General features: G+C 41.3%; 1 long non-coding RNA gene and 3 pseudogenes across 1 annotated transcript; 2 read left to right on the forward strand and 2 right to left on the reverse strand.

Annotated features, from left to right (window-relative positions):
• Positions 1-26,610: 26,610 nt before the first annotated feature.
• LOC148006829 (uncharacterized) lies at positions 26,611-37,617 on the forward strand. Its single transcript, XR_015644585.1, has 3 exons — positions 26,611-26,720; positions 35,155-35,271; positions 36,270-37,617. It is a non-coding gene; the product is annotated as an uncharacterized LOC148006829 (long non-coding RNA).
• On the reverse strand, positions 30,372-31,398 carry Ldha-ps21 (lactate dehydrogenase A, pseudogene 21; annotated as a pseudogene).
• Positions 37,618-64,479: 26,862 nt separating the features above from the next.
• On the reverse strand, positions 64,480-64,955 carry LOC147996656 (homeobox protein Crxos pseudogene; annotated as a pseudogene).
• A 4,138-nt stretch (positions 64,956-69,093) lies between these two features.
• Positions 69,094-71,990, forward strand: Plxnb2-ps1 (plexin B2, pseudogene 1; annotated as a pseudogene).
• The last annotated feature ends 99 nt before the right edge of the window (positions 71,991-72,089 follow it).

Below are 72,089 nucleotides of genomic sequence, written 5' to 3' on the forward strand. Positions count from 1 at the left end.
CTTAAACCGTGTCTCAGTTTGAGAGTAATATCTCAGCCAAGTGTGAAAAAGAGTGTTTTCCAAACATGTCTGATAATGGTCGGTTTTCCTTGGTATGGTCAGTGTTGGAGAAAGAAGTGGACCAATGCTGCTTATGTTCACCCTCCTTGCAAACCATGGGGTAGTGGGGATAGTACACAAACAACCTAGACCTGACCAAAGAAAGACACGTTTGCATGGTCGTTGACTCAGCTCATGGGGCAGGCTTGCCCGCCTTCCTCTGTGTACCTAACTGCTGGGTGGATACATGCCATTGAACAAGGGGGAGGTTGGGGAAGTGAGAAACTGGGTTGAGGCTGGATGGTATCAGGGGGACTGCACCAGAGTATAGCTGGCAGTACTCTCGGGGAGTGACTGCAACTCAGAAAGTATCATTTCAGACAAGTCTTACTCTAACTCCATCAAATTAGTTTAGTTAGCATGGTTTTCATAGTCTTCATTCATTGTTTTTGTGTGCCTGCTATGTACCGTTTCCTAAGCTAAGTCCCCAAAATGTCAGATTGGCAAGACAAACGCTGCTGAAAAGCGGTAAGGAGGAAACTGGAGAAACAGTTGGACAACATTGGAGTCGTAAACCGAAAGAAGAAAGAGAAGATGGTACAGGCCTTTGCCGGGCATTAGAGGAAAGCAAAGAGGGATGCAGGATAGAAGGTTCAATTTTGACTTTTGACTTTTGACCTTTGACTTTTGAGATTCAGTTTTGACTTCTGATGTAAGAGTAAATGGGTGGTACCGTGAGAGGGCAGCCATGTTTGTTAGCAAGATGTGGTAAAAGGCTGATTGATAGACAGGTGAAAATATGTTTTTTCTTGTGATCTCTGAGGATTCTCTGCTCCTCCCCTATACTCCAAACATGATTTTTGTCTCTAGAGACAATTCTAAAACCTTAAACGAAAATATCCAGAAGTTAATAATTTGCAAATTTTAAGCTTTGTGATGTCCTTCATAGCATAATGAACTACTGCAATGCCCTGTTTCATCCTGCCCACAGGTCTAGCCTTGGATTCCCTGGGTCTAGATATCTATGCTGTATGTGCTACCTACTTGTTAGCTGCTCAGAAACTGTGCCAGGAAACTCAACTGTGGAAGTTTGCAGTAATTGTATTCAGTGAATGTCGATTTGACTTAACAATGGCTTCAAAGCAGGAGGGATACAAGGAAGGACACAAGGAAGAGCAAATGACCTCTGAGACTATGTAGCAATTCTAAAAGCATACAGGAAAATGCATGCAGAATGCTGGTATTACCTTCTGCTCTGGGCATATACTGGAGGTCTCGGCACACGCCTACAGATGAGCAACACCACAGGTTCTGATGCAGAAGCTGCCTTCTGGCCTGCCCACCAGGGTTGCAAATCACAACCTGTTTCAGATGAGAAGAGAGAAGTCCTAACAGGGAGAAGAGAAGACTGCCCATCTAGAAGGAAAATGGAGGTAGAGACAAATCAAGGGTTTCATGGGTCTGTAGCTTCGACTCTCAGAGGTGTCTCTGAAAAAAAATACATTGGCATTAATACAAATTAGATGGGGAAGTTATTCAGAAGGAAAAATTAAATTACTAATTTTTGAAGGCACTTTAAATCAACCCAAGGCATATACATAGAGTTTATCTCTCAGCCCTAAGGGCTGTGTAGGATACTTTTAGCTGTGTCTTCTTCACATGACTCTTGGCAGAAGACTTGTGTTTTCTATAGATGTAGACACACAAGAATTTATTCTGTCATGGTAATATAAAATAGAGCTTTGGTATAACATTGTCATTGAAGAGTTTGGAAAGGACTCATTAGCTTTGCAACTCCATCTGGTAAAATCATATAAACTTTCATAATTCTCAAATTCAGAAAAACCTCTCTCAGGTTTCAAGATTTCAAGTCATTTCAAGTTTTCCTTTGGCAAAACCAATGTTTCAAAATTTGTGTGTGTGTGTGTGTGTGTGTGTGTGTGTGTGTGTGTGTGTGTGTGTGACCAAAGGAGGGCGCCAGATCCCCTAGAAGGGTGACTGGGAGCCAACTGATATACATGGGTGCTGGGAACCAAGCCCAAGTCCTCTGAAAGAGCAAGAAGCTCTCTTAACCCCTGAACTACCTCTCCAGGCCCAAATTCAATCCAGGGCTGATGTGACAAATTTTCTCCTCCATTGTAATTGTGACATCTGTTAGTCAGTCTGTCATTGATGCCTTCTCTGACTCCGTAATCTGCAGTTCTTAGTTGATCATCAAAGTCACTATTCAAGTTCATGATAGAAAAACAACCAAATATTTTCTTATTATATTCATGAGTCCCACGGCTTCATTAATCGGATTATTAAGCATTCCAAGACTGCTATTTATTACTTTCATACAGAGAGAATTTTTAGCTTAAAAGTAATGAAAAGTCATTCAGTGGGGTTTCAACTAATTACGTCTGATGTCAGTACAACACATGGTACAATCACCCTGCTCCTAGATTACGTACTTTGTTTAACACCACAGTTTTATGTCTTTTCCCCCTATTTTATCCACATCAACAGTTTGGAATACTGAGTTGCATTTACCTTTTCATTTTCCCATTTTCCCCAAGTAGTCGTTGAAAAAAATTAATCAAACTCAGTGAATTTAATCATTAATTTTCTTGATTTCAAGCATTACCATTATTTAAAGGCTATCACTTCCCACTGTGCCCTATGAAGGGCAAGTCTCTTTCATTTAAAAATCTTCAGGCATGGCTTCTTTTTGAATGCTTAAAAATATTAATATTAATGAAAATTTGAGCAGCCTTTCTGCCTTTCTTTGTTCTTCAAAGCATTTTGTATAGGGAATTTTTGTTTTGTGTGTATGGTGTGTGTGTGTGTGTGTGTGTGTGTGTGTGTGTGTGTGTGTGTGTGTGTGTGTGTGTGTCTGTGGCACTGTGAGGCCATGCTAAGTCACTGCATGAGTGAGTTAGCACATGTGTGGGGATCAGACAGCTGTCTTCTTCAGTTGCTCTCAACCGCCCCAGGTCTCTACTCTGCCTGTCTCCACTTAAGGATTACAAGGTGTGTGTGTGTGTGTGTGTGTGTGTGTGTGTGTGTGTGTGTGTGTGTGTGTGTTTCATTTTCTGTAACTCAATTACACAGTTTTTTAAAGATTTATTTATTATATATAAGATTGAATTTATATATCAGACACATGAGAAGAGGGCATCAGATCTCATTTACAGATGGTTGGGAGCTACCATGTGGTTGCTGGGGTTTGAACTCAGGACCTCTAGGAAGAATAGCCAATACTCTTAACCACTGAGCCATCTCTCCAGCCCAATTACAAGCAATGAACTCTTAGGTCATGAGATAGGAACTGAGGCCCTGAAGTTTGCCAAGCAAACACCTTAGCAACTGGACTACTTCCCTGGGTCTCACACCTCCTTTTCCACAAGTCCTCTCACTTTCAGAAAAACAGGATCTCACAGCAGTGTAAACATTGTCCCTTTTCACTGCTATTATAACAAGTTGACAGTCATTTCTATCGCCTATGATGTGTTCAGTTAAATAGTTTGCAAGCATTATTTGCATGACCTTGGGGAAAACAATTTTCTTGGGTTAAACAATGATGAAGGAAATTTATCAGCACAAATGTGATGCTTATCAAAGTCAACTAATGTTGGCCCAAACGATGTTGAAATGCCTACAAATATGGGTGACAGGAAGATCATACCTTGTTTCCTGATTTCTTTCTTCTTGTTTTTGGTTCTAGTTTGGAATCTTATCCATCTCTTTACCTTTCCTGCTGGTATTGTCTGCTCACATTATTTTGCTTTGTTTATCTACAGTTGTTGTTTCTGCTTTTCTAATTTGAATCCTCACAGCATATAGCTTCAAACAGTCACTTTCTTGCCAAATTTGGTCTAATTCAACGCCAAGAATTCACTTTATATTAGATGCTGGTTTTTATTAGAAAATTCTCTCCCATTATATCTGGATCTCCATATAATTAACAATCACAGATAATAATGTGTAGAATTAAAATGGCATTAATGCACATGCAAAACCAGTTTGCACTTATGGTTCATCTTAGGCCATACTGCCGTAAGTTCCAGTTGTATAATAACTTTCTAATTATTGACGTATCAATGACATATTGATGAATACTTGGAGCATTTCTGTCACAACTTTGATGTATTAAAGTTTATTCTGCATAACAATTCATCTGGAGCCACCAGACTTTTCCAAGACAGTATGCCTTAGATGCTCTAAGATGAGAAGTTATATGTATAAAGAAGATAGAATCTATGGTTTCATTCACACAAGCACTAAACTGCACTGTTTCATGTAGCTTTGTGCTATCCCACCTTATCGCCAGGATTGGGCTACACTGCTAGCTTCCCTTGAATCCACAGATAACACACCACACCACAAACACACACACACACACACACACACACACATTCTATTTCAACTTGCCTTCTTGGCACAATTGCTGGGTGCTACTATCTTCTGCCTGGAAAACCATGCCTTGGTCATTACTCTTAGCTCCACCCCTCCCACCTGCCCTGAACTTCAGTGGCTCCTCCCACCTAGGCCCTACTAATAACCCCTAGCCACCTGCCTGTAGGAGTAGCCTATGTGGCCACTCTGCTTTGAGATCTCACATGGCTCTTCAATCTTTCTTCATCAGAAGCATGGCAAAACTGTCTCTCCTTCTTTGTGTCTCCCTTTTCCTCCACCTGTACCTTCCACCCAGCAATAAGCCCATAGCTTTCTGTCTGTTCAAGAACCAATTGGGTAACGGTACCTTCACATTAGAACCACCCATACACTGTATCGAACTGCTGTACAGTGTTCTACAAACACAGAAATCTTTAAATAATACTTGAAGATTTTTATTTTGAAAAAGGTAGATGTTATTTAAGTAACTCTATGTGCTCACAAGGGCATTCCTTATAGATGATGTCTTAACTGGGTGTCAGTGAAGATTGCTTCTATATTAAATATGTAATTACCAGGAGAATGCCCCTCAGACAGGCTTCTGACTTGACCTTTCATGTCTCGTCCAGGACCATGAGGTCTCTAAGGCTATGCACACATCACACTCCACCTCTGGTCCTCTGCTACTGCTTTACAGCACTCACGGTATCCTGAGAGGACCTGTGGAAACTGCCCTTTCTCTCAGGCGGCTAGCAACACCTTCAGGTACAAAAGACATCAAGCGTGATCTCAAGAAACTAATAATATCTCAGTGCAACCACTACCTAGCATGAAGTCCAAGATGCCACAAACATTGAACCCACTTAACATGGGAAGAATTTCAAGTAGTCTAAATTGATTGTGAATAAAGTGTTTTGTATTTGGACACAACATGTGGCAATGTGGATTACTAGAACCTTCTCAATTGTTATATAGAAAAGAAAGATGGATATTTCAGTAGAAGAGCTGCTGAGAGCAAGAACTGGCCAGGAAGCAGGCCTGACTTTTAGGAGGGAGGGAGCCTTGTGACCTAACACCTCTAATGCCGGTGGGGCTTTCTGCAAATGAGATTTTGCAAATTTTATTTACATGATAGTAAATCCACTTCAAGACAGAGGAATGAAAAAAATGCTAGGATTAGAAGACAAGAGATTCATGACCTGGCTAGCATGAATCCCAGAGGACAAAGACTAATTAATGGATGGGCATGAGGAGGCTGAAATCCCAGCATGGAAACTCACTCTCACCTCATAAGACACTGAAGCTATATGGTCACTGACTTTTGGGGACATCAATAACTTGCACAACCATATAACACAACTTCCAACATCTGGTAAGTCCACACTTAAATCACACTTTACTAGACTAGAAACACCCAACTGCCCAGAAATAGACAGTTTATCACTAACTAGTCAAGAGGTGTGTTCAGGTAAATCACTACACGATCAAGAAATGTAACATATTTCACATGCCCAGATTGGAATATGGGGTTGTAAATGCACAAACATAATCTAAACATTCTGTAAGATATTGCCTATTTGCTTAGAAACAAAGAGGTTAAAATAACAAGCATATTATTATCAGTAAAGATATTGGGCTGGCAGTAGTGGCACATGCCATGAACCCCAGCACTTGGGAAGCAAAAGCAAGAGGATCATTGTGAGTTCAAGCCTGAACTCACAGCCTGAGCTGCAGAGTGAATTTCAGGAGAGCCTGGACTATACAAAGAAACTCTGTCTTGAAAAACAAAACCAACAAACAAACAAAAGAAGAAAGAAAGATCGAGCAGAAAGTGCAAGGGGAAAAAGAGGATATGGCACTGGCTCAGAAAAGAATTAGGAACATCACTGAGAATAATTGCAATGGAAAGCACCTGGTACCCCTACAGTATTTATTCCTAGGTATCTTTTATCATCAGTACCACAACTGGTGCTGTAGTCACATCTTTTCCTCATTGTTGGTACCACCAAATAAGAACAGAATATCTGTCTGACAACACTCAGAACAGCAAGTATGCCATTCACAGCCCCTGCAAGGAACACTATAAAAATGCGGTTATGGAAACTGCTGTCTGAGTATGCATCAGTCCTTTGATGGAGACCTCGCCGTGCTGTACTCCTATGGTTGAATAAAACACTCGTTCTGCAGCTGTTGGCCGATCTGAAATGTGGCATACGCTGAGTGGTTCCAGCATGCACGTCGTCTTTTCAGCCTGGAATTGGTGTGCTGCTCTGAGCAACCATGACATCAGGAAAGGCAAAATGGGGAGATGGAAAAATGCTGTAGTATGTTCTCTGCCAGACCAACCTCCAGGAGGAAAAACAAATGCTAAGTGTCCAAGTTAAGATGAAAGGTACATAAAACATGATGTCAGTAATAGCTATTGTGAGACGTAAGCTGCGGTTCTATTCTGCCAGACGGTAAAAATGTGTCCATTTTTCATTCAGATGAGAAGAAAAGTTGAGTGTTCTGCTCTATTTTAAAGGCCAGTGACACAGTAATCTGTCCGTCTCCCTGGAAGACCTTTCTCTAGCACTTCTGAGAAGTCTGCCTTCTTACAAATATTGCTCTGCATCCTCAGTAGTAAACTGCATAGCTAGGGGGTGGAACGAACCCTGTGCTCACTCTCACCTGGTGTTATAAGCACTGAACAACTGGAATGATTTTTCCCAGAAACCAGTGGTACTCATTTCTGCTTGCTCCTCTCTGGTTTGTGGGCGAGCTCCTTGATCAAGAATGCAAGAGGACCTGTAAGTTGGAGACTGTTCATGTTGAATCAATGATGTTATTGCACTGTTCAAAATGGTCGTTTCTTAAGAACTAGGTAACAAGGTAAGAATTTAGTCTGCAAACAGATTAAGTTCTGCCATTTCACGGTTTTCTTGCAAATGACGTCCCTCTGAGTTTCAACTTCTTTCTCTACCCAATTACTGTGGCTCTGCTGAGCAAACCCAAAACTTTGTATATACCAATCAAATGCAATGCCTCTGAACCCCCATGCATAAACATGGTTCTTTGTTTTTTGTTTGTTTGGTTGGTTGATTTGGTTTTTTGGTTTCTGTTATTCTTGTTGTTGTTGCTGCTGCTGCTCTTCTTCTTCTCCTTCTCCTTCTCCTTCTCCTTCTCCTCCTCCTCCTTCTCCTTCTTTTTTTTCTTCTTTTTCTTCTTCTTCTTCTTCTTCTTCTTCTTCTTCTTCTTCTTCTTCTTCTTCTTCTTCTTCTTCTTCCTCCTCTTCTTCTTCTTCTTCTTCTCCTTCTCCTTCTCCTTCTTCTTTTTTCTTCTATTTGATTATTTATTTGTCTCACTTTGTGGCCTATGTTCATCTCAAACCCTTAAACTCAAAGACTCTTCTGCCTTAGTCTTTTGAGTAGCTAGGACTAGCAGCATTCCCACCCCACCTGCATACTTCTACTTTTTATAGAGCCATACCACATGCTTGTGTTAGTCAAGATGGCACCCATATAGAGTACCACCTCACAATGCTCTCTCAAAAATACTGAAGCTAATATGATATTTTAGCTCCAGAGAGGCATTGATACATTTTTTAGCTTTGAGTCACTCTAAATGGGAGCTACAAATTATTCAGCACATACACATTGTGAACTTGGCCTGGTGCTAAAACAAACATTAGAGACATAGCAGCAGGAAGGCAAAATCCATGCTTACTCTTCTGTCCCAGAGGCCAGCACAAGGCAGCTCTGCAGAGCCTCAAATACAGTGTTTTCCTTTCAGCCATAGAGAGTGCCTCAGGGGAACCTGAGGGACAGTCACCAGGGAGAACATAGCATCACTGTAAATTATCTAGTATTAAACCGGGTAAACAGCTTGGCAGATATTTCAAAATTCCTATGACCATCATTCAAATGAAAAAAAAAAACACACCTTTTGAAGCCTTGAGGCTTCAAGAGTCTGCTTTGAGAGGTAAGATCCCAGTCTCCAGTCAGTGCCCTCTGATTGCTTAGTGTCCCCACTCACCAGCCTCACACCAAGATGGCATTTAGCACCTGGTTCTATTTGGCTCAATGCTGTCCACTGTCTTCTCATGAGACCTAACAACAAATGGAGAGTTCACTCCATGCAGAACTTAAACGCTGTAGGCATTGTGGTACAGATGGATTTCTTAACAAAAATTAATGAAACACCAGTATGTGTCGCCCTTTGCTTCAATTGGCTCATTGTATTCAGTGTATTAGATAAGCCAGATTATGTACTAAATATCAGTGAAGGGGCACCAAAACTAGTTAAGTGTGGTGGCACTTATACATAATTCTAGTAGTAGGAGGCTGAAGCAGGAGGACTATGCGACTGAGGCCAGTAGAGATATGCATTGAACTTCATGAATTACATTACAAGCCATGTCCCCAAAAACTTAATAAATAAGAACAATTTAAACAGCAGGTAAAGTCTTCTAAAAGCTTACTTTTACGTGCTTTCTGATGATCAATGTTCATAGTTTGTTCTGTATTCTTCAAGGGTCTTGCTATGAGACAATGGAATAACATAGTAGCACTGAAATAGTGAATTATCTGACTTCACCAGTTCTTAGGATGCACACTTTTTCATACTTTAATCTTTCTAAAGTCAAGACATACCGTGCAGTTGATACATTCTTCCAGAAACTGTCATTTGTGTCATAAATGTATGGGGGGTAAGGGGATTTTTTTAGTTAGTCTGACTTAAAAAAGAAAAGAAAACACAAGCACATGACTTGCTCTGCCAAGGAGATCTCAAGGTCAGAGACTTGGAACAGCGAAGGACAATGTATTTGACCCTTGTTGTTGGTTCCCTTCGGTTCTGCATGCACACTATTCTGAGACTAGGATAGACTCACAATAGGCTCCTCCAGTCTACGATACTCCAGTTCCCCTGCAGGGCATGCAATCCTGGCCAGGCAAAAAGGGTTCACATAGAAAATATATGTGGGATATTTTCATGGGACCAAACAGGAGGATGTCACATCACACTTTCAAACATCCATTGGTCAAGGCCCAATCATATAATTATATCTACCTGCAAGAAAAGCTGGGAACTATAGTTTTACCCTGAAATGGTCTTTACCCACTTCTGTTTTGAGCGCTGAGTTCTCTACTTATGGTGCCATTTTGAAGGCTGTTAAGTCTTTAAGAACTGGGGCTGGGCTGGTGGGAATAGGTCACTAGGAAAGTGTCTTTCAAGACTAGACTAGAACAGCCTGACTCCTGGTTCTGGTCACTGCCATTGTGTGAGAAGTGTTGGGGTCTGAAAAACCAAACATTCATCTTACATATTTAAACAAATGACATATTTTTATCTTACTCAGTCTGCTACTGATCGACCAGGACTGCAGAACAGACTCAAGAGCTGAACTGCAACCCTAAAGTGAAACTAGGCAGAATATTTAAAGGATGATACCACAAAGCGAGGGGAACAGGGTAGGTGTAGGGTTGGAGGCCCGCATCTGCCCTGCCACTAGGCGTGGCCAATTGGGAAGGCAGAATACGAGGAGTTTGACTGCGCTTACCCCACGTGGGTGCTGAGCCATGAGGAAGCTGGGAGACACTGCTCCAGGCGTGGGAAAGCACACTCTGAGACATGGGAAACCTGGAGCTAGTTCAGTTCCCTGGGCCTGCAATGAGGCCAGGGCCATGGGATTCTTAGACTCTTGGACACCCAGGCTCTGCTGTGAGTAGAAGAGCTGAGGATGAAGTAGCGGGGAGTGGGAGGAGCTCTGACTTGTCTCACAGGGATGATTGTCTTTGCCTTGACAGAGGCAGGCTTGGTGGCAGTGATAATTGGGAGCACAGAGAGGCCTTCCACGAGAGATTAGACTAAAGTTCCCCGTGGCAGACCTCAATGAAAAGAGACAGTCTGTGGTAGCAAACTGTTCATTGTCATGGTGGAAAGTGGACGCATAAAACCATGCCCTACTTCTCAAGGTGGGCCTGAGATTAAATACCTTTTACAGGAAGGAATGTCTGGGAAGATAAAGCTTATTGGCAACACCCTCTGGGTCTCTAGACACCGCATGAGCATGGAGATCTGTCTTAAGCTTACATGACCACAGGTCACTTCTCTATTCCTATTGTCTGAGAAGTTAGGGATGGCCTCATCTACATATGTAAGGGCTTGGGCATTGCCCTTACATGACTGATGGCTACAAATCTATGGGGAGAGGCTGCAACTATGTGACAGGGCCTTGGTGCCAGGAGCAGGCAAAGTTCTCTTCAGGGTCTCTGGGACTTTCAGCCTTTAGCTCAACAAGGACAAGGCTTCCTCTGCAGTCCACTGTCCCACAGGTAGGCTTTCCAATCATACTGACAGAAGGGTTTGAGCAATCAAGTAAACATTCATGACTAGGCCTTATCTGATCACCTAGTTTCAAGATCCTTGACTCTTTTGGTCAGGCCTCTTCCTGGGCTTCTGGATCAGAACTCAGACTGATAAGGACTAGGGAAGCTACACACAGTCAATTAAATCAAGACCAGTCAATTAAGACATTTAGGACTTGTGGACATGAATGTAGATAACAACTTCCCTCTTTACACTTTTACTGGTTAACAGACAAACATGGGTCACCTGAAGAAGAAGATTAGAAATTGGTACCGAGGCTTGGGAACAGGAACTCAGTTTTGACCCTGCCAGCAAGATGGAGGTCATTCCTGAGAGGATTGGACTTGGACAACTGTCTCCTACCAAGAAGTACTTGCCCTTGCTATCACGAATGCCACTGGCAGGATGGATGGAAATCTTCCTGAAAGCAGTATTCAAAATGAATTGCCTTTCTTCCCGTGTTAGTTACTGTTCGGTTGCAGTTTCTAATTGCCCCCCCAAAAAGCAATTAAAGAGAGGAAATATTCATTTTTATTTGTGGTTTGAGGGGGCACCGTCCATCATGACAGAGAAGGTGAGTAGCAGAAGCAGAAAGAGTTGGTCACATCAGGCCCACAGTAAGGTAGCAGAGGGCAGGCAGGAAGTGGAGGCAGGATATAAACATCCCAGGCTGCCTCTAGGGACTCATTTCCTCCATTAAGGCTCTAACTCCTAAAAGTTCTGCAACTGCCTAAAACTGCACAATCAGCCAGGGACCTATCATTCAAACACACTATCATTCAAACACACAATCCTCAGCTGGAGAGATGGCTCAGTGGTTAAGAGTGTCTGTCATTTTGCAGAGGACCCAAGGTTGGGTGCCAGCATCTGCATCAGATGTCTCAACCATCTGCATAGCTCTAGTTCAGGGGGGCTCTGTCACCTCCAACCTGATGAGGATACACACACAGGTACACAAAATTAAAAATAAAATCTCTTTTTTAACACATATGAGTCTATGGGGGATATTTCATATTTAAACCACAAGAGCTTTCTGCTCCAGACACTATAAGCTAGTAGTCAAATCATAATGCAAAATGAATCCATTCCAAAATTCTCCATTTTGGAGAATTCTCAGTCCATTTCTCAAAAGTCTCCATACTCCTTGACAATTCAATCCGGTTTTGTTTTGTTTTGTTTTGTTTTGTTTTGTTTTGTTTTGTTTTAACAAATAGTCTCTTCTGTTCTTCTGAGACTCGATGCAATTTCTCTTATTCCTATTTATTTATTTATTTATTTACTTATTCACTTTACATCCTGCTCGCAGCCCCCTCTTCCTAGTCCTACCTCACTCTGGTCCTCCCCCATCCTCCTTCTCTTCTTCTCTGAGAAGGACCCCCCCTCCCCAGTACCAACTCACCCTGACATATCAAGTCACTACAGAACTAGGCACATCCTCCCTCATTGAGGACAGAAAAGACAGCTCAGTTAGGGAAACAGATCCACAGGCAGGCAATAGAGTCAGGGACAGCCCCTACCCTAGTACTGGGGGGGACCACATGAAAATCAAGCTGCACATCTGCTGCATATGTGAGGGTACTAGGCCCAGCCCATGCTTGCTCTCTTAACCTCTGGAAGCCCCCAAGAGTCCCAGAAAGAGTCTGTTTTCTATGGAGTTTCAATCCTCTCCAGGTTCCTCAATCCTTCCCTCAACTTTTCTACAAGACTCCCCAAGCACTGTCCAATGTTTGGCTGTGGGTCTCTGCATCTGTGGGCTCTTGATTATGACCATTATAAAATCTTTTTAAATTAAGTTACATATTTGCAGAAGAAGGTTAAATACATAAAGTGACATAGAATAAATATTTTCACTTTCAGGTTCATGAATGGGGGGAGGGGTGGCTAGCAAAGAAGGATCAGACCAAACCAACACTGAAAACCAGTAGAGCAAAGGCCAAATCCCGAAGCTCCATGTCTAACCCCTAGGATGCCTAACCTTTAGGCTCCAACATGGTTGAGTAGCCCAGCCTTTCCAGCTTTGTCACCTCCAGCACATATAAACTCTCTCTTAGACTGGCTGTGCCCTGTGCACAAAAGTTCCTTAGATAATACATAGTCCCAGATCTCAAAACCCCGGTGTCTCTGCTGCGGCTTAAGCTTCATTATCAAGCTTCATACAATGGTCTCATGAATCTTTTTGAAAACTTTTGACACTACACACATGACTTGGCCTCTGTAGCTTCCTGGAATTTTAATATAAGCCTCAATGACCCTCACTCTTGTATGTTTCATAAATACAAAATCAGTATCATGTAGAATATGCTGCCAAGTTCTTCTTCCAACTTGAGACATAGCCTGCCCTGCTTGAAGCATATTTCCATCAAAGTCTATATGGTAACTTTGGGGAAAAACTTCCATTGGAAACCCCCTTCAGAAGTAGTCTCACTTTAGAATCTATTTTCTAATGAACTTTTATTTTCACAAGACTGAGCATTTAGTGGGTGAGGGCTCATCGGGGCACCTTTCTTAGGGCAAGTCAAGAAGTTTGCTTTCTTGGTGTGAATATCTTAACAATTACAAGTGCTCATGCTTGCCTTTTGTGTAACTTTAAACTCACTCCCTTTCCCATCAAATAGCACAGTTCTATCTTTCTGTTACCCTTTTGGATAACTCTCTCTCAATGAGAGCTGGATAAGAGTACTAAACAGTAACCATAGCAAAACCTGAATGTTATCCTGTATTGGAATTTCCCCTCACTAAACAAATTAGACCACTATTTTTAAATTTAACCATCATTGAAGTCTTCAGAAACAAGGAGAATATAGTCAGATTCTGAGATTCGGTCCTAGAATATAACACAAAAGGCCTCTAGCCTAGTTCTTCACAGAGCTTTTGTTCCAGACAGGAAGCAAGTTAGAACATACAAGTAAGATGTGAACTAAGTATGTAAAAAGGGAAAGGAAAAGGGCAGGAAACATAGGGTCACAGGGAAGATGGATATAATCAAAGGATATTATGTCTATACATGGAAATGTAACAGTAAATCTTTGTTCAGTTAATATGCACTATTTAAAAAAAAAAAAAGCCTAGTGGCTCATCCCGCCCAGCCTCACTGGCTTCTTGCCTCACGTATTGTCATCTGCCATGAGGTGATTCAATCAAAGGAACCACCAGCAAGGCAAGGGCATGTGTAGGTTCCAGAACCTTGAACCTCTAGAACTGAGAGCTAAAGAAACCTTTTTCTACTCATTAGCTTCTGCCTCCATTTTAGTATAGGAGCAGACAGGAACTAGTATGATATTCTAGAGCACAGTATTTAACATCAGCTTTTAATAATTTAGGAGAAAGTCTGCAGAATCTAAATCAATAGAAGGAAATTATCAATAACAGCCTTAGGACATTGTGTACCCACAGCACAGATATCTAATCCACATAAATGAAATGAACTGAGCTATAATTGCAAGTCATTCCATTTCATTGTGAAAAACCAAAGTCAATACAGATTTAATTGATTCTGGTTCTGGCTCTCTCCTCATGGAGGAAACTGGACAGAAGACTCCATGTTGCGACCAGGGATTGGTATGAACAAGGAGCAGGGAACAGGGGAAGGGGGGTGGTGGTGGAGACTGTGAGGGGGGTGATCAAGGGCTCCTCCTCTGGACTTTTGAATGTAGTAATCATATCATTCATCATCTAAACCAGAACATGTTTGAGTGAATAGTGGTTCTCCTGCTCAGGATATCACAAGAGCAAGTATAAATCTATTGTCTAGGTTAAACCCTCGTGAGGGAAGGGGAAGAATTTTCTTCTTTCTTCCGCCATAATGGTCTCTAAATAGGAGGAAAGCAATGACTCAGAACCTCCATATCTGGTTCACGAATCTTTCTTTCTAGAAAAATATTGCAGTTAATGAGTGTTTTCCAAAGGATGTATCATTTGCTTCTAATTACATTAACATACTTGTCTGTATTTCTGTAATTATGCTAAGAACACTGCATGCGAAAGCAATACTTCTTGGAAATGTTTTGGAGCATAGATGTTCTAAATGTTTAATTTATACATTTTTAACGGATGCTTACATGTATAATTAATAATATGTCTGCTCTAGATTGTAACAGTGTTACATAAATGCAGCTACTTTATCCAATGAGTAATTTCTTAGAATGAGGTAACCAAATAAGGAGGAAAATCATCAGTTGTCGGATTGACAAACTCACTTTGGACCAGTGGGTAAGAAAGTGTTTAGTGCATAAGCAAGATCCCATCTGCATGCATTTTCTCATTTTTTTCAATTCTTTTTAAAAAGGTGAAATTAATGTCAACATGGAATTAATACAGATCAAAACAATCCATTTTGATTTTGATAACACAAAAGACACTGAGCGTGCTGTGCTACTATTCCTCAATCCACACTCCTATTGTTCATAGAGTTTTGGAAGTCTGAAAATAGAATACCCCTACCCCCAGACCAATTTCCAAGCACAGCTGCTCTGACACACTTGCCTGGATTTGATCACCTTACAGAAAAGAACAAGGTTCCTTTGGGTTTCAACAAGCTCATTCCCAGCTGCCTCTGGAGAGCAACTAGAGGTAAGCTGTGTGGCTCTGCATTTGATTAGGGCTCAGATGTTAAGACTGCCCATGTTTCATCCTGCCACAGGGTACACAAATGTAGCGCCCTGAATGTTTGCTCACATAACACACCCCAAACACACAAAGACCTGGGTGCAAACAAAATAGAAATGGGACCCTAGAACATTCTGTTCCCAAAGAACTCAGATTCAACAGTTCATGGAGTAATAAAATGCAGAAGTATCCCCAAGGTGAGTGCTAAAAACTAAAATTCAAAATGTTTAGAAGTGGGTGTGTAACTCAAAGCCCAAGAAAACCTTACCTGTAAATGCACAGAGCAACAATGTCTGGTTTCTGCATATGCCAGATTATATATTTTATTATATAATATAATTATATAACATATTAGATAGATAGATAGATAGATAGATAGATAGATAGATAGATAGATAGATAGATAGATAGTGTGGAAACAAACCATTAAAATTGACTAACATAAAACTATGGGCATTTCATTATGTTTGCAGATTTTGTAGATTGCAACTTGGGACAGCAAACAGCAAGGACAGCTTTTGAATGTTCTACAGTGTCTGGGTTCTTGGCCACAAAGATGGACTCAGCTGAGAAGTGGAAGGGCCAGGACAAGGAGAATTACTTCCAAGATGTCATCTCCAGTCACTTGCTTAGCTGGGTGAATTGAAGACAAGCTAACTAAACTATTAGACCTCAGCTACATGTGGCTTGTGTCTGAGTTCTGAATGGGGTGGCTTATGAAGACAATTCCTGGAAGACAAGCAGGAGATACACACCTGCCCTGTGAGCCACCAGCCAAGTGTTGATAACTCAAGACACAAGGAGGTGTGGGCCCCACTTCCTAGAAGAAGAAAACACTGGGATCGTGAAGCTGTGTTTTAATGACACAATGCATGATATTAGTAAGAGTGCCCTATTTGCTTTGTTCTTTCTGCTAGAATTGTATTCAGGACTAAACATTAAGAAGAAGGTGGTTTCTGATTCTAGGGCCGGAGGTGGAGTAGGAACTGTGGAGTTTCATCCCTGCACAGGGAGTAGGGCTCTGCAGACCATGCCACCACTCTGGAAAGCTCCCCTAGTAGTGAGAATAGATAATGGCAGGAGACAAACTATCCATCCAGCCACACTTGTACTGAAAAGGTTAGCATCATGTTGTCCACAATTGGTGATTTGGATTCAATATTTTCTGTATCTTTTGTTGGTATTGTCAACCCTATCAACTAAAGATAGAAGCTACTATAACAATAATTTTTATTACCCCAGTTATAATTAGCTTCCTCTATTTCTCCCAGTGAGTTTATGGATAAAATATGTCCTACAAAGATAAATAAATAAATGGATCTAGGAGGTTGAATTGAGAGAATTAGTGGTCTTCAGTCTTGATGTCTGAGTTCCTGGACTCTGATAATTCTTTTGCTCTTCGCTCTGCTCTATTCTGTTGTTGCTGCCAGTGATTCTCTGCGCATGCCCCTATAATAAAGTGCCGTGTGCTGGATGACTTAAAAACCAGATTTTCTTCTCATGGTTCTGTAGGTGGGAGAGTCCAAGATTAAAGCAGCAGAGTTATCCAGTAAGACACTGTTCTCAAGGAGTTGTCTTCCTCCACACTCACTTAGTGTAGAGCAGAGATCGTGGGTCACCTTTCTAAGGGTAATAATTCTATCATGAAGTCCAATCTTCAGAAGCGAATCTAATGTTACTTAGCTACCTCCAACGCTGGGGTGGGAATTAGGGAGATGGGGGAGAGTGGCACTAGGATGTCAAATGTCAGAAAGGACACAAGCATCCACTCCACAGCAGTGATGCTGCTGCCTGGACTTTTGGAATTTGTGTTGCTGATGTTTTGAAACAAGGCATCATTATGTAGCCCAGGCTACCCTTAAGCTTACTACATAACCTAAGCTAGCCTCATGCACATGGCAGTCCTTTAGCGCAGCCTTCTGATTGCTAAAATTACAGGCCTGACCCACCACGCCTGGCTTGACCCAGTTTTGAAATGGTAGTAAAATCAATTGGGTGTATGTGTGTGTGACTCATTCTCCAAGTGTTCTTGGTTTTTTATTCTTATCTAACCAGTAACATACAACTTTGTTCATGGTCCGAAGAAATGGGAAGCCAATGCAAGCTATCATACGCTTGTGATTATTCAGAATCTAAAGGCTCATGATGTCTACAAAATCAGCTCTGATCCCTTTAAAGCTATGTGTGGCTCCATGTCTTGTGTCTCTTACCTTATGCGCTTCCCTATCTGAAAAGTGACAGAAAAAGGATCTATTTCATAAAGTGGTTGTGGAGCTTCAGTGAAATTATGCAAGTCAAATGCTTAGCATGTGATAAATATGCAGTAAATAGGTAACTGTTAACTGTTCTTACTGATTATAATTCCAGTCCCAGATGGAGTTGATTTCAACTTTTTGCTCTCTCTCTCTCTCTCTCTGCATAAGCACAACTCTGAAGCTTCATTTCTGGCCTAAAATGGTGTCTCTTCCATGCTCACCTTCAGCCAATTGGCTTCTAAATACACAGAAAAGAAGGAAAACAGCTTTCTCTGAAGGGTAGCCCACACATCCCCAAAGCTCTATAATTGCTTTAGGGTCTTAGAGCCTTTACATATTTGAGGCAACGTCCTAAAGTCATTGCCATTTTCTTTCTAGTTTCCTTCTGCTCCCCTTCCACAAACAGATACTGCAAGTATGGCATGTGGTAACAGAAGATGACCTGGTATTTAAGGGTCCACACTTCTGCCACTCACTGCCAAATTCGCCCCATTGTGGGCCCACATGTGCTAGAAGCAGCTTCAGCAATTCATATCCCAGGAGCCTAGGACACAGACCAGGACCCACTCTACAATACGGTCTTCTCCTCAAACTATAACACACCTGATCCCTTACACTGCAGGCCCCGGGTTGGACAGGCTGATTCCTGTGGGTCGTTTCAGCTCTAATTTCTCCTCATTACAATATGTCACTTAGTGTTTTCAAGAGTGGCCATTGGCGAGCTGGAATCCACTTGTGCTGGATCCCAAATCCTGGCTGATTTTTGCCTTTTCAGAAACTTTATGAAATAAAAACACTCCACAAAATTAAGTCATGCAAACTTATCATGCGAAGAATTACTAAATACAGTGATGAGAATGACTCAAAATTCTTCACAGCCTCAGTATCTTACTACATTTGTTTCCTGTTATATGCACCTTTGGGGTTTCTTATGGCTGTTTTAACAGTGCAATGACAACAAGACATGAGAGTGTGCTATTTTACACTCTTTTGCTGTTTGGCAATTGGTGGCATGTCAATAGCTTTAAATTGACTCTGGGAGCTGTCAAGAGCTTGATTTATTCTTTTCTTTGGGTAATCTAGATGCAAGAAAGGGATGCATGGTATGCTAATAATGTAGACTCAATTTAAATGTGTCTGTTGAGAATAAAATATGAAGAGCACAAAAAATCCAGGGCTATTCTCTTAATATTTGCTGGTAGGGACTGCTCAGATCATTAGAGCATAGTGAGAGTCAGGTACACACACCCATTGCTTCCTTTCATTTCATTCTTATTCACTAATATTAATACAAATATTAATAATTTATCACATAGGGCCTACACTTTTTCACCGATTGTACATACAGGCTGATTAAACAAGTACAAAGACCTCAAAAAAATCAGTCAGAGAAGTCTATGAAAATCAATTTGTAATATAGAATTACTTTTTAAAATAGAAAATGAATAAAATAAATATTTTTATTGGATTTTTTTTTACATTTCAAATGTTATTTCCTTTCCCGGTTTCACGGCCATAAGCCTCCTATCCGGTCCCCCTCCCCTTCCTCTCTAAAGTTGTTTCCCCTCCAGAAAGCACCCCGTTTCCGCCCCCCCATCATTCACCTACACTGGGGGGTTCCAGCCTTGGCAGGACCAAGGGCTTCTCCTGCCAGTGGTGCCCAAGGCCATCGTCTGCTACACATGCAGCTGGAGCCATGGGTCTATCCAAGTGTAGTCTTTGGGTAGTGGTTTAATCCCTGGGCTCTATGATTGGTTGGTATTGTTCTTCTTATGGGGTTGCAAATTCCTTCAGCTCCTTCAATCCTTTCTCTAAATCCTCCAATGGAGACCCCCATTCTCAGGTCAGTGGTTTTCTGCTAGCAGTCGCCTCTGTATTTGACATGCTCTGGCTGTGCCTCTCAGGAGAGAGGTATATCAGGCTCCTGTCAGCATGTATTTCTTAGCTTCATCAATCTTATCTAGTTTTGGTGGAGAGTTAGATAGATAGATAGATAGATAGATAGATAGATAGATAGATAGATAGATAGATAGATAGATAGATAGAGAGAGATAGAGAGATAGAGAGATAGAGAGATAGATAGATATAGCCTGGATCCCCAAGTGTTGCAGACTCTGAATGGCCATTCCTTCAGACTCTGCTCCAATCTTTTTATCCATACCCCCTCCTATGAATATTTTTGTTCCCCCTTTGAAGAAGGACTAAAGAATCTGCACTTTGGTCATCCTTCTTGAGCTTCATATGGTCTGTGGATTGTATCTTGGGTAATTCAAGCCTTTAGGCTAATAGCCACTTATCAGTGAGAAAAAAGCCTGGTGTGTGTGTGTGTGTGTGTGTGTGTGTGTGTGTGTGTGTGTGTGTGTGTGTGTGTGTGTATTTGAACACACATGCTCACATGGGCTTTAAATCTGTTCAACTTCCATGTGTATGTGGGCTTTCTGTCCTTACTATTGTTCTTGAAGACCAGCCTTAGTCCGTGGTGATCTGACAGGATGCATGGGATTATTTCAATCTTCTTGTATCTGTTGAGGCCTGTTTTGTGACTGATTTTGTGGTAAATTTTGGAGAAGGTACCACGAGGTGCTGCGAGAAGGTATATCCTTTGTTTTAGGATGAAATGTTCTATAAGCAACTGTTAAACCCATTTGGTTCATAACTTCTGTTAGTTTCTCTATGTCTCTGTTTAGTTTCTGTTTCCATGATCTGTCCATTGATAAGAGTGGGGTGTTGAAATCTCCTGTTATTATTGTGTGAGGTACAGTGTGTGTTTTGAGCTTTAGTAAGGTTTCTTTTATGAATGTAGGTGCCCTTGCATTTGAAGCACAGATATTTAGGATTGAGAGTTCATCTTGATGGATTTTTCCTTTGATGAATATGAAGTGTCCTTCCTTATCTTTTTTGATAACTTTTGATTGAAAGTCAATTTCATTCCATATTAGAATGGCTACTCCAGTTCCTTTCTTCAGATAATTTGCTTGGAAAATTGTTTTCCAGTCTTTTACACTGAGGTGGTGTCTGTCTTTGTCTCTGAGGTGTGTTTCCTGTATGCAGAAAAATGCTGGGTCCTCTTTATATATCCAGTCTGTTAGTCTATATTGTTTTTATTTGGGAGTTGAGTCCATTGAGGTTAAGAGATATTAAGGAATAGTGATTGTTGTTTCCTGTTATTTTTGTTGTTCGAGGTGGAATTATGTCTGTGTGGCTCTCTTCCTTTGGGTTCATTGCAAGCTTACTTTCTTGCTTTTCTAGGGTGTAATTTCCTTCCTTGTGTTGGAGTTTTTCATCTATTATCCTTTGTAGGACTAGGTTTGTAGAAAGATATTGTGTGAATTTGGTTTTGTCATAGAATATCTTGGTTTCTCCATCTATGGTAATTGAGAATTTTGCTGGATATAGTAGCCTTGGCTGACATTTGTGCTCTCTTAGGTTAATATTCTTTCTTTGCTTTGTGAGTTTGGTGTTTTGACCATTATGTGAAGAGAGGAATTTCTTCTCTGATCCAGTCTATTTGGAGTTCTGTAGGTTTCTTGTATGTTCATGGGCATCTCTTTTTTAGATTAGGGAAGTTTTCTTCTATAATTTTGTTGAAGATATTTACTGGCCCTTTAAGTTGGGAGTCTTCACTCTCTTCTCATTGTGTCCTGGATTTCCTGGATGCTTTGGGTTAGGAACTTTTGCATTTTACATTATCTTTGATGGTTGTGTTGATGTTTTTCATGGTATCTTCTGCCCCTACAATTCTCTCTTCTATCTCTTGTATTCTGTTGGTAATGCTTGCATCTATGACTCCTGATCTCTTCCCTAGGTTTTCTATCACCAGGGTTGTCTCGCTTTGTGCCTTCCTTATTGTTTTTATTTCAATTTTTAAATTCTGTATGGTTTTGTTCAATTCCTTCACCTGTTTGGTTGTGTTTTCCTGTAATTCTTTAGGAGATTTTTGTGTTCCTCTTTAAGGGCTTCTACTTGTTTACCTGTGTTGTCCTGTATTTCTTTAAAGGAGTTATTTATGTCCTTCTTAAAGTCCTGCATCATCATCATCATCATAAAATGTGATTTTCAATCGAAATCTTGCTTTTCCGGTGTGTTTAGATATCCAGTGTTTGCTTTGGTTTGAGAACTGGGCTCTGATGATGCCAAGTAGTGTTAGTTTCTGTTGCTTAGGTTCCTTTGCTTGTCTCTCGCCATCAGGTTGTCTCTGGTGTTAGCTTGTCTTACTGTTTCTGACAGTGGCTTCACCCTCCTGTGTGTCAGCACTCCTGTTTTCTTTCAGCCAGATCTGGGAACAGAGAGCTCTGCTCTCAGGTGTGTAGGCATTCCTGGTGACTGACTTTCAGCTCTTGTCTAGCTTTCTTCTCCTCTTTCCCCCTCTCTAAAACCCTACCTTTTCCTTCCAATGCCCAATCACAGGCTTTAGCCTTATCTGACCAATTAAGATTTTACCTGACCTCACCTGAGTATAGGCACCCCTCTTGAGGGAAGAGAAAATAAAAACAGCAATCCACAACAGTACTGCACTGAACAATACATCTCTATCTGTCAGAGAGACCAAAAGATATCAGAATCCTTTCTTTCTTTCTTTCTTTCTTTCTTTCTTTCTTTCTTTGTTTGTTTCTTCCTTTCTTTCTTTCTTTTGTAAGACATTAATCCTGTGGTGAGTTCTAATCTTGTGATCAAATCAAACCTAGACAAAATGCAGACAAAACTTATAGAGTATGAATCTATTTTCAAATGCCAAGCAAAAAGAGTTCCAGAAAAATCCCACAGACTGGATCATTTATTAAGAATACAAACCTAAAGACTAGAAATATGGTTCCGTGGTTAAAAGAAGACCCAGCTTCAATTCCCAGCCCCTACATGGTGGTTTCAACTATCTATAACTCCAATTCCAAGTGATCCAGTATCCTCTTCTGACTCTGTAAGCACCCAGACAGACAGACAGACACACACACACACACACACACACACACACACACACAGTACATTCACATACATCTATGCAAAACACTCATATACATAAAATAAAATAAATCTAAACAAAAAAGGAAGTATGTGAAGTTTATGGGTTAGAGCTTGGGAAGTCCAGTGTCCTTGTTGGAAGGCATCACAATGCAGGGATATCACCTCAGATCTCATCTTCTTGTGAAGTTACAAATATTGCCATGGGAGCCCAAGCCTGTGACCTACACAATGATTTGCTCACATAATTGTGGCATTAATGAGGGTCTGCCACACATGGCCACTGTGTCCTTTCTTGCCAATGTTCATCTTGTTACCATGATCTTGTTCATCATGGTAAATCAACCACAAATATCCAATACCAACTATTTCCAAAGCTAGATGTCTGTACACAATTAACATATAAATTTGAGGATCAAGTTTTCAGTTCATGAACTTCCATTCAGATATACACAAAGTACAGCACCCTGGGATGATGCATTTGCCTAATGTCGTAATAACAATGGAATTCAGTTAATCTGATAACAGAGATGGGCCTGAGGTTCAGCTTTAGAATGCCACAGAAATTTAGTAGGTACTCTGTGGTCACCAAATTGCACCTGATTGCCAGCAAAGCATCAAGAGAAGGCAGCAGAGATAACCAACAAGGTCTGCCAGGTGAATCAGGTCTGCTTCACCCTTGCTACCTTCTCCCACTTCTGTTTAGACAAGTCCCAGTGATACATGCTGTTGTCTTGCCTCCATATAAAGAGACACTGAGCCCTGTGGCTTTTGTCTGATCTGAGAGACTATTAAACTTAAACCTTCATCATAAGAGGACACATGACTGTGAAGGATTGAACAAAGGTCTTGACCATATCACAGCTTCATAACTACCCCTTAAAATGTGGAAGGATGACTCAAAATGACTTAACAGTCAGATGGGATGAAGTAGAAAGAACAGAGGGCTCATAGTATAAATTACATAATAGAAAACAGGGGGCTCAGAGTGGAGTGGTCAATAAATAGTCAGTAATAGCTAATAAATACTTTCAAGGTAACAAAAAATATAGGAAGAGAGTTGTTAGTAACTTGAGTTTGTAGGAGAAATTACAAACAGTATTTGACCCAAAAGAAGGAAAAATTCTGCCTTTGATTGCAGAAAATCTTTTAGAGAAAGGTGTAATTTTCCCTTTTCTGTTAAAGAAGACACTTTTTACTAGGTATTAAATAACAAATTTGCTATGACATGGCATGAGGGAAATTGTTATGACCTCTCAACATAATGAAACCTTTACAGAACAGTATCTATTGTGGTTCTATGGCAAAGATCATATAAATATGGAGGCTAACATTCAAACTCTAATTTCATCAATTCTTTGGTTCCATGATCACATTTTTTGCTCAGGACATTTGCATATATGAAAATAATAGAAACCCTTGTTTTTCCAATTTGTGTTTTTCATTTTCCTAAGAAATTTGCATAATCTCATTATGTCATCTAGCTGGGAGCCCAGATTGAAGCACGTGCTCAACAAAATTACATTTAGACTTTGAGCTGTTTACTGAGCTCCTAATACACGGAAGGCACAGAATCAGTGGAGGAGACAATTAAACAAATCGTAAATGTTATGAACATCAACTCCAGGGAGTCTGCAGTAACCTAGGAATTACTGTACCATGGAGATTTCAACCTTTGTGGCTTTTAGAAATGTCCAACTTTCAGTGTAGGGGATGACACTTCCTGAGTGCTCTAAATCAAAACCTTTTAAGTAAATTTTAAACTACTGTATTCTTTTAATTTAACAAAGAGGAGCTGGAAAGTACATACGTAAGTGAGATAGATTTAATCATTTACCATCATGAGATCAACAAACATAGATCCATCATTTACCAGCTGTTTTCTCAGAGCTGCCAGTAAGTCCCTTGCAAAGTACACAATTACTATTCATGAGTAGGGTGTATAGGTTCTGCGAAGTCAGAACACAGTCCATGGATGAAGCTGTGGGGAGAGAGTTCTGAGAACTTGTGTGAAAATTCCAAGTAAACAGGACAAGAGTCTTGTAACTTCTGTTCTTCCATATCAAGAACTTGTTCTTGGAATTTGCTTTCATGCTCCTCCCAGGTATAATAATGGGAGTAAGCTTCACTTTAGACTACACATCTTCTTACCCATCTTCATCCATAATGAGCTCCTCCTCACTATAGAAGCTTAATCTCATGTGACCTCGCCCTTGTGTACAACTTGAACTCCAGTGAAATTTGTTTAAACTCTAACAATGGCCTCAGAATATTCATTGCCTGATACCCAAATAAAGTTGGCTATCAGTCTGCCTCAATTTTAGGCTCCATTGTACCAGGTTCGTGATGCAAAGCAGGGCAGCAATACTGTATCAGCCAATGCTTGGCAATTTGTCTAACTTCTCTACAGTTCTCTTTTCTTAGTACAACAGTAGCCTAAATTGCCCCATTTTCTTGATGGCAGTGACATGGTTTGCTGTGGGAAAAAGAAAAGATTTAAAATTTTTAAAAGCTTCATTTGAATTGAGTCACCCTTCCTAGGTAACAAAGAGAAATTTACTTGTACCCAGTAGATATTTTATCCAAGCCCAGAAAAGTTTCTCAGTTCCTGACAACAACGTCTATGCTTTATGTTCTCAAAGAGGACAGGCAGTTATTTATCCATGTGAGATGTGTCTATTCTCAGGGAGGAAGGTGTTCTGTCTGTGGCAATGTGACTAGATAAATTAGATATAGATGCAATCTTGTCTGAAGCCTGAACCCTTTGCAAACCTATCTTCAGGTCAGCATGATGGCTCAGCAGATAAACCACTCACAGGCAAGCCTGGCAGTCGGAGTTCTATGCCAAAACCCATTTGGTAAATCAAAACAAACCAAACAAACAAAAAATCAGTTCCTGCAATTTGTCCTCTGAAGTACAAACACACACTCCATGGCATATATGCATGCACATAAACATATATACCATAAATGAATGGGTAAAACAAGACAATATCTTCCATTTCTAAGAGCACATAATTGTTTAAGTGATGTGTTGGGGAAGACTGAACAGGGTTTGATTCCAACGAGAGTAGAGAGAGTCTCCAGCCACTCTATTCCATCTCATTAACCAGAGTCGTTGGTGACTCCAGATTGCAACTGAAAGAAGATATCACTTGCCAACATGTCAGTTTACCATGACTCAAAAAAGAAGCAGTCAGTGAGACCAAGAACAAAAAATTGTTGAACATGTTAGGGTACCTAATAAAGATTCTTTGCAATCTGTGAAGTGTTGTACAAATGAAGATATTTTACATCATGGTCTAATAATGTAGCTACATGCAAATTGATTTGGTTTCAAGTTCTTTCTCTAAAACCGCAGTAACTTTGTATTGCCATTCTTAATTGAAAGTTACTTTAAATTGGGTATGGGCTTTTGAATGGCCACTTGACTCCTTCCCAGAATGTGAAGAGAAACTTGGAGCCCACAGTCTGGGTAAGAAGGTACCCCTGTTATTCATTGAACTATTTTTAGATGTCTCCCTTTATCCAGACAATGCAAAACGTATCAGAGACAAAGATTTAGAACACTTCATATTCTTAGGGCATCTTGCTGGAAGGAAGGAGGCAGCTGACAATTCAGTTGAATGTAGGACAGAATGTGCTATAATGAAAGCTTCATTCTTCTTTGAGACAAGTCAAGCAGAAAAACATTCTATTCCAAGAGGGTGGGATGCTAACGCCACCTCAGTCAATATGCCTACAGGTTTGAGTTCTGTGTTCTATTCCTTATTATCATCTGATCTAAGGTAGCTATTTAACTTTTATTGTTTCCATTTTCTAGTCCTGGGATTAATAACAGTGTCCACTTTAAACAATTATGAGGTATAAAGAAAATAGACCTAAGAAATTCTCAAAAGGGCCATGATGAAAAGTGTGAGCCCAATAAATGTTACTCATTGTTAGTGTTACGGTTCCAACCAAGTTCTAGGAAAAGTGAAATGGTCAGAATTCTGGGAAAGAAAATCAATTTCAGTTAGGCAGAACTCATGAAGTTTGAAATGTCGTGAATGAGAAGACACTGAGAATCTGAGTGTTGCTGATGAGTGAGTTATTTTCCCTATCTTCTAAAAACCCTATATTTGTTCAACTACAGATATGGTAAGTATTACCTTCACCACTACAGTGACTCAGCATCTCCCTCACTTTGTCTGTATTTCTAGACTTTATTACATCCTCCTTCCATAGCTTCTACTCGCTTGCAAGATCTTTTCTTCTGTATGGGGTACCTAACTTCAGTCTCAATACCTGTCATCAATTGTTTCTGTGATTAATGTTGAGATTTTTTTCTAAGAGAGACTCTAATCTCTGCCAGGCAAATAACCTCCTATCGGTCACATGATATATACCTGATGATCTACCTGGGTCCTTTGAGTTGGGCAGCTGCCTCTGGTGCAGTTTTTAGAAGCTACTTAGATAGCATTGGGTGGAATAGTCAAGGCCCACCCAGGTATCATTTGTACTTCTTTGTATATCCACATGTACAATTTGGATTTTTTTTCTACCTGTACATCTGTTTACAAATGTATTGTATTCTCATATGGACTAACATAATTATATATTTGAATATATACTGTGTAATGGTCCCTGCTTTGTTCTATGTAAGAAGAATATAAAATGGCTCTTGCTGAAGCCAATGTGGCTAGCTTTGTGAACCTGGCTGGGAGTGATTTGGGATTAAGAAAGACAGACAAACACAAGTACACAAGTAACAGAAGCAAAGCTAGAATTAGATAGATCATGTATTCTCTGACAGAGATGGGCTAGCAACCCAGAAACTTAGTGTATCTGGTACGTGCTGCAGGAATGAGTGGGCAGTTTATTCAATCTTGGTTGGGGGTCTATGTAGGGAAACAGTCTTAGGCTGCTGTCATCCAGGATAAGGAAGCTGAAGTTGGTTGTTACTTTTTGCACACACCTTCAGTATCTATACTCAAACTAGGGGAGTCTGTTAGATTGCTAAACCTGACCAGGGAGGACTTTATTATTGTCATGGGTCTGAGATATCAGTATCTGTGACAGATGTGTTCATGTCAACAATAGATATTTCTACAGGTTGCTACTCCAGTGACAGAGAGGTCGACCAGATGTATAAATAACCAAGTCTAAATGAGCTAACTTAAGTGGCATGAATATGCATAGGTGAAGATCCAAAAGATCTGCTATACAATGTAGGGCATGGGACAAAATGTTCTAAGAGAGGATATAGTTACCTGGCAATGTGAAGCTTCATGCTGGCTGCCCAATTCTAAATGACAGAAGTTAATCAAACACTTCCTAAATTATCTAAAACATATACAATACCAATTACTTCGGATGCTTCAAATATAATCATTCAAATGAGAAAAGTTGCACTTAACCATCACATCTCGTGCATTAATATCATTAATATCACCAGTGTCATATTCCATTGAAGAATCTATGTAGCTATACATTTTGCTGATGCCTAAAGCATCCAGTTTTCCTTCTCTATAAAAGAGCAGACTGTGCCATACTGACTTTGGTCTCCAAAGGTCTCCAGCTCAGATATGAGCAACCTGTGTCTGATGCTGCAGACTGCCTCTAACACATATGGAGTCCAGAGCAGGGCGACAGTCCAGCCTAGAATAACAGCTTGGTTACTACATAATCAAGGAAACATCCATCTATACGAGGCCAATATTTGAGAGTACCCTTTTCAAAGACCTTATATGTAGTGGCACAAGCACTTTGGTTGTTAAGTGTTCTTTAAAGATTTATGGGTTGCTTGATTGTCATTTGTTCTTTATTCTTTTTGAAGAAAACCTTCCTATAAGTAAGAAAACTTGGAAGAAAATGGAGGCAGGGACAGCGCAAGGAAACCATGAGATGACAAAGAACAATAAGAGTTAACATTGCCATGAATTTCTAAGTATTGATCTTGATTATGTGCATTGGCCTCATGTAAGAATAAGGAAATGATTTTATATGAATTAAAAAATTCCTGAATTGTGAATCTCAGAATTAAGGATAAATGGGAGAAGATGAATGAGGTTTGGGATTTGACCACAGTAGCTTAGAATCCAAAGTCAAATCCACAAATACCCTCAGTTCCCAAAAAATGAAACCTGTTAGCCCTTCCTAGACACTTCACCTTACTGGAAAAAGGCATCTGAAAATACTTCAACTCTTTCTGTGTAAAGTAATAGGTTTCATGCACAGTTAAACTCCTGCCATGCGTGGAAGAAAAAAAAATGAGAGGAAATACGTCTTTTAATTCAAATCGGTGAAGCCTGCCCAGCACAACAAATGCATTTATTATAGACGACATGTAAATTAGGAGTGCCAAGAAAGCCAAGTAAGCCTGTTCTTCCCTTTAAAATATCTCAGTACAAGATTAAATTTTAGCTGAATTCAAATATACACATATGTACACACACAAACACGCAAGCATGCACATGCACACCCACGGTTTTCCTCTCCCTTTGCATGCAGGCTATTCTTGACTTTCTGATTCCCAAGCTAGATAATGGTGTTTTAACAGAAGAAAAACGAACCACATGTTTTACTTTTACTGTTATCTCAAACTGTTATATGTTACTTTTACTACATATCTTCTATGCAAATAATTGGTTTCGTGAAGCCATTTTCATACATAGACATGATGTATTTTGGTCATATTTACTGCTTTCCATCCCTAACACCTTTTCCATTCATACTAATCCCCTCTAATTTTTACATAAATGTGTGTGTGTGTGTGTGTGTGTGTGTGTGTGTGTGTGTGTGTGTGTGTCCCAGTGATTTTTATTAGGTTTGATCACAGAATCACCGCACATTTGCGGTGACTACACTACTGAAAAAAAATTCTCCATTTACTCCATCAACTACTGGCCCTTACAGCTAACTACAGACTACTGAGCAAGAGCTGTCAGCAACAATGTTACCCAGCAGAGCACTTGTGTGCAGCAATGCCAGCCAGACAAAATAACCTCAATCATACAATAGTGGTACGTCTGTTCTGGATGTTACACCTGCGACACATGAGAGAATTCATATGTGATATTGTACACCCAGTTTTAAAAAAATGTTGCATGGGAGGTCATAGACCCTAGAGGGGAAATTGCTACTGTGTTTTTCTTTTTTATTTTCTTTCTTTTGTTTGTTTCTTTTTGGTTTGGGTATGTTTTAGTAAATGGACATGATGTGTCATTGTCTTCTGCTCTTGGCTTTTCTCAGAGAAGCTTCTTTTTACAATGATCAACAGTGAATACAGAGATTTGGGGTTTTTTCCACTGTTCAAGGTTTATTCAGTGTTTTCATTGGCATGACACTTGAGTGATTGGTCCCATCATCCATTGCAGCTCTTACATTTCACATAATATTGCAGTGTACACTACAGACACATATAATACAGAAAATACCCTGTAAAAATACAACATTTATGCACAAGATATGCATAATGGACTTACACACTGGAGCCAGGTTAAAACTAACTGGGAACTCATTGGCATAGGCATGTTTGGTGAGGGTGCACAGCACTGCCATGCAACAGGATACCAGGGTAATCAAAGCCTGCATGCAGTTGGCAGCATCTTGGAGAGAATGGGACTGTCACACTAACCAGGTTACCACTACACAAGTACCACTTAGCAGCAGGGTAGAGCTGTGGGAACTGAGATTTTCTCCAGACCACCTCAACACAACTGTACTAACCACAGCTCAGATGACATGCGTGTGGTCTCCATAGAAACCCTGCTGCAGCTGGACAGTGCAGTGCTAGGACACTGGAAGATTTTAGAACTGCAGCTCCTTCAGGATTCCCCAGAGGGTATCTGCACACTTCTTCAGGCGGGCCTCCTCCTCAGGAATCAGTATCACCTTCATAAGATCTCAGGTTCCATTTTGTCCCAGGATACACAGGACACTGAGGAAGACGTCATCATTGATTCCACAGAGACCCTTGATCATGGTGGAAATGGGATGCACCTGCCTAAGGTTCTTCATTATGCTCTTGGCCAAGTCTGCCATAGAGGAGCCAATGGCCCAGGATATGTTACCTTTCAGCTTGATCACCCCATATGCACTGTCAACCCCCTGCTTGTGAGCCTCCTTCCACTGCTCCTTGTCTGCATCAGTGCCCAGTTCTGGGTTCAGAGACTTCAGGGAGATGTTGGCAATGCTCACACCACTCCACACAGGCACACTGGAGTCACCATGCTCTCCTAGGACCCACCCGTGACAGCTCAGCGGGTGAACTCCCAGCCTTTCTCCCATCAGGTAACGGAACCGAGCTGAATCCAGATTGCAACCACTTCCAATAACTCGGCTTTTGGGAAAGCCACTGATTCTCAAAGCCGCGTAGGTCAAGATATCCACTGGATTTGAGACGATGAGCAGCTTACACTGTGGATAGTACTTCACTATGTTTGGAATGATGAACTTGAAGATGTTCACGTTTCACTGGACCAAATTGAGCCAGCTCTCTCCCTCTTGCTGACGGCCCCCGCTGTGTGATAATGACCAGCTTAGAGTTTGCAGTCACACTATAGTCTTTGCTGAAAACAATTTTTGGTGTCTTAAGGAAAAGGCTGCCATGCTGGAGATCCATCATCTCTCTCTTTAGCTTTTCTTCATGACATCAACAAGCGCAAGGTCATCGGCCAAGTCCTTCATTAAGATACTGATGGCACAAGCCATGCCAACAGCACCAACCCCAACAACTGTAATATTGTTCTGGGGGACCTGTTCTTGTTTAAGAAGATTCACAATCAGCTGGTCCTTGAGGATTGCCATCTTGGACTTTGAATCTTTTGAGACTGCTAGTGCACGATGGGGGACAACAGGCGAGCAGCAGCAGCAGCAGCAGTGCAGCCTGGGCTTGGCCACAGTGGCTCCAGCACACAATACGGAGATTTATAACTGGCCAAAATACTGGAAATAGATGACTTTTAAATGCTTAGTCATAAATGGGACATCTATATTTCTCCCTCCGCATCTCAGAGAACATCATGAAAGGAAAGAGGAAACAATTATAAGACCTGAAAGAAGAGGGAATACTGTGGAACACTGAGTTACATACATGACATGGCTGCTTCATTCTGGAACTCACAGCAGGTGTGATTGTCTGTACAACACTGGACCAGTCAATGCCTATCATGAAAGGAAGATGTGCATGTGGGCCACACCCCTCTTTGAGAAACAATATTTAAAGAACGTACCTTTTATCTATTGATTTTATCCCATATAAAGGAAAGCCTAATTGTCTTGTGACTTCCAAAATTATGAGGTCAGATTTCAAAAGTTCTGGAAATGACAAGTTCATCACACTTTCTGGAAGAGATTCTCAATGAACTTGTATTTGCCAGCCAAGGCAACTTGCCTTCACGGGCATTTTGGGTTCTTTAGTAATAAGCTTGACCTTTTCTCTATAGAATGTCAGAACCCACTTTAGGCAACCAGTAAGTCAGCCTTTAAAGGGTAGACTGAGAAAAAGGTGTGTTTTGGTTGATGGGGTTATTGAATACCTACTTTGTGTTAAGTGCAATGGTGGTTCTTTGAACAGAGTAGTGCAAGCAACAGACAGAAACATCTGCCTTTAAAGATCTCACGTCTATGATTGCGTATGGATCCTATTTAGTGAAAAGGCCAAAGAATGATAAAATGACCCAGCAGGTTACATGAAGTTTTGCATAGGAAAGGGACTTAGAAAGAATTGTGAAGGGGTACTTCTCAATCTACGTAACAGTCAGGAAATGGCTCCCAAGATATTTGACAAAAGATGACACTTAGAAGTGAGGCAGACATAGTTGAAAAGACTACCCAAAGTACAATCAACAAATTTCATAGCCCTAAGTCTGTTCTGTTTGTTGGTTTGCTAAGGTTGTTATATATAACAAAATGCCACAGAGTGGGAGATATAAAAAAACAGAAATTGATATTGCTCATAGTTTTGCATGAAAGAAGTTGAAGATTAGGGTATTGAAAATCCATCTTCTTTTCATACCTCTCACCTAACCGTGTAATGGCTTCCCTGACTCTGATTTTTTTTTTTGAGGCTAAGACTCTTGTTAACAATTACTGAAAATTGCTATCTGTGTTTGGCTAACTGTCCAGCTGTCTCCAGGATAGAGCTAGCTAACACCCAGCCCTGCCTTCTCCAGGCTTCCAGCCACCCCTGGCTTTCCCGTTGCTTTTTGTTTGTTTCGGTTTTGTTCATTTAGTGGGTTCTAGAGTCGGCTCTCAAGCCCATACACTTGGAAGGTAAGCGCTTAACTGACAGAGCCATTTCCCCAGTCCCTCTTTCCATTTTCAACTCTACTAATGCGGATGTCTATTCCTCAGGTTGAAAGGCAAATTCTTTAAGTATTTGTGTGGTTTTCTTAAAAATATTCAAACCTAAAAGTATATCCATTTCTCAATAAGCAGAAGATAATATCCTACTACATAGTTCTCCAGTAATCATGAGGAACCAGTTCTATGACCTTCCATGCACATAGAACTGTGGATCCTTAAGTCCCTTAATAAAATGAAGGATTGTTTGCACATAACTAGCAAGCATCCTCCCATATACTTTAAATCATCTCTAGGTTGCTATGGTATATAATATGATATAAATCCTACGCACATAATTGTCATACCTGTTATTAGGAAAAAAATAATAATGAAAAGGCCTAGACACGGCACAGACACGGGTTTAAGAAATATTTTTAACTTTCTTGAACTTATAGATACAGAGGATCAACTATATTTTAATTATGTTGTTGCTGTTGTTGCTTAAAAGATGATTCTTGAATTATTTCTACCAGGAGGTAACACTCTACACATATTTAAAGCTACTCTTTTCCATTGGCGTTCTCGGCTATGCTCCTCTTTTTATTTGTCTCTCAGGTGTTTGACATTTAATGACTTATAATCCCGATTCATTATCTACTCAAATAATGCGTTCTCTTCAGACCCCATATAATCCCCTTTTGGGATTGGACTCACTAAACCCCTTCCTGGGCATCATGCTAAGTGATAAAAGCCAGACACCAAAGAACAAGTACTACATGGGCTGTCTTAAAGGTAGATTGTTTTAACAATTGAATACACAGAAATAGAGAGTACGATACTGAAGGCGTAAGACAAAGATTGCTGGCTAAAGATTATAAAGTAGCAATGACCCTGGATCAGGGTCACTGAGTCTCAGGATTCAATGGACAGCATAATTGCAATAACTCATAATATTGAAATGTATATTGGAAATTTTCCAAAAGTCCATTGCAAGAGGCCTCACCACACAAGTAGCTGTGTGAGGGCATAGTTCATGTTCTTCACGTTAGTATTCATATCTCTCTCTCTCTCTCTCTCTCTCTCCCTCTCTCTCTCTCTCTCTCTCTGTGTGTGTGTGTGTGTGTGTGTGTGTGTGTGTGTACCAAAACATCCTTCATGTATTCCTTAACTATATCCCACAAATGAAGTGATTGTTTATTTTGTGATCTAAATGTATTAACCATTTGATACCTTTTCTCTCTTGATTGAATAGTGAACACTCTCAAAGTTTTATTCTGTTTTCTTTATACTTTTCCCACTTGCTTCTAATTTTCTGCTCAGTCCACAAAATGTTTTTCATTTCTAAAAACCTTTTTCTTTAATAAGACATTTTAACCATTTTCATAGTTTTATACTTTTTATTGGCTTTACAGATTATCTTTCTGACCTTAATTCATTTTAAATATAAAAATTACCTGTCTGATAGTTTCTATGCTTTTCAGATCTAATTCTATACATATTGTTAATGGCACTCATCATTCATTGCTTCTTACTTCTTGGTATGCCTTCTTTTTATTTCATTTCTTTCTTCTGCTTAGGCTCAACCTTGAAATTCAATACAATTTTTGATTTAAGGTTTCCTGGCCCACTTGAAAACAGAGTTGTGATTTTTGAATACTTACAGATTTATTTTTAGCCAAATTCATGATTCAGGTAAGCTTGTTCCTTCAGTGTTACATTCTCAAAAGTGCCCAAATACATACAATTTTTATGTAATCAATAGACGAGAATAACATAAAGGTCATCAATTTTGGAATAAGCTTGAATTTCCTAACAACTACATAGCAAATAGATTAACATCTGCTTACTTCACAAGTCTACTGTAAAGATGAATGAAGCCTCTGTGTGCATATAAATATGCATGTTTGTGTACACATGTGTACTATCAGGTAACAGTAGACAGAAAATCGTAGCCTTTATAGTTATAAAATGGTCATGTTTTGCACAGATTACTATATTTGCATTCACTATAAGTAAATCTTCCTTTGCCAATTAGGAAATAGAAAAAAATCATTTTCAATCTCTCTTCTCATTCCTAACCTATATCCACAGAACATGCCTTCTGCTTCCAATTGGCTACAATAGGCCAATCATATCTTCTAGAAATATAATTCCTACACAGAATGGGAAGCCCAAAAATATCAACATTGAGAAAAATGCAAGTTATCCCCCCATAGGGAGTTGTTTAGAATCACAGAATCATATGTACATACAAAACTATTTTCAAATGTGGTTCTCAAAATCAGCAAAAGCTCTCGTATCACAGGTATCGGCTTATGAAGTAAATTTGATGGTGAAGGTTCATGAGACGGCTCAATAAATACAGGGCTTGCTGTACAAACATGAGGACCAGGATTCAGATGTCAAGAACACACAGGAAAAGGTGGGTATAACTTAGCATTGGGAAGGTGGACAGACACAAATTGATACCTGTCCAGTCAACACAATGAGTTCCAAGTTCAGAAAACTATCATGTCTCAAAAGACAAGGCAGAAAATGACTGAGGAAAATACCTGAAATATACCTGCATGTGAACAGGTCTTGCTCAGTAACCACTGTGGAACCCATTAGGCTATCCAAGTTGGTTTCTAATGTATGGTGAATGTCCTGAATGTATCCCCAGAATTGGAGTTTGAGGTGAAATAGAAGCTTCCCTGAAAATTGACTTTCTCGAACTGTATAATTTATTCAGTTGATTATTTTTTACTTTTAATCTTAGTGGAAATAAACAGTTAATAAAATAAAACAAATTCGTATTAAAATTTAGAAAACAAAATCTTTCACATTCTGCCTTTCAGTCTTTTTGCACTTTTTATGTTTGTAATCATAATTCTAGGAAGTAAAGTTTAGTGTATATAGTATGAAAGTATGGGGAAATCTGGAAAGATTAAGGAAAAACTAATTTTTCACAGTATTTAAATTACCTGATTATGAGTACATATAAAAATATATGCATTAGAGGCAACTTAATATTAATGCCTTAATTAGCACTTATTAATATTTTACATGAGTACATAAGCTATCAAAATCTATACATGTATCTTTACTCAAATTCAATTCCCTGAGGAGCTAAACAGAGCCATTACCAAATGTGTTAGTTTGCATTATAATTACCATAGGCAGAGTGGCTTCAGCAATCAGAATTTAATTTTTGCATTTCCAGAGGCTGGAAGTCTAAGGTTAACCCTGGCCAGAATCCTATTTCTGGTTTACCGACAGATGTCTTCTAGCTATGTCTTCAAATGTTGGAGAGAAAGAGCATTTCTCCCCCATCTCTGTTTAAAACAACACTGGTCACACAGGACACCACCCTTGTGACTTTCTCACCTCTTACACACCCACCTTCTAATACCATAATCCTGGCATGTGCTTCTTTGATAGGTACAGCTTTTAGACCAGAGCATCAAAATCTTAAAATCTAAGACAGCAAGAGCCCCTTCCTACCCACCAAGAGGTCACTGAATCCCTGACCCCTAAATGACGATGTGGAAAGCATCTTTGAGACTGTCTTCAGCAGCTGGACAAAGTTCTGTTTCTACTGAGTATAGATAGTTCTTCACAGAACACAAAATGCTGAAGAACTTGGACACTAAGAGATAACCTAAAGGAATTAGTCATGCCCCAAGCTCTGCTCAGGTGTTGGTATTTGATCCAAGCTCTGCTCAGGTGTTGGTATTTGATCCAGGCATGCTTGGAGAGGGGGATGTTTTTGGATTCTTGTCTTCCACACTAGATTGTTGACAATAAACAGCAATCCAGCTCTCTGCAATATTCGGCATTCTAACTCTTGTAGAGTCATTCCTTGTTAGCAGAGTCTTAAAGTGGCAAGGAGTGTCATGAAAAGGAGACCTACTATTGCAGGAAACTAGGAAGCCGTTAACCGCATGAATGAACTAATCTGCTCATGAGAGTGGAGCTCCCCCTAATCATATCTTAAAAGCACCATTTTGTTCAACCTCTTATTGTCCCAAATGCTCATTTAATATCAAAATTAGTTTCAGTAGGGACAAACCATAGGATTGATGAACATATGAGAGCACATACAGGGCTATAAAGAAGAGAAAAAAAATCCATGATGAAGTATCTTAATGTAATACATTGGTGGTTGGGACAAGATGGACACATCATTCAGTTTATGTTCAAAGAGGGTTTAGCATATTCTCTGATGCATAAAGATCCAATTCTTAATTTTGTTTCTCCTAGAATTCTATTGTCCTTTAGGTGAAAAATGATGAACCTTTTTTCATTATGCTTAAAATGTTTTTTTTTCTAAAAAAAGAATCATTCGCCCATGCAGGTTCATTAAACAAACCCAATACATTTTTTTTTAAATCCAAAGGTTATTTTTCAAGTGGTTTAATCCTCAGATCACACTTCTTGACCATCTACTTTGTGCTGATTCTGTGTTGAGAATTAGAGTCTGAGACAGTGTGATGGCTAGTCTCCATTATCAATCTAAATGACTAGTGAATTACATCCTTCAGTGTATCTGTGAGGGTGTTTCCAGAGAGAACCAACTGAAGGAAGAAAGCCTGCCTTAAGTGCGGATGTCTGGAGTCTCAGACTAAATACAAGGCAGAAAACGAGAAGTCTAGCTGGGTACCAGCATTCCTCTTTCTCTACGTTCTAATCAGTGCCACAGATGAAGCTGCCCTCACTCTTTGCCTTCCCCACCATGAGGGACTGTACTCCTCTCAGATGTAAACCAAAATAAACAATTCCTCTATTACATCATTCTTGTTGGGTCTTGGGAGAAAGTAAGTAGAGCATTCTGAAACTGCTCATAACCTCATGGAATCTTTGTCTAACAAGGTCATGGAATAATTATAACAATTATGACAGATAAATTTACAGGACACCATAGTATGAAACACACAGGCATCCTACCTACAGGAATATCAAGCAAGGAAGTCATCTAAGTAGATGCCTAAAATGGGGGTATAAAATAATCATATTTCTATGAAGAAGAAGAAAGGGTAGTGTCATGGGAAAATACTCCAGGAAGAGATATGAGCAATTCAAGCACAGATGAAGTCTTGTGACTGAATCTCACTTTGTGCAAACTGTGATAAAGAAGACAGAGAGCAGATGATATGACCTCAGAGCCCCATGTTCTCAACACCTACAGAGAACATGCATACATTTCAGCCTAACCTTGACCTGCATTGAGTGTGTTGCATGAATGTGGGTGCCCATCACAGGGCAAATAGAAAACAACAGTTATCTTTTTCTGACCTCATAAAGTCATGATCTAACCCAGACCAATTTCCTCAGATAGTAGAAATCTTACTTGCCCTTCACTGGCATTGACCAACACTGTGGATATAATGAAATTTCCCCTCAAAGCTCCTAAGACTCTCTTCTATAGCCCAGGTCATAGCCTGCCTTACAAATAACTTCCTATTAAAACACGGAAGCCAATATGTCATCAATAAAACCATTTCTCTTAGGGGCTGGGGATTTAGCTCAGTGGTAGAGCGCTTACCTAGGAAGCGCAAGGCCCTGGGTTCGGTCCCCAGCTCCGAAAAAAAGAACAACAACAAAAAAAAAAAAACATTTCTCTTTGCTTCATTTTGTTGTGCTGTTGTTACTATTTGAATAAAAAGAAAAGGAAGAGGGTTGAAGAGATGGCAATCAGTGAAGCATACTTGTGCGTACAGGAGATCTGGGTTTGATTTCCAGAACCCATGCAGCAACTCACAATGGTCCATAAGTCCAGGAATTCACATGTAACACAAACAGACACACATGCAGGCAAAAAAAATCATGCAAATAAAATAAATAAATCCAAAACAATAAAGATTCCAACGGTGGAGTATTTGACTTACCTGCTTTAGCTTGTGTATATATGAAGCACTCGTATCATTAATGTCTTTATTGTAGTAACTGCTTGGCTAGGGTTGTGCACTCTAAGGCTACAGCTTCTAATTAGGCACTCGGTTGTGTCTTCCATTTTGCTTTACATCTTTATAAAATGAATTTATTTTTAAGTTTTTGTGTGTATGTCTTTGTGTAGGGGTATAAATGTAAGTAAAATTACCCGCAGAGGCCAGAAATGTCTCTAGATTCCCCCTGGAGCTGAAATTACAGATAAGTCAACATGTATTCTTGGAACCTAATCAAGGTCCTCTGCAAAATCCACAAGTACTCTTGACCACTGAGCCATTCTTCCAGTCCAAACATGAATATTTCTGCCACATACTCCTGTTACCCTGTAACTAGAAGAATAGTCACATTATACATTTCCATTATTGAAGAATCATGTCTTCTCTTCCCACCATTGTGTTTTTATGATGGTGGCTCATCTTGAGAGCTGAATTTCCCTTTCCATGATGTCTTCATCCCAACTAATTTTTTGTTCAATATTTTGTCCAGACCTTTTGTTAATATCCTATGGAGATGATAAAATTTTTCTAATGAAAATGGCTGGTGACATTTGGTTCCAACCTTATTTAGGGGTGTGTTTGGGAGATCCTATGAGGCTCTAGTTACTGTACTACTGAGAGAAGAAAGAGTACTATTTTCTTTCCATTAACTCCTAAGATTCTCTCTCTTATTCCTAGATTTGCCAGGACACTAGATAGTCTTGGGCCATTTTAAGTGTGGTAGCTATTCTCTAAATTCAGTCAACTGTCTGAAACATGGAGCCTTAATCACTATCTCCGCAACCCAAACCTTTCCATTTTTTGTCTAGAACTAACAATCCACCTTTGAGAACTCCTAATGAAAATGACTTATGCTTTGTCACAAGGCAAACAGTTCCTGGAATCTATGAGAATTTACAGTATTTGGGTTTAACTTGCCTCTTTTGCTGGCTATTTTGTACTACTAGGACCAAATAACTAATAAGAATAACTTTTAAAAAGACACATTACTTTTGGTTCACAATTTCAGGAGAGTCAGGTCTTTATAGTATATATGACACGGAACAGGAGTATGTGGCAGTGCTGTTCGTATCTTGATGATAGCAAAAAAGAATGCACACTTTTTAAGGACCCACACTAAGTGACCCAATTCTTTCAGCCATGATCCACTTATCAAAGACACTGGGGCTTTGAAAGTCAGGGCACAAGGACTGGCATTCAGAACCCAAGCATGTGGAGAATATTTCTGATTCCAACTACAATAGTCCACATGAGATCTCTAAAGAATTATGTGTATCTAATAATTCACATGCATTCAATCCAAATTCAAAAGTTCCAATACTGTTCAGAGTTTCATCTGGAACTCACACAAACTCTTAGCTATTAGGCCCTGTAAAGTCAAAATCCAAGTTACTTATTTCTGAAGTATTTCAGAGTAAACACTGCAATTCCAAGAGGCAGAAAGAGTAACAAAAGAAAAACTGAACCAAACTAAGACCACAACCTAGAAAGGCAGTGATTAATCCCTGAAACTCATGTCTGGCATCCGTAAAGAGCGGTGTCATCATTTGAGTTGCTGGCCCTCAGCAGCCTTGCTTCAATAACCCTGAAATTTGTAATATACATAGTCTTCCAGCTGACTCCATTTGGTGCCTACAGCTTTCCCTGGCAGATGTTCCTCATTTACTTCTGACATCCTCAACATTCTGAGATCTACTAAACTTTGGAGTTTTCTTCCAGACTTTGCATATCATTCTAACAGGTGGGTTAGCAGGAAATCTAAGTTTCCACATATTGCCCTGTCTTGGAGCTTTCCCCCTGACGCCTTGATAAGAGGCCCAAAATTCTCTAGCTCCTCCTTCTATATCCATGCAGCATCAGTACCACATAGAAGGGCATAATATCAAGAATAGGCTTGGATGGCTTTGACCCGGACTTAACAGCCATTGAGTGTCTATGTAGCTGAACTTTGAAAAATATTTTTCAGGATGAGGCTGTTGGAAAGGGGTATCCTATCTCCTTAGGCACTTGTCTTTCAACTGAACTTGTGGGGGGTTTTAGGGGGTTGTTTGTGTGGTTTGTGGTTTGTTTTTTTTGTTTTTGTTTTTGATTTTTTGCATCATGTAGCTTGAGGTCCTACTCTCAAGGTCTAGTTACTTTTTCTTGGCTCTAATCTCTTAAAAAAAAGTACTCAGAATTTTTTTCTCCAGTATTTACTTTGTAATTTTAAATGTGTTCATGCTATATTCTTTTTTTATGTCTTTATACTATACTTTTCTTCTGGATCTTTACTGTAGACCTAGTTAAAAAACAGTAATAATCGTGTATATAGCCTCCTTGTACTCATGAATTCTCCTCTAATGAATAAATTCAGCTGTTACATTTTAATCTAGTTTCTCTGAAAACTTAAGGATACAGGCAAACGTTGACAGAAAGAAGTATGAGTGGCCTCCAGATCAATTCCCATAGAGTTCTTATTCCCTCTTAGCATCTCGTGAGCACATTTTGTTATCTACACTCCTGTTGGCATTCTGGCCTTTTGACCTGGCATCTGATTAGCCCATCAGGTTCTGTTTACAACATTAGGGTTCTGTACCTTGAAACTCTCAACGTTTGCAAATTCCTCTCATGAACCAATTGGAGGTAGCTATGTTGATACATTATATGCAAGGAGAAAACTGGCAAAGAATAAATGAAAGATATTCTTTAAAAAAGGGAGAGGAAAGTTCCACCAAGAAGAATTTAGAAGGAGGTCCTAAATTCATGCAAGTTACATTGTAGTGGCAAAACAGATCTTGAGGAATAAAGAAGACATGACAATGAAGCATCAGGAAGACAGCAATTAAGCCAGTAATGTGTTTATAAACAGATAAAGAGAGGATACGTCCTGGGTCCCTGGTTCGATCCCGGTTTTCAGCACCAATGCTGTCTTTTATATAAGATAAGGGGGTGGGGTTATGTTCTATGGAAGTCTGGGGAAAGTAGGTGCCTCAGTGGGTTCATGCTGAGGCATCCCTTCCCCCTGAGGGACCAGCCACACCACGGTATAGTATAGAATAGAGTTTATTCAGGGCATGGGGAGGGGAGTTGAAAGGGTAGTAGGGCAGAGAGAAAGAAAGAAAGAAAGAGAAAAGTAGAGAAATAGAGGAGAGGTGGAGAGGAGGAGAGCCTCGCCATGAGAGAAGGGGTGAGAGAGAGAAGGGACAAAGAGGGAAGAGGTTGAGAGCAAGAGAGCAAGAGGAAGAGAGAACAAGAGCAAGAGAGTGAGGAGGGGGTCAAGCAGCCCCCTTTATAGTGTCAGGCATACCTGGCTGTTGCCAGGTAACTGTGGGGGGTGGAGCTTAGACAGAATGCTAACAGCTGGGGCAATAGAGTGACCAGAAATCTTTCCTCAAAAAGGTGAGTCTTAGGAAAGTCTTCAGGGAGAGAGGAGTTCACACAAGAACACCCACATGGAAAGAACTTGTTGCTTGAACTAGCAGACAAGCAATGAAAAGAGGTTGTGGTTTAAATAGAGTAAGCACCAAGGAGAACGGTCAGAGATGGAGACACATTAAGGAACCAGACCAGCTAAATTGGAGGCCTTTGCAAGAGTACAGTTTCTACTCAAAAAGAAATAAAGACATATTGGCATACAAGTGAGCCATGACCACTTTCCATAACGTCGGCCCATGGTGGGGAACGGAAGGAGGCAGAGGGCTTAAAACAGAACCCAGAAAACCCACAAAATCATGCAAATCAAGAGGCTCAAACCTTCGTGTTCACTTTAAGAACACCTGAGAAACTGCCCAGGCCATCAAGGGTATGCATATCCGCAAAGACACCAAGTATCTGAAGGATGTCACTTTAAAGAAGCAGTGTGTGCCATTCTAGTGGTATAATGGTGGAGTCAGTAGGTACGCCTAGGCCAAAGAGTGGGGCTGGACACAGGGACGGTGGCCAAAAAGAGTGCTGAATTTTTGCTGCACATGCTTAAAAATGCAGAGAGTAATGCTGCACTTACGGGTTTAGATGTAGATTCTCTAGTCATTGAACACATACAAGTGAATAAGATACCTAAGATGCATCGCCGAACCTACAGAGCTCATGGCCGGATTAACCCATACATGAGCTCCCCCTGCCCGCCCCGTTGAGACGATCCTCACTGAGAAGGAACAGATTGTTCCAAAGCCAGAAGAGGAGGCTGCACAGAAGAAAAAGATATCCCAGAAGAAACTGAAAAACAAAAACTCGTGGCATGGGAATAAATTCAGCATAAAATAAATGCAGACAAGTATATATATATATATATATATATATATATATATATATATATAGAGAGAGAGAGAGAGAGAGAGAGAGAGAGAGAGAGAGAATTTAGAGATAATCAACTGAGTTGAGAGGCTGGGACAATAGCTTAGAGGTTAAGAATTCATACTGCTCTTTCTAGAGGACCTAGTATCAGTTTCTAGCACCCACACCCAGTTGCTAACCACCTGTAACTCCCTTATGGGGATACATTGCCCTCTTCTAGCCTCTGCCAGGACTGCACTCGTGTGCACAAATACACGTGTACACAAGCTTTAAAAGTCGAAATCTCTTGGAAACTGTGCCAATCCTGAGAGAACGGATGGTGATTTGGCCCATATAGCTATGGTGGTGAAGGGGAGAGGCTGAATATTCTCCAGTCAGTCTGCGTTTACTAATGATGCTAAGGCTATTATTACTTGGCACTAGAAACCATAAAATTAAAAGTAAACTAGAGTGAGCGTGTACATGGAATAGCTGTCCGCTGATAGTCTTGGGCCAAGACAAACAACTGCCGGGCAACAGTTGCAGGTGCACTGTAGGCATCATCTAAGCTTCCAAGTGTGGCTTCCTGCTGGGTCATCTGACTCTGTGTATTAGGAAGTTTGCATTGGCCACAGCCTAAGGCAGGGACATAGGCAGGGAGGCTGTCTGAGAGAGACACACTATGAAAGTCCTCCAACTGTGATAGAAAACTTTATGTTATCCCTGCCTTCTGATGCTTGTTCTTTTGTTCACCAGACACTGTCCTAACCCACAAAATGTTGTTTCTCTAAGTACAAATTAGAGTTTGGATATGAAATGCCCCACCCCCAAAGCCCAGGTGGGAAAGGCTTGGCCCCCAGCCCATAATTCTATTGGGTGGTGGTACAGACTTTAGAAGCTGAATCCTACTAGGTGGACTTAGGGCATTAAACCCTCTCTGACTTTAAATTGGCTTTCTTAGTTATTTCATTGCAGTGATTGAAAGCTCACCACCTAGAGAGGTACTGTCCCTTTAAATTCTCAGAGAAAATATAGGATTGAGAAAACATAGGGCCTAATTTTATTGCCTTATTTAAAGAAAAGCATACACTCAACCCGTGGGGAGTCAGGCAGGCACACAGTTTGTCATTTCTTTCTCTTCATAATAGTAAAAGTTTTGCTCTTTGTGAAGTAGATTTCTTTGTGTCTGTTCTCTCAAAGACAGGTTTCCTTCATCCCTTCTGTGACAATCCCTCTTTTGAAAGTCAAAGGGGTTCCAGGTGTTTATGCTCACTGCCACTGTGACAGAGGCTTCTCGCCATTAAGCTTCTGGTGATTTTGTCCCAAGCCAGTCCGCTGATGCCCCTAAACTGGCCAGTCACTGTTGTCACTAAATAAAGAAAGCATTTAAAGCAGCCTCATAAGCCATCCATGCACAGTCTGTGTGTTCTTTGTATTACCAGAACTGAATTGATACACAGAAGTGAGTATCTTGAAAAAGTGTGCCACCTTAATCAATCTTTCCCGTTTTTGCTTTTCTTCCACTCTATCCCTATCCTTAGATTGTGAATTTTTTTTCTTCCACTTCATATCATAGTTAAACATGTTTTCACAGTCACTATTACTCGGTTTTGTTGAGTTACTAGGTTTTCGCTGAACCTTCCTGAGGTTATTTTTTTTTTTTTTTTGGTTCTTTTTTTTTTTCGGAGCTGGGGACCGAACCCAGGGCCTTGCGCTTCCTAGGCAAGCGCTCTACCACTGAGCTAAATCCCCAGCCCCTCCTGAGGTTATTTTATTTTACTTTTTTATGTTGAGTCAACATTGGGCTGGTTTTGCTGAGTTACTGCTGGTACTTATCTCCTTACTCCTTTATTATTTTACTGAGATTTTTCTGGATCACTATATAGCATTTGCTGTATCACTGCACTTCATTGGCTGGGATAAAACATCATTGACCAAACTAACTTGAAGAAAATGTTCATTTGGCTGATGTTTAAATGTCACAGGAAGTCAGGGTGGGAACTCAAGGCAGGAACTGAATCAGAGACCACAGATAAATGCTCCTTAATGCCCTCCTCCTTTGGCTTACTCAGCCTGATTTCTTGTACCACCCAGTACCACCTGCTCAAAGATGAAACCACACATATACCTGGCTATATGTGTGTGATTTTTGTGTGTGATTTAGCAATAACAAAGAAATCACTATTGTCAGTCATTTAAGCTCATGTGCTTTGTCTCTGAAAAGGAAAATGCAAACAACATTAAACAATAGACTATTGCCCGAGGCCAGCCCTGAAAGGGGTCAGGTACTGAGGTAGAAGAACATAGTGTCAGACAAGGGTCAAAGGCCAAAGGCTGATTGATGACCTCTGGCCTTGTAGCACTTTCTTACTGTTCTGAGGTTCAGAAGCTGATGGCCTCTGGAAATTTAACTCTTGCTATTCTATAGCTAAAAACTGCTTAGCCTGATAATTTGACTCAGTCTGATAGCAGCAGTGGTATTAGAAAAAAAAAAAAAAAAGGCTTAGTTTCTCTGTGGCTCAAGGGCCTCTTGATGGCCAGGCTCAAGGCTTGGAGTTCACTAACTCTTTGTGAGCCAAAGAGAAATGAAGAGGAAGAAAAGAGAATTCAAGCCCACACATACACACACACACACACACATACACACACACACACACACACACACACACACACACACACACTTTGGCAGGGCCTGACCACCTGTCTCAACAAAAATAAAACACATGTTCATGCCTACTTACATAAATACCTACATATGTAGATATGTAGATATGTAGATATGTTGACATGTAGATACACATAGAATATATATTCAATATTCATATATTATATATATATTAAAATATATATATTTGATGGATGGAGCAGAGCCCCAAAACCCACATCTTTTCTCTATGGCAATTTATACCTTTTTAGACAAAATTTCTTTATAAAATTAACTCATGGATAAAATGTTGCACAAAGGGTGAGTTACAGAAGGATGACCATAGTAAGTTCAAAGCAGTGTTTCATCCTATAAGTTTATTATAAGTTCAAAACAACAGTTTTTCATGACCTTGCTTTATCATAGTACATACCTGTGGCTTCATCCTTGGACCTGACCTAGAATGAGTGGGCTACCTTGATCACAAATTTGTTTCAAGCCTGCTTTCTTATCCTAGTACAATTGGCCCTTGACACATGAAGGTTTACAGAGCTTTATTTATAGCTTTATTCTATAGGAGGCTTGGGATTGCTTGTATTAATTTAAGAGTTTTATAAAGTCATTTTCAGAAATTGTGAAATGATCAATTTGTCTATACAGCATTACTACATGAAAGTACATCATCATGTTGATCTACAGGAAATGTGTCCAATAGTGTGGGCTGATGCCCAAGAATCATTAGGCTTTGTAACAGTGACAAAAAGAGCACGTCAGCAGCAAGGAGCAAACCCGGGATGAAGTCTCTGATGACCTTGCATCTCAGAGCTCACCCATCGCCGCCATGCAAAACCATGAGCCATCTCCAGAACTCACTTGTTTGCCCGATCCTTTCCTGGATGGCTTGTGTCAGATTATGTCTCCCAATGGGTTTCAGAATATTTTAAGTCTTGTACTATTTCAAGAATATTGAGTAGAAATGTAAAGCATGCATTCAAAAACTATTTGGTGGGCCAAGCTGTTGAAAGTTTAACTCTGGCTTACTACCTAGCCAAGAATGGAGAATAGTCTTGAACTGAAGAATCTTCTGCCTCTCCCTCTCAAATATTAGGACCTTAGACATGTACCACCACACCTTGTCTAAAACCTCTAAAAAACTAAAAAAAAAATTTTTAATTTGTCAAATAAATGAATGAATATTTTTATAAATAATTACAATGTGAAACTTCTCTTATGTTAGCCAAATTCTTACTTTTCACATGAAGTCTCAATGCAGAGACCCAGAGAAAGACACAGAAGGTCGCCTAAACCTTGATTCCTTCCTGTCTTTTCTCAAAAGATGGTGCAATTCAAGGCTACATTAAGTGTGGGCTATCAATCCCACCCTGCCTCAATCATACACATGCACTGAACCTGAAAGACATGGCTTCCAGGAGGAGGAGTCAGAAGTTTCTTATCTTTTTTGTTCTTTTTTTTAATCTTTATTAACTTGAGTATTTCTCATTTACCTTTATATACATATATATATATGTATATATATATATATATGTATACACACACACACACACATACAGACATATAACTGCACGGAGCCATATTGGATTTGGGCCTAGCCGCTTTTTGACTGCATGGTTCAAAGTGACTCTGGGCTGTTTGGCCACAGAGACTCACCCCGAAGATGACTGCCATAAATCTTAAGATTGTTGGATAAAGCCTCTCCCATGAATTTACGGCACAGGAGTATAACATTCAAGGGATGCCTCAGCTCGAGCAGATACCAGTTATCTCCTCAGTCAACACCCAGTGTCTCCACCACCTGACCTCATCGCCTGACTTCTTTGCCTCCAGCTATCACTGCCTATACCCTCATCTCCCCCTCCTTCATATTTCACAAAGGTCACTCCCCCTACCTGAAAGCCTTAAAAGCTGCAATGTTCATCCCAATAAATGAGACCTTGACAACAGAACTTTTGCTTGGTCTCCTTCTTCTCTTCACCCCCATTTTGGCCCACAGGTAGAAAGCCTCTTCGGGACCCTGAATAACTGGGTCCCCGCTGGCGGGGACAAGTGGCGCCCGAACAGGGACCCCGAAGCAAGGCCGACTACAGGACGACGGAGATAAGAGAGCTGCAGCGGGAATCGAGGACTCTTCAGGCTGTATAGCTCGTGCGTCGCTGGAGAGGGAGGTAAGGACCGGTCGAATAATTGTCGTCTAATTGCCATGGGGAAGGTATTGTCTAAGGAGGCTTGTTTCATAAGAGAAATCAAGCGTTTACTCGGGGAGAGAGGAATAAGAGTTAAGAAAAAGAATTTAATCAAATTTTTTTGTTTCATAGATGAAAAATGTCCTTGGTTAATTTTAAGTGGCCCCGATATTTACCCCCATACTTGGAATAAGGTTGGTCAGGAGATTAATAGGCTTTTGAAAGCCGGCGACCCAGTGTCCGCGGCTTTTTTTCAGTTACTGGGGTATCATTAGAGACATTATAATAGATGCTGAGGAAGGAGGCGAGAGTGCCCGCCTCCTAGCTGTCGCAGAGGACTTCTTACAAGCCTCCCGGCCGGCTTCACCTAACAATAAAAAAGAAAACGGGGAGCCGCATTCTCCCTGCCCTTCCATTGTTATTGATATGCCTGGGGGTGAGGGAAATCCCTCATCCAAAGCCTTATGCTCTCTAGAAGACCCCAAGATGTCCAAAAATTCAAAGACCATTTATCCTTCTCTTAAAGAATTTTCTGGGAAAAACAAATGCTCTGAGTCAGGTCTAGATCCCGCCTCCGAGGCTGAATTAGAGGAGGAAGCTGCCAGGTATGAGAAAGAGAGATATGGTCCCGAGCCACAGGAGACTCAGATCTTCTTCACTCGGAGGTCTGGGCCTGTCTGCCTCCCACCTTATCTACCCCCTATATCGTCAGCCCCACCTACACCTCTACCGGTCGCAGTAGTGGAGGAACTGACTCAGACTAAGACTGCACTTCAAGCACAAATTACTGGGCTTAAACAGATCTTACACCTACAGCAGGAATTGGGGGATCTTACACTAGAAATCCAGGATTTACAAGAGACCATGACTAAGGGACAGTATGCCCAAAAAGGGCCAGCTGAAGCCAGTAGAAAACCCCAACCAAAACTAACTTTCCCAGTTATGACTAGGGCACGCGCCAGACAGGCCAGGGATGAGTCTGAGTTAAACAGTACTAGAACACTAAATAGGTCGGCCAGAGACGAGCGCGAGCCAGACAGTACTAATCGTAACCGTAATGAGGAACAAGAAAGTGAAGAAGAAAATGACTATGAGGAGGGACCCTCAGATTCGGAAGAGGAAAGCCCTGATCAGGATGAGGGTGGGACCTCGTGTCCCGTATACAAGAAACTTAAACTCAAACACATAAAGGAATTACATTCAGCTGTTAAAAATTATGGTATGAATGCCCCCTTTACCTTGGATATCCTAGAAGGACTTTCGGGGTCTGGGTATTTGACCCCTAGTGAATGGACCAAGGTAGTACAATCTGTCCTCACTAGAGGACAATATTTGACTTGGAAATCTGAATTTATTGATAAAGCGGAGAGCCTTGCTGCTAGAAACAGAAACAATCCCTTAAGTAAATCTGCTTCCTGGACGGCAGATAAGCTATGTGGGAGGGGCTCATTTGCCTCTGAGGAAAAACAGCTGGGGCTGTCTCCTGGTGTACTCGCACAAACGGCGCAGGCGGCTTTGTCCGCTTGGAGAGCAGTCCCGCTACAGGGGCACTCACCACCCCCTTAACTAAAATAATCCAGGGGGCACAAGAGCCCTATGCTCAATTTGTAGGGAGACTACAAGAAGCAACTGAAAGAATCCTAGGTCAAAATGAAAGTGAAGGGCTTCTCGTTAGACAGCTTGCTCTCGAAAATGCTAACTCGGCGTGTAGAGCCGCACTTCGAGGCAAGACCAAAGACCTTGATATCCCAGGCATGATTAAACTTTGCAAGGATGTCAACTCTTTTTCTCACCAAGTATCTAAATCTATCAGCCTGGCAATTGGGGCTGTGTTCCAAAGAGCTGGAGATTCTGGTCACCCTAGAGGCAGAACATGTTTCAAATGTGGACAACCCGGTCATTTTGCTAGAGAATGCAACATCCCAAAACCTAGCCAGTCCCCCAGCCCTGCTGGATGGCCCACTGCCCCGAGGGTTTGTCCCCGCTGCAGGAAAGGCCGTCACTGGGCCAGGGAATGTCAGTCTAAGACTGACATTAGTGGACAAACCCTCCCTGTGGTCCAGGGAAACGAGCGGGGGGGCCCCACAATGGGGCCCCTATCCACGGGTGACCACCCGCCCCCAAGTGCAGCATCAAGCTCCTGCAACGCCAACTTATCCCGGGCAACAGCAGGAAGCGCAGGAGTGAACCTGTGTTCCTCCACCACCAGGATTATAACCCCTGAGGAAGGGACTGTTATCATAGAATCTGGAAAGTTTGGGCCCCCGCCGCCTGGCATGTTTTTCTTAATAATTGGGCGAGCCTCGAATGCTCTTCAAGGACTTGTCATCCTTCCCTCTGTAATAGATGCTGATTATTCTGGAGAAATAAAATTTCTAGCCACTGCCACGCAGGGCCCCTTAACGCTTAGAGCCAGACAACGCATTGCACAGGCCTTACCGCTTCCCTTCATGGGGCAGTTCCCTCATAAAGTAAAGGGGCGTGGTTCTTCCTCCCCTGGCTCTTCAGATGTTTATTGGGTGCAAAAATTAACTGATGAAAGACCCATGATGTCTCTTTGGCTTGATGGCAAACAATTTCAGGGCCTTTTAGATACAGGGGCGATACAACAGTGCTCTCCTCTAGACACTGGCCCTCAACCTGGCCCCTTAAGGCTACTGCCACACATTTAAAAGGGATAGGTCAAACACAGGATACACTCCAAAGTTCAAAGCTCCTGACCTGGAAAGATAAAGAGAATAATACAGGCACAGTTAGGCCATTTGTAGTTTCTGGACTCCCTGTTAACCTCTGGGGAAGGGATATTCTTTCCCAGATGGGGGTGATGATGTGTAGTCCCAATGAGGTCATTACTAACCAAATGTTAAGGACAGGATTCCTCCCTGGAAAAGGATTAGGTAGAAATGAACAGGGAATCACAGAACCCTTGACTCCCACGCCCAAAACAGATAGAGGAGGTTTAGGAGCAGACCTTTTTTCATAGAGACCACTGTTCCTCCTGCACTCCAGGCTGATAAAATATCTTGGAAGTCAAATGATCCAGTCTGGATCGATCAGTGGTCCATGCCTCAAGAAAAGGTTCAAGCGGCCCTACAGTTGGTGCAGGAACAATTATTACAAGGGCACCTTGAACAGTCCACTTCGCCTTGGAACACCCCTATTTTTGTCATAAAAAAGAAAAATGGTTCTTGGAGATTGTTACAAGACCTTAGAGCGGTTAATAAAACTATGGTCCCTATGGGGGCCCTACAACCTGGCTTGCCTTCTCCAATAGCTATTCCTAGAGACTTTTATAAAATAGTCATTGATATAAAAGATTGTTTCTTTTCTATTCCCCTTCATCCGGAGGATTGTGCCCACTTTGCCTTTTCTATCCCTGTCATTAACCATGTGGGCCCTAATCCCCGCTTTCAGTGGCGAGTGTTACCACAGGGGATGGCTAATAGCCCCACCCTATGTCAAAGGTATGTGGCCCAAACTATAGATCCAATAAGGCTGCGTTTCCCCTCTGCTTACATCATTCATTACATAGATGATATCTTGGTTTCCTCTGCTTGTTTACAGGAAACTCAAAAACTAGCCCAAATTATTGTTCTGGCCTTACAAAAAAGGGGTTTCACCATTGCCCCTGAAAAAATTCAGACGCAATATCCCTTTTTGTTTCTTGGATTCCAATTAGAACCTACATCCATTTATTCTCAAAAGCTAACAATTAGAAGATCGCAGCTACATACCTTAAATGATTTTCAAAAACTTTTGGGTGATATTAATTGGCTTAGACCTTACCTTAAGCTAACCACCGGTGATTTAAAACCTCTATTTGCAATTCTGAAGGGTAGCCCTGATCCTAATTCCATTAGGGTTCTGACTCCCGAGGCTGAAAAGTCCCTACTAAAGGTTGAACAGGCTATCAGCCAACAATTCATAGGTTATTTCAGCCCCTCCAAGACACTGTATCTGATCCTTTTCGCTACAAGGTTTACACCCACAGGCCTCCTATGGCAAGATAATCATCCACTAATGTGGATCCACCTGCCCGCAACCCCCCCTAAAATACTTCCTACTTATCCCTCCTTAATTTGCCAGACCATTTTCTTGGGGCTTAAGCTGGCTACTTGCCATTTTGGCCGCGATCCCGATATTATTATTTCTCCATATTCACAGGAGCAGCTTGCTTGGCTGCAGCACAGACATGATGACTGGACAGTCCTGCTGTCTATTTATCAGGGAACATTTGATACTCATTTACCAGGAGATAAATTATTACAGTTCCTCCATGTTACCCCCTTTGTCTTCCCAAAGGTTACACATCTGAAACCTATACCAAATGCCTTAACTGTTTTCATAGATGGATCTAAGAATGGAAAGGCCTCCTTTGTTGTTAAAGATCAAGTTTTTTTTGTCCATACCCCATACGCTTCTGCCCAATTAGTAGAACTTTATAGTGCTTTAGAAATATTTAAATTAATAAATCAATCATTTAACCTTTTTTCTGATAGCCATTATGTAGTCAGAGCTCTCCGAGTCTTGGAGACTGTCTCTACTATACAACCCTCAACACCTACCTTTAAACTATTTTCAGAAATACAAAAACACATAAGGGCCCGGCCAAACCCATTCTTTGTGGGCCATATCAGAGCCCACTCGAATCTGCCCGGTCCTTTAACCAAAGGTAATGATTTAGCTGACAGGGCCACTAGACTGACAATGATTGCTTCTCTTAGTGATTCCTTACAAGAAGCACAGATGGCACATTCACTCCATCACCTTAATGCTCAAACATTGTGGCTTAAGTACAAAATTACTAGAGAACAAGCCAGACAAATTGTCAAAAATTGTAAAAACTGCCTGACCCTACTTCCTGAGCCACACATTGGGGTTAATCCCAGTGGCCTTATCCCGGGAGAAATATGGCAAATGGATGTCACCCATGTCCCATCTTTTGGAAAACTAAAATTTGTACATGTTACCATTGATACATTTAGTGGGTTCATATGTGCCTCTGCACACACAGGAGAGGCCACAAAAGATGTTATTGCTCATATGCTCTACACATTTTCTGTTTTGGGACAACCCAAAATGCTAAAAATGGATAATGGGCCTGGCTATGTTAGTCATAAATTTAAACAATTTTGCTCCCAATTTCAAATAAAACATATTACAGGCATACCTTATAACCCTCAGGGACAAGGAATTGTGGAACGAGCACATCAAACCCTTAAGAATATACTGTTAAAGCTTACTGCCCAAGAAACTCTTTATTCTCTTAAAGGCAGTGCAAAATTTTTATTATCCCATGCCCTTTTTGTTTTGAATTTCTTAACTTTGGATAATCAAGGGCGTTCAGCTGCCGATCGCTTATGGCACCCCTCAACCAAGATGGATCACGCTCACGTTCTTTGGAAGGACCCCCTAACTGGACAGTGGCAGGGTCCTGACCCTGTGATAGTCTGGGGAAAAGGGTCCGCCTGTATTTATAACTCTAAAGAGGGGGGAGCCAGATGGCTCCCTGAAAGATTAATAAAGCTTTACAATAAATTTCAAACAAATTCCAAGATTGATAAAGCCTTATAACAAATTCCAGGGTGGCGCCTGAGAAAAATGCATGTTTTCTTTTTCAGAGCAATGAAGTTCTACTGGATTCTACTGAAACTTCTCTTTCTAACTGTGCTGACATCCGGAACGTCAAGCCCCTATCAGATTTGGAATTACACCTGGGTAATTATAAATGAGGCCGGAGATACCGCCTTTACCACCTCCCACACTGGCCCTAACCCCACCTGGCCACAATTAACTCCAGATTTTTGTAAACTAGCTGCAGGAGGAAATTCTTACTGGGGCCTCGCAGACAAATACTTACCCCTAATTGAAGCCCCTCATGGGTCTAGTTTTAATGAAAGATATGTCGGTTGTGACACTGTCCATCGACGCACCAACATTAGGGAAACTGACTTTTATGTCTGTCCCGGATCCCACAGAGATCGCTCCCTAAACTATAAGTGTGGATACAGGGATCAATTCTATTGTGCCTCCTGGGGGTGTGAAACCACAGGAGACGCATACTGGAAACCTACCTCCTCTTGGGATTATATCACAGTAAAAAAGGGGTGGCACAATTCTAACAGAAACAGTACTCTAACCCAGGAATGCCAGAACACTGAGCCTTCCAAGGGCTGGTGCAACCCTCTTACAATAACTTTTACTGATGCTGGGAAAAAGATCACCCCAGAAAACTGGCATAGGGGGTTTGAGTGGGGTCTCCGGATGTATGTTGCCAATAGAGACCCCGGAGTAACCTTCAAAATTAGATTATTTAAAACCACCCCCAACTTACATAAGGCCTCCATTGGGCCTAACCCTCAATTGCATAGCCAGGGTTCCTTGCCGCCCAGGGTGGTGACTCAGCCCCCCTTTAACACCTCTAGTCCTCCAACTACCCTTTTTCAGCCCACCATACCTGTTGGGCCAATGTCCCCCACAAGCCTGATTTTATCTGTTCTTAACGCCTCAGCTCTTGCCTTGGTATATCATGAACAGGAAACAAATACCTCTATTTATGAGGAATGCTGGATGTGTTTTTCAGCTAACCCTCCTTTCTATGAGGGTATAGCCACTTTTGGCAACATCACATATACTAATAACACTGGTGGTCTCTCTTGGAACACCATAGAACTCACTATCACAGAAGTCTCAAGGATAGGAAGCTGCCTCCTCGGGAAGAACATGCTCCTCCCTAAACAATTATTAGAAATATGTAATCATACCATAATCGTTGACAATCAAAATACATATTTACAAGCCCCCAAGTATACTTATCTAGCATGTTCCACTGGTCTAACCACATATGTTATAACATCTCAATTTTTAAAGACTAAAGATTACTGTGTGCTGGTTCAATTATTTCCCAGACTCAGCATACATGAGCCAGAGACTTTTCTTAAATCCTGGGAAAAGGGCTCGGATATGCCTCACAAGTAAAAAGAGAACCAGTAACTGCCATCACTCTCGCCGTTCTCCTAGGTCTAGGGGCCGCGGGTGCAGGCACTGGCATCGCTTCCCTCGTTACTTCCCATCAATACTATAACCAGCTTAGTGAAGCCATAGATAAGGATATTGCTGAATTAAGAGATGGATTAGCTAACTTAAAAGACTCAGTTGCCTCGTTGTCTGAAGTAGTCTTACAAAATAGAAGAGGCCTAGACTTAATCTTCCTACAACAAGGAGGACTTTGTGCAGCCTTAAAAGAGGAATGCTGTGTTTATGTAGATAAGACTGGACTTGTAGAAGACAGTCTAAAAAAGGTGAGAGATAGCCTAGAAAAACAAAGGAGAGAGAGAGAGAACAACAAGAGTCTTGGTACCAAAACTGATTTTCTACATCCCCATGGCTCTCTACCTTGTTGCCCTCAATTTTGGGACCCCTTGTGGGCCTACTTTTGTTGATTTCCTTTGGTCCTTGGGCCTTCCAACGACTTACACGCTTTATTAAATCACAAATAGATTCTGCTTTGCCTAGAAATTCTGTTTCAGTACATTATCATCACTTGGAGACCGGAACAGCTGAGGAGAACCAGAGAGACAACGAACAAGATGAGGTGCCTACAACTTATCGGGAGAGGCTCAATTTCCACAATCTCTTATATTAATGCCATCTGGCCCTTGCTCTTTCGCCCCTGGGCTCAAGTGAGAGGAATGAGAAGATGACCTGATGTAGCTATCCTCAGGGACAGGCAACTTCCTCTGACCCTTGACCAATCTAAGACAGGAACCTTGGGGGCGACAAGGTGATCCTATGACAGATAAGGCTGGGGTTTGAGAGGTCGATCCTAAGACAGAGGTGCCTACACCCCGTTTAAACGTGCGGGCCGGTCAAATGCTCCTCTGCCCAGTTTCTCCCCCAATAACACACACGTATAGCCCAGAACGGTGTGTTACAGCATAAGTTCATTCCTAGCCATTGGGGTGCAGTCCTAACTGCAAGAGTGGCTTGCCATGGCCGAGCTGGGCACTCTGTGAGGCATGTCTGATCTCTCTCAGACCACTACTTCCACCTAATGGTTTTTTTTTTTTTTTAAAGAAAAATGGGGGAGATGCACGGAGCCATATTGGATTTGGGCCTAGCCGCTTTTTGACTGCATGGTTCAAAGTGACTCTGGGCTGTTTGGCCACAGAGACTCACCCCGAAGATGACTGCCATAAATCTTAAGATTGTTGGATAAAGCCTCTCCCATGAATTTACGGCACAGGAGTATAACATTCAAGGGATGCCTCAGCTCGAGCAGATACCAGTTATCTCCTCAGTCAACACCCAGTGTCTCCACCACCTGACCTCATCGCCTGACTTCTTTGCCTCCAGCTATCACTGCCTATACCCTCATCTCCCTCTCCTTCATATTTCACAAAGGTCACTCCCCCTACCTGAAAGTCTTAAAAGCTGCAATGTTCATCCCAATAAATGAGACCTTGACAACAGAACTTTTGCTTGGTCTCCTTCTTCTCTTCACCCCCATTTTGGCCCACAGGTAGAAAGCCTCTTCAGGACCCTGAATAACTGGGTCCCCGCTGGCGGGGACATATAACATTTAAGGAACATTTAATGGAAGTGGATTGAAGTGTTATTTTTTTTCATCTTTATTAAATTGAGTATTTCTTATTTACATTTTGATTGTTATTCCCCTTCCTGGTTTCCAGGCCAACATTCCTCTAACCCCTCCCCCTTCCCTTCTATATGGGTGTTCCCCTCCTCATCCTCCCCCCATTGCCACCCCCCCCCCCAACAATCACATTCACTGGGGCTTCAGTCTTGGCAGGACCAAGGGCTTCCCCTTCCACTGGTGCTCTTACTAGGCTATTCATTGCAACCTATGAGGTTGGAGCCCAGGGTCAGTCCATGTATAGTCTTTAGGTAGTGGCTTAATCCCTGGAAGCTCTGGTTGCTTGGCATTGTTGTACATATGGGGTCTTGAGCTCTTCCAGTCCTTTCTCTGATTCCTTCAACGGGGGTCTCGTTCTCAGTTCAGTGGTTTGCTGCTAGCATTCGCCTATGTATTTGCTGTATTCTGGCTGTGTCTCTCAGGAGAGATCTACATCCGGTTCCTGTCTGCCTGCACTTCTTTGCTTCATCCATCTTATCTAGTTTGGTGGCTATATATGTATGGGCCCCATGTGGGGCAGGCTCTGAATGGGTGTTCCTTCTGCCTCTGTTCTAAACTTTGCCTCCCTATTCCCTGCCAAGGGTATTCTTGTTCCCCTTTTAAAGAAGGAGTGAAGCATTTGCATTTTGGTCATCCTTCTTGAGTTTCATGTGTTCTGTGTATCTAGTATAATTCAAGCATTTGGGCTAATAGCCACTCATCAATGAGTGCATACCATGTCTGTTTTTCTGTAATTGGGTTACCTCACTCAGGATGTTATTTTCCAGTTCCATCCATTTGCCTATGAATTTCATAAAGTCATTGTTTCTTATCTTTACACAGAGCAATTTAATACTATCAATTCAACAATACTAAGAAGTATTGATTGAATGTTAACTTCAGAGTAAAGAATGGGTTCTGCTGTGCCTCCACAGGGAATGTGATGAGATTTTGCCAGCATTAGACTTACTCTAAGCTCAACAACATACCAAACTGACACAGTGGTGTGGATAGAATAAAGGGAGAGCAAAAGTAGAGAAGAATCTGTTCTACTAGAGGGAAAGAGCATAGGAGCCATGGGGACTGCTACATGATCAAACAGATGCATGTGGGAGATCTCAGATGAGCTAAGAGTTTTACAGTGAGAGGGCAGGACTGAGGCAGGAAGAGGACAAAGCCTGAGAGGTCGTGCTGGAGCAGGAGATGGAGATTGTAAAATTAAAGTCCTCACAAACTGGGTAAATTTGAGGTAATTTAATCTAGAAGGCAGAGGGAGAAAATATTTAACAAGAAAATAAAATATGAACATTTTGCCTTGGCAAAGCTATAAGATAGTACAGCGACAGTGATGATAGGCAGGTTCAAGGTTCAAGACTGAAACTGGAACAGAAGCATTTGAAAAGCATGAACTAGAATAAATACTGAGGCATGAAAATTTGCAGGATGTAGTGAGCCGTATTGGATTTGGGCCTGGATAGCTCAAAGTGGCTATGTGAGTCTTGGCCACACATACTCCTAAGAGCCTCTCCCATGTATTTACTGCACAGGAAGAAAAGACCAAGTAGTAAACACCCTGAATCTCCACTGCATGACCTCTGCTGAGCCCTGCTGATGCCTGTGGAACAAACACACCTGGACCACACCTGGGTGGTGGTCAATTTACTTCTGCCTTTTACTTCCTCAGCCTTTATCCTGGAGATTTAGGCTGGTCTTCTCAGATTTCTCCCTAATTAGTTCAGATCTCGAAGTCGGTCTTTTGTCACGAGCCAGGGTTTCCCACTGTGCTTCCCAGATATTTTCTACCTGGGGAACTTGGGTATATAAGTGGTGAATAAAGCTACAGGAGTGGCTCTCTCTCTCTCTTCCTCTCCTGGCTTGACACAAATAACCTGTGTGTGTGTGCTTCTTTCATCCCGTAGGCTTTCGCCCGATTCTCGGTACCAGGTCGGTGCTGGCGCCGACAGCAGGATTTGAAAATTAAAGTGACTATGGGTATATTGGGGAAAAACAAACAGGTGAGACACCTGTCATGTATGTCTTAAGTATCAAAATAATAGGTAGGTAATACCATCTGCCAATCTGTTATGTGTCTCACTATTGATTTGAGAAGGGGACCAGTAGAAATGGGGTGCTTTTGAAATGAAAACATGGGTGCAGGTGCTGAAAGTCTATCACATACAGAGATGTGGTCCAGAGTCCCAGGTAATCTACTGTTAAAATAGTGAGTATGGTTGCTGTCATTATGAAAAAATATAAAATGAAAAACATCACATCCTGAGGAAAGAAATAGAAATTGAGATGGATGGACAGAGAAAATGCAATATCTGGAGGAAGGAAGATATCCAGGGAGAAGATGTTCAGAAGCCAAAAGATCAGAACCTGCAGGAAGCAGGGGTCATCAATAGTGGCAAGGCTGCCTGTGTTTACCAACCGGAAGGTACAAACATTAATTTCTGAGAAAAATAAAGATAAGATTATTTTTAATAGTCTTAGTGGTAGTGGAGAGTCCTGACTTGGGACTTTGGTGGAAGCAACACAAAGGCTGAAAAAGGACTCCATTTCTGTGAGAAGAACATTAGCATGTCACAAGGTGTGGAAACACCAGTGAAGAGGGACAGTTTTAAAATACAGTAGAGGGATAAATATAGAGGAGACGGATGAGGATGTATGCGCGAGCTCAAGATCTGCTGGAAATAGAAGCCTCATCCTTGAGGCTAGAGAAGTGAAGACATGAGTGTGAAGCTTATCCCACGTCAGCTCCAATTATCTTTGGGATGTAGACAGCATCTCCACCAGCAACAAGGAGAAGGACACTAGAAATCTGCACAGTGTGGTTAAAATCTTGATACACATAGGTGAATAGCAGCATGCTAGGCAGAGACACAGATCTTGTTGAACTTGGGAAATGGTCTCTCTGAGGGAAGAAACCCTTAAATTATCCTGGTGCCAAAATGTATCTGTTACTTTTTGTAACTTTGACTAATTTGCCTGTAGAAGCGAGAAATTGCTTCTAAGATTTATATGCTGGAAACTCTATTGGGAATCTGCTTTATTGTTAGTATGGTGTATATCTAAGGATGCTTCAGCTGGTTGCAACCTATAACATGCTTCCCAAACTATAATAAGAAGTAGGCAGTCAGTGGCATCCTTATGAGCACACATCTAAACTGGGCAAAAATGCTCAAATGATTAACAAAAGAATTAAGAAAACAGGGGTGAAAGTAAGAAAGATTAACAAAATAATAGAACTTGGACCAATCGGATAGCGATTCTTCCAGTTTTGCCAAATTTAATTTATCTGTCCTTAGAGAGAACTTGACATCTCTCTTTTCTTGTGGAAAGAAGTAACTGCCTTCATGTGCTGCTGGTGTAGACAGCTAATTAAATTAAACAAAACCAAACACTAGTATAGAAGGTTTCATTAACAGGCCTCTGCGGATCACTCACACAGTTACGTCTGTCAAGGGAGAATATTATAGAAAGAACATCACATTCAGGGAGCACACAGTGTTGTTAGTGTTATGCTTCAGTAGCGTGGGACCTGATACCATCCCTTAACATGTCTGTGCCCTTAAACAAACTCAAAGGAGAGAAAACATTTTGGTCTTTTTCAGAAGTTAAAAGAGACTTAAGGACAAACAGACTGGATTGCAAGGAGAAGATTGCAAGAATCCACCAATTCCTGGTTCTGCTCTTGCTGGATTCACTAAGCCAATTAGCAGGATTGTGGTGGTAGACATGTTTAGTCCCACCCCTCAGAAAGCAGAGGCAGACAGGTCTGTGTGAGTTTGAGGTCAGCTTTGTCTACATAGTAAGTTCCAGGCCAGAGCTACAGAGGGAGACCTTGTAACAAACAAACACAAAGCCAATTAACTAAGTAGGTTAAAGACAAATGTCATAGTTCCAAGAAGACGGTGTTTCAATATGGCCAATACTGGTCAAGAAAGATCTGTTGTCATCTCTGCCTTCTCTAGACAGCTCTTCTATTAGAATAGATAGGAGATAGATAGATAGATAGATAGATAGATAGATAGATAGATAGATAGATTAGATAGATGATAGATAGATAGATACATAATAGATTAGATAGATAGATAGATGATAGATAGATAGATAGATACATAATAGATTAGATAGATAGATAGATACATAGATTTGATAGATAGATAGATGATAGATTGATAAGTTGTAAGTGAATAATGTATTAAATCTATTTGCATATTTCTAACAAACATATTTCTTTTATATGCATAAGAATGAAATTGGCTGCCCAATTTCTCAGTTTTGTTTGGTAGGTTGGCAATGAAAATATTAACTGTGCTACTAGATAAATTCTTTTAAGGGTCTCAATTTCTCCATTAGTATAATAAGATGGTTTAACTAAATTGCAGATAGAAGTGAAAATTTTCCACTAAAATTAGATGATTATAGTTACTTGAGTTTCATAAACAAAATCATTTTGAAGCTACCAGAGGGCTTAATAAAAGACTATGCTTTTAAGGCCAGCAAAATGGATTAGCACCATGCCTGAAAAACTTAATTGATCTCTGGAACATACATGGTAAAAGGGGAGAGATAACTTTTGTCGGTTTGAATAGGAATGCCCCTGATAGACTCATGTGTTTGAATGTTTGTCCATAGGAAGTGGCACTATTGGGCAGTGTGGCCTTATTGGACTAGATGTGACCTTGTAGGATATGTGTCACTGTGAGGTGTTTTTTTTGAGATTTTATAGGCTCAATCTCCACCCAGTGTGGCTCAGAGTCTCCTTCTGCGGCCTGCAGGCCAAGATGTAGAACTTGTAGCTCCTTTTCTAACCCCATGTCTACCTCTGAAACTGTAAGCCAGCCTCAGTTAAATGCTGTCCTTTATAAGTGTTGTCGTGGTCATGATGTGTCTTCACAGAAATGGAAACCAAAACTAAAACATAACTCCTAAAACTTGTGCAATGCCATGTGTATCCACACCTGAACCACACAATATAAAGCTGTGGTTTCTTGTTGCTGTTGTCTTTTTCTTTTTTTTTTAGAAAAGTTATTCTTTGACTGATGAACAATGACCAAAAGCAGGAGAATGAACAAGCTGCAGTTTTGCCCTTCCTAGTCAATAGAGCTAGGGATCTTTTCACATACTGTAATTCTCTACTTCTACATGATAGTCTGTAGCAAGTCTTCTACAGTTAGGCAACTAGTTTGTAAATGGAAAATTCTCCATATTAAAAAAAAATGGAAAGAGAAAATGGCGGTCATTGCTCGAAGAAGAAGAAGAAGAAGAAGAAGAAGAAGAAGAAGAAGAAGAAGAAGAAGAAGAAGAAGAAGAAGAAGAAGAAGAAGAAGAAGAAGAAGAAGAAGAAGAAGAACAAGAAGAAGAACAAGAAGAAGAAGAACAAGAACAAGAACAAGAACAAGAACAAGAAGAACAAGAAGAAGAACAAGAAGAAGAACAAGAACAAGAACAAGAACAAGAACAAGAACAAGAACAAGAAGAACAAGAAGAACAAGAAGAACAAGAAGAACAAGAACAAGAACAAGAAGAACAAGAACAAGAAGAACAAGAACAAGAAGAACAAGAACAAGAACAAGAACAAGAAGAAGAACAAGAACAAGAAGAACAAGAAGAACAAGAACAAGAAGAACAAGAACAAGAAGAACAAGAACAAGAAGAAGAACAAGAAGAAGAACAAGAAGAAGAACAAGAAGAACAAGAAGAAGAACAAGAAGAACAAGAAGAAGAACAAGAAGAAGAAGAAGAAGAAGAAGAAGAAGAAGAAGAAGAAGAAGAAGAAGAAGAAGAAGAAGAAGAAGAAGAAGAAGTTGGAATAAAATGAAAACAGTGGGAAAAAAATGGTCTTACATCACTGGCATTAGGCACGTCATTCATGGACCAGGCATTTCCTCCTCAGTTTATATAAAATCACCCCTAGAAATGTGCTAAGATGCCATTGGATCATGCTAGTGAAGTTTAAAAGCATATTCTTTTATTAAGCCGTCTGGTAGCTTCAAAATGATTTTGTTTATGAAACTCAAGTAACTATAATCATCTAATTTTAGTGGAAAATTTTCAATTCATTCTTGTTTTAATTTTCAGTTCACAAAATATTTTCCCACTTAATTTTTCTCATAGGTTGTTGATATTTCTCAATAACCTGCTTGGTGAACAACTTTATCATTACTAACAGCAAAATCTTGCTATCTACTGAGGAGAGGAAACACCCAAGACTCCCAGAACACAGTGTTTAACACCAATTCCAGATTGTTTTATAGTATAATGAAGTCAATCCTTTAAAGAAAGTAGGTTTTAACAGAAAGAAGAAAAGAATTTCACCCCAAATTATTTCTGTCTAAAAGAAATCCAGGGACAAAAAGGGAGTAGAGACTGCAGGAATGGCTGACCAGTGACTGACCCAACTTGGGATCCATCCCATGGGCAGGCACCAATCCCTGACACTATTACTGACACTATGTTGTGCTTGCAGACAGGACTCCAGCATGGCTGTCCTCCGAGATGCTCTATCCACCAGCTGACTAAGACAGATGTAGGCACCTACAGCCAGCCATTGGACCGAGGTCAAGGACCCCTATGGAAAAGTTAAAAGAAGGATTGAGGGAACTGAAGGAGATTGCAACCCCATAGAAAGAACAACTGTGTCAACTCTCCTGGACCCCTGAGAACTCCTAAAACTGAGCCACCAACCAAAGAGCATACACAGGCTGGTCCAAGACTCTAGCACATTTGTAGCAGAGGACCACCTTGTCTGGTCTCAGTGGGAAAAGATGTCCCTAGTCCTGTAGAAACTTGATGCCACAGGGAAGGGGGATATGCGGGCTGCCTTCTCAGAGGTGAAGGGGATGGGAGATGGAGGAAGAACTCTGCAAGGGGGGATGGGGAGAAGGGGCAACATTTGGGATGTAAATAAATAAAACAAGTAATAAAAATGCACAAAAACAGAAAGATTAGGGAGAGTCAAAATTGGAAAATTCTCATAGAAGTCTTTTATAAGAAAAAAAAATCCCTAATGTACACTTTACTGACTCGCCTCTTTGTATTACACCACTTTGCTTTTAATAGTCATATAATCAACTTCACTTCCTCCTACAAGAATTGTTGCTGTTTGCACCATTTCCCCATACTGTACAAATCTCCCCTGTGGTTGATTTTTCTATATACCATTATGTGACATAGTCTAGTGCTGCCATAACATGATGCCACAGGCTGAATATCTTCAAAGTAAAAAAGTATTTCTATAGGTCTGGAGGCCAGAAGTCAAGATAATAATGCCATCAGGACGATTCCACTGAAATCCTCCTCCCCCTCCTCCTTCCCCCTTCCTCCTCTCCCTCCTCCTCCTCCTCCTTCTTCTTCAACCAATTTTATTCATCATCAATTTCATTTTATTGATTAGCCATTCCCAGATCTAAATCCCCAATCAAGTGCCTCAGAAGCCCCAAATAGACTAAAATACACAAAAAGAACACTAAAATACTCATTGGCACAAAATGAATGATCAAGGTCAAAGGGGAAAAAAAGCTAGCAGTGTTAACCACTTAATCTCATGGGAAATGGTTGTTCTGGCAGTATATGTTAGTCTGTAACCATTCCATTGGAAAAGGAGGCAAGAAATCAGTGTCATCCTGTGCTACACATCGAGTTGATAGCTAGCCTGAAGTATACCACCTTTGAGGGGAAGCTGTTAAAAGAATTGGAACCGCAGGCTTCAGCCAGAGATAGACCTCTGTGGGGTGTGGCCCTGCAGGTTCTAGTGGAGGCCCTAGTTGGGGACTCAGCATCTGTCACACCATCATTTCTGTCCGTTGCCATCTGTCCAGGCACCTAGGTATTCAAATATGGACCGTGAGGTTTCTGGAATGAATCCACCATTTGGTGATGCTCCTGGTGCAGCCAGGAGTCTGAAAGGGAAGGGGATTTGGGGGAAGCAGTTTTGTGCTGCATATTGGAGTAGCCCCATGGGGAAGGAGGATCAGCAACTGTGCTTACAGCTGGTTGAGAATTTGGGTTGATTGATGGGAATGAGCCTGTACGTCCAGCTTGGTGGCTGGCAGCAGAATGCTATGTGGATAGCAGAAGAGGTATCATCCCCTGGCAGACTGCTGCAGCCTGGACAAGGGAGAGCACATCTCCTGCTCCAAGGATGACTGGATGAACCAAGCCTCAACTTGCTCCTCCTTTAGTTTGAGTCTGGTGGCCATGATCTTTCGAGCCTTGAGGACTTGGTATGGTTCTATCTTGAAGAGTTGTTCCAGCTCCCAAAGCTGCTCCCAACTGTACTTCTGGTCCAGGGGACTCGGGGTATGGGAAGTCAGAGAATGTGGAAATGCTTCCATCTCGTCTGTAGGTCACTTCGGGTGTGACTGAATGTATGCTCTATGAATTTAGGATGGAGAGATGGCTCAGTGGTTAAGAGCACTGACTGCCCTTCCAGAGGTCCTGAGTTCAATTCCCAGCCATCACATGGTGGCTCACGACCATCTTTAATGGGACCTGATGCCCTCTGCTGGTGCGTCTGAGGACAGCCAATGTCCTCACATACATAAAGTAAATCTTTGCCAGAGGTCTGTCTTCTAAGTTTATAGCCGAGGTGCCTTGTTATTGCCTTCATGTGGGCGTGCAGAGAGAAAGGCCTGTCTACTGCCTTCCTTTCTTATGAGGATAGCCCTTTGGAGATAAATAGCCTCATTTAACCTAAATGTATATATTTAGGCATCTATTCCCCACCATGAAAGTTAGTACTTTAACATGGATTAGAGGGACCACAATTTTGTAGATAGCACAATGAACAATTCTACCCAGATTTTATGCCAAATTGTAAGAAATAACCTTGACTCTTCCTTTTCCTGTCATTCTATATTCAGTCCATATAATCTTCAAAATATAAGCGTATGCCTGGGATTTCTCATCACCCTAACTACAGACAAAGGCCCACCTATCTGGTTTCTCTAAGTTTTCCTTTGGCATTGCAAATCAGATCAATCTTTTGTGTAAACTATCAGTGACTTCCAGATTGCTTTGACTACCTTCTTGCCTCCTTCCTAGGCTCAAGGCAGTTGTAAAGTCGTAAGACTCAAAAAGAGTAAGGTTAGCAGCTCTTCACAATCTCCAAGCAATTCCCCCCACCCCCACCCCCACCCCCAAGTATAATTTGCCCCATGAGGCTCCCACCACTCAGTTTTCACTTGCTGCTCTTTGAACACAAATAGTCACACTTCAGAGAACCTCTGGGCAGTCTCTGGGGCTCTAAGTTCATTAAATGTTCTGATAAACAATGTATCTATTTTAGCATAATAAGGCTATTTATCCATGAGATATGTTTATACGAAACACTAATTTGTTGTTTATTTGAAATTCAAATTTAATTGGGAGCCCTATATTGTCATTGGCTAAAACTGGCAATCCTACTATAATATGCACTTCTTAATATGCACATACAACAGATAGAAAGGGACAAGTGGATGCATGGTCTCAGTCTAAGAGTTTCTGTCAGATTAAAAAGTGCAAATTACACATATAGAAGAGAACTGCCTGGTCTGGCCTCAGTGGAAGAAGATGTGTCTAATCCTTGAGAGACTTCAGGCCCCAGGGAAGGGGGAGGCATGTGTGGGGATAGAGCACCCTCTCAGAGGCAAGAGGAAGGAGGAATGGGATGAGGAACTGTGGAAGGCGGGGCCAGGAGGGAACGCAATGGTTGGAATGTAAACAAATAAAATAATTTTTAATTACCTTGTTAATCTCTACCACCGTAAACAAGCAAACAAACTGCCCTCTAGTAAGTTGCCCTCTAGAAACCATAGAAGTGCAACGCTAAAGAACCCATGAGAATCTGAGTAACAGACATGGAGTCAGTTAATGCTTTCTGGGTACAAATGAACACCAAGTAGGAGTAAGCCTCGTCCTCTTTATTCTGAGTTTGCAATAGCCAAGGAGTTGGCCACCTTCGCTTGTGTTTTGCTAATACTCAATTACAGGCCGAAGAGTGGGGGAAACTCAAAGTAGGAAAGAGAAAGCTTTATTTGAGTGTCTTCATTGCCACTTCTTGGCACAGGGACATTGTGGTCAGGCTCCATAGTGGTGGATGAGGGAAGTAAGCATTGGTTCCAACAAAGTCACACTGAGCAACAGGTCTCACGTGGGAGGTTTATTAAAGGAATGGGCGAGGGGGACACAGGGGCTGCCTCTGGGAAGAGGAAGGGAAGAAGGGGTTGGGTGGGGGAGGGGATAAAAGCAGTTTTTTTAATCGTCTGTGTCAGTGCATATCAGAGTATGCAACAATGGAAATGTGTTACCGCCTCTAGGCAGCTAGTGATGAAGTGTCTTGTTATCTTAGAGTCTCTCCGACAGTGCCTGATTGCTAACAGTGGATACGTCCCAAGATAGGTGAAGGGTGGAGTGTTTAGTTTAGTCTGGTTGGTCCTAAATTAGTTGAATCAAAACTTAGAAAAGAGAAAAGGGGCTGGGGATTTAGCTCAGTGGTAGAGCGCTTGCCTAGGAAGCGCAAGGCCCTGGGTTCGGTCCCCAGCTCCGAAAAAAAAAAAAAGAAAAAAAGGAAAAAGTTAGAAAAGCCACCCTCCATTATCATTCAAGTCCTGGCCCTTGTGACTTTTCATCTTACTTGACAGTTAATAGAGACACTGTTAGGGCTTCCAGAAGCCTAACTGACAATAGGCTTGCTTTCTTGGCTTGGCTTCCTGGAGATGTTACTGGAGGTGATATGTTAAGGCTCCACTTTTCTTTATAAAGTGAGTCTTCGGCTCTGAAGCTGAACTATGCAAATCAGTGTCCCCTAGACACACATTAGAATTTAAATTCAGTAAAATTAAAGCCCATTGTATCCATACTGCTAACCACATCCCAGCCACAAGCAACCCCATATGGGTGACGGCTACCAAATTGGGTAATGCAGAAACGAAAGATTCTCCACGCTGCCAAAAGTTCTATTGAAGAGCACCTGAGAGATGACAAAATGTTTTTAAACTTTGCTCATTAGACAACAAAACACCCCTAGGAAAAAGCAGTACCATTACCTCCCTACTGGAAACTCTCCACCTCCTCACTTTCCCTGTGAGAACCATTTGCTCTGTTTTTCCACAACTCCGACACCATTCATTCTCTTTCTTAATTGGCAGACTGTGCGTTTGTCCAGTTTATGAGTTCCTAGTTTGCTGGGTTGATGGTCTCCTTTTCTCACAAGTACCTTTTAAAGTTACTCCAGTGAACACTTACGGAATCCTCTTATTCTGCTTTCCTTGAATTGCTTTTCTCTAGCTACCCAGCATTAGCCAGTAGCCAACATATTCCTAGTGTGCTGACACTCCCAAATGCCACGATTTCCCTGATGGGGCTCCCGACCCAGCTGAGCCATTAGCCCCTCTGATGGGAATTAAGTAAGAAATTCTTTAGTCTCAAAGAACAGGAAATCTTTTACTTCCTGGACCATTAGTCTGCAATAAGTAACTGTATCCAGAGACAGAACAGGAAATCTTTTACTTCCTGGGCCATTGGTCTGCAATAAGTAACTGTTACTTTGTATCTGGAGGCAGCAGCCACTTTATACAAGGTCAGGCAACTCATGCAAAAGTAGTGAGAGAGTAAAGATACCCAGAGTAACAGAGATCAGACATGGGTTGCAGACTCAGGTTTCCTACAATGCTACAACCTTGATGCTGATACCCAAGGCCTGGTATTCCCATTGCCCTCCAGGTTCATGGCATTTAGCCGTTGTCCTTCCAATATATTTTCTTATGGGCTCAGAGTAATCTGAGTTGATTTCCCAAGATTTGCAAGCAAATGAAACCTATCCAGCATACACTTTGGCAAGGGAAATTTTGGTGCCATCTATTTAGGGCCTTTGCTTTCCCAAAGTGTCACAACATATGACCACTAAGCTCACATCTTTGAGACAGTTCAATATTTGTTACACCTAAGGGCTCATCTCCTGAGAGGAAATGAAGGAACATGTGGAAAGTAGGTTATAACTGGTATATCATAAAGAACTATGATTAATAATGCCCACCTTCCAAGCCCTACAGTAAAAGATAGAAAAAAAACACATTTTTTACTGAACATTTCAGTAATATTACATAGATCATTAAAGTTTCATAATCATTTATAAAACAACTCTTTTAAAATCTGTTTATGTTTATCTATTCTGTAAATATTTATTAAACATCTTTTGTAGGGTGGGTACTAAGAAAGATATTGTGATGTTTAAATTCCATGAACACATGCCAAACACCTTCCTGGATTCGATGAGAGACACGTTAGAAAGGCCATCCTAACCCTTCCTCTGCTGCTGCGTATCCTATACATTGTGCATCTCAGAGCATCCTATACAGTGTGGTACCCTGTAGTAAGGAATGTCTCGCTTTCCTCCCAAAAGCACCTGCAACGGCTTGTCTCCTAGGTAGGGAGACATCTGCTCTCTTTTAAAGATGAATACATCTATCTTCCTTACCTCTCTTCATGCTAATTCAATTTTCTGTATACAAGCTTTATCTGCGATTTGTTTACATGCTAAGTAAAAGATAATCTGGTGAAAAAAAAAAAAAAAACCTCTTCTCTTTCTCTAGGCATAATGACGATGTCGGTGTTCCAGCGGAAGAGCCATGCTTTTGAGTTTACAACACTGTATTCAGAGGTTCAAGTACTCAGTTCTCACTGAACTTTCCGGTATGGAGTTGAGCACTAGGGACCAGTGCTGTAAAATCACTGCTGTTTTCCTGTTTCTTGTCTGGTGTTTCTATAGGCAAAGTAACATATCCTCATTTTGTAACTTAACAGGAAATAATAAAGTATTGCATATCAGAGGATAATTTGGAAAAAAAAAGAAGGATGGCTGAATAGATGGCAGACCAATGGATAGATGATAGATATGATTGATAGATATAGAATGATGACAGAAGATTGATAAGTGATAAATAGATTGATATAGATAGATTATAGATAGCTAAGGTGACTTGACTAGTAGATACAAAACTCATTCACATCCTATATAGCAAAAAAAGTCTTGTATTGAGTATTATGTTTTCAGTAAGGTATGTCCTTAACAAACAAATCCTCATAAACAAGACTAACGTGCGTATGTTTTTGTCATTTAACTTTATATGATACGCTATAAAACTGCTCTGTCAGCAAATCGAATTGACCCTTATAGAATCAGAGCGTCTTTAGAACACATGATGGTTAGTCCCACTTATCAACTTGATGAGAATTTCCTGAGAGACAGCTCTTCATACATAGCTCTGCAGGATTGACTGCATTAGGTTAACTGAGGTGGGAACTTTTGTTCACCATGCATGGTTGGTACCAATCCACGGTTGGGGTGCTGGACTATTTAAGGTGGAGAAAGTACGCTTAACACACACATTCACTGTTTCTTGTTTCTTGTTGGCAGACGCTATCTAGCCAGATGCCTCAAGATCCTTCCACTGTGACTTCCTCCACCATGATGGACAACAACTTTCAATTTTGAGTAAAAATGAACCTTTTTCCCTGTGAGTTTCTTTTGACAGGGCATTTTATCACTGCAACGGGAAAAGACAAAGGGTATATTAATTTTCCATTGCTGTGACAAAAATACCTTTGAAATTTTCATTTAAAGGGAGAAAGATTTATTTTGACTTGTAGTTTCGGAGCTTAGAGTCCATGATCACTGCCTCGCTTGGTAACTTGGAGTATTATGGAGGCAAAAAGAGCAAGCAAAGTTTATACCATTGAGGCTAGGGAGCAGAGAAACAGAAAGCAGGGAACAGATACAGGCTTCAAGACCATCACCAACAAGGACCTCAAACTCAGCATCACCACTTAATAATGCATTGAGCAGTGAAGACTAGTTAAATAAGTCTCTGATGAAATGAAGGCCTTTATAATCGACCCCTCCCAAAGTCCCCTCAGGCCACACCCCAGGCCACTCCCCTACCCCAACCTCCAGTCCCATCCCCAGCCCCGCTGCTGACACTGCTGTATTGACATCACTTAAAAGGAAAACCGGAGGAAACGGATCAACACTGTGATCCACTACAATGTCCGGGCTGGAGCTACCCTCATCCTGTCTAAGGTGGGAGTCTCACAGCAGCCAGAAGACAGCCAACAGGACCTGCCTGCCTGGGGAGCACTATGCCCTTTTACAAGAGGAAAACCGCATGTGGCACTTGGTGGGGCCAACAGATGAGGTAGACGAAGTCAAGTCCAAGCGCGGCAGCATGAAGGAGAAAGAGTGGATCATCACACAGATCTATCTGACACGGCTACTCTCGGTCAACGGCACACCGCAGCAGTGTGTGAACAACTTCTTCCAAAGCGTGCTAGCACCTGGGCACGCGGTGCCACCGGCAGTCAAGTGCTTCTTTGATTTCTTGGATGAGCAGGCAGAGAGGCATAACACCCGAGATGAAGATGCCATCCATATCTGGAAAACCAATCATTTACCACTTCGGTTCTGGGTGAACATCCTGAAGAACTCTGATTTCATCTTTGATGTCCACGTCCATGAAATGGCGGATGCCTCCCTGTCGGTTATTGCACAGACCTTCATGGACGCCTGTACAAGCTGAGCCGACGCTCTCCCAGCAACAAGCCGTTGCATGTTAAAGATATCTCTACCTACAAGAAGATGGTGCAAGACTATTACAAGGGCATCCGACAGATGGTGCAGGTCAGCGACCAGGACATGAATACACACTTGGCAGAGATTTCCCGGGCTCACACAGACTCCTTGAACATTGTGGCATTACACCAGCTCTATCAACACACTCAAAGGTACTATAATGAGATCATCGGTGCTTTGGAAGGGGACCCTGCAGCCCAAAAGATGCAATTGGCCTTCCGCCAGCAGCAGATTGCCGCTGCACTTGAGAATAAGGGTGCAGACCTCCAACCATCAATGCTGCCTCGGGATGCAGAGGATGCACGCAAAGCGCCTGGAGTGCGTGTGGTCCCCCTCTTGTAGACTGTAGCGTCTTTCTCCTGAGCAATATTGCCCTGGCGCCTGAGTGAGCGCACCAGCTGTTCAATGGCACTGGCATCAGGGTGTTTTCTGTCTCCTGAGCAATTCGAAAATGTGCCTTACAAAGCCACACTGGGCCACTGGGGGCAGTGGAGGCTTGGCCTCCCCTTCCCATGCACCAGCAGTCTCGCCTCCTCAGATACCCTGGGTTTGGCCTGTAGCTCCCACAGCCAGTTCCTGGACTGTATGTATCTGCCAGATGGAAGGAGAGGAAAACGTGGTACGATGCCTTCCTGACCTCACCTGGCCCTCCTCACGGGGCGCAGGCATTCTAGGTGGACTTGAGGGCCATCACGGGCTCCACCTCTAAGGTTAAACTAGATGTCAGATGTCGGGTCCCAGGTGGCCAGAGGGACCCAGAAAACTAAGGTCGTCATCTCAGCTGTTAACCAGGCTGTCCTGGAGGCTCTGCCTGGATCTGTGGGTGCTGCAGCAGTACTTCCCCCAGGACCACCCACCCGGTTTTACATCTTCATTGTGAATCCAATGCAGTTGTCTTTTTCACTTGGAGGAGGGGGGGGGGGAGGAGGAGGAGGAGGAGGAGGAGGAGGAGGAGGAGGAGGAGGAGGAGG

Source organism: Rattus norvegicus, chromosome 1 (genome assembly GCF_021556685.1).
Source record: "Rattus norvegicus strain SHRSP/BbbUtx chromosome 1, alternate assembly SHRSP_T2T, whole genome shotgun sequence".
Classification (NCBI taxonomy): domain Eukaryota; kingdom Metazoa; phylum Chordata; class Mammalia; order Rodentia; family Muridae; genus Rattus; species Rattus norvegicus.